Source organism: Danio rerio, chromosome 2 (assembly GCF_049306965.1).
Source record: "Danio rerio strain Tuebingen ecotype United States chromosome 2, GRCz12tu, whole genome shotgun sequence".
NCBI classification, from domain to species: domain Eukaryota; kingdom Metazoa; phylum Chordata; class Actinopteri; order Cypriniformes; family Danionidae; genus Danio; species Danio rerio.
Genome location: NC_133177.1, coordinates 24,516,190 through 24,577,137, shown reverse-complemented (window position 1 = coordinate 24,577,137; position 60,948 = coordinate 24,516,190). Strand labels below are relative to the sequence as shown.

Below are 60,948 nucleotides of genomic sequence, written 5' to 3'. Positions count from 1 at the left end.
CATACACACTCTTTCACACACATACAATACAGACAATTTAGCTGACCCAATTTACCTGTATACTGCATATCTTTAGACTTGTAGGGGAAACCGGAGCACCTGGAGGAAACCCACGAGAACATGGGGAGAACATGCAAACTCCAGACAGAAATGCCAACTAACCCAGCTCGAAGCAGATCCCTTCTTGCTGTGAGGCGATCGTGAACAGTAAACACCTCAGACTAAATTACTAAAATCAATCATTGACTTCTGCTGTCTCCATTAGTTTGAAAAATAATTTTCTTTACAACACATAAAAAAATGTACATATACCTTAGAAACGGTATAACAGAAAACTTAAAATCTCTGACTTTTCCAAACTGCAGTAAACCTTGAAACCAGTTATCATCCCATAGTACAGGTCAAAATTATGTTTCTTTTCTACATGAATCTGATACAATGAAAGGCAAAAAACATTTTGTCCACATTTTTATATTTTATTTTTACAAAGGTTATTTGAAGACACTCTACTTGCATTTAATATAGCCATAAGGAATTAACCGCCAACTTATCCAGCAAGGTTTTTACGCAGCGGATGTCTATCCAGTCGCAACCCATCTCTGGAAAACATCCAAACACACTCATTTACACTCATACACTACGGACAATTTAGCCTACCCAATTAACCTGTACTGCATGTCTTTGGACTGTGGGGGAAATAGCACCCTGAGGAAACCCACGAAAATACAGGGAGAACATGCAAACTCCCCACAGAAACGTCAACTGACCCAGCCGAGGATCAAATGAGTGACCTTCTTGCTGTGAGGCGACAGCATACTGCGCCACTGTATCGTCAGCCTACAAAAACACTTGTTTAAATGTATATGTGGGCACTAAAATGTGAGATTTTATTTTTATTTTTTTAAATCAGAGCAAATTTAACTGCATGAGCAAACATATTCTTTAGTGAATGCAAGATTGCTTTACATTTTCCAGACATAATTTATTTAGAAAGTTTTGACTGAACCAAGAGACATACTAAAAAAGTATGTCAAGACCATTCATTCATTTTTCTTCAGCTTAGTTCCTTTATTTATCAGGGGTCACCACAGCGGAATGAACCGCCAACTTATTCAGCATTTACACAGCGAATGCCCTTCCAGCTGCAACCCAGTACTGTGAAACACCCATACACACTCATTCACACACATGTGGCCAATTAAGTTTATTTATTTCACCTATACCACATGTATTTGGACTGAAACTGGAGCACGCGGAGGAAACCTATGCCAACACATGGAGAACATGCAAACTCACACAGAAAAGGCAACTGGACCAGCTCAAACCAGCGACTTTCTTGCTGTGAGGCAATAGTGCTAACCACTACGCCAGCGTGTCGCAGAACAAGATCAAAAGACTTATTTTTTTGTGAGAAAAGTACAAGTCCTAATCCCTAAAAGATTTCTGAAGTTTTTGCCGAAGAAACCAGTCAAGAAATCCACCATCCCATGGACAACAACAAAAGCAAGTCCTCCTCATGCATCCGGGCATCGCGCACCTGTACAATTTAGCGATGCTCCTTGAATATGTGCGCCTGCTTGACGGACAGTTCTGGTGCCTCCCCTCTGCAGTTCCCGTCCTGATTATAAATACACTCCGTCCACCCCCTCCCGCAACATCCACACCAGCTTCTGCTGCCTCTCAGTGCACCATCGGCACTGGCACACCGGGACGGATGTATTAGGGAGCAGCCCATACTCACCCCCCTTTTTCTTTCTTTTTTTTTCCAAATTTTGCGGGGGCTGACATCTGCCTTCAAACATCTGAGCGGCTGTGAAAGGCAGATACAAGGTTAGTACTGAGCAAGTGCACTTCCTTTTGATTTACTGTACTTACTGTAGGCTACGCGCTGTTGTAAACAGTCCCATGTATGGGTGGGTGATTAGAACTATGCAGCATCATTTACATTCCCCAGGGCTTTGATTTTGCGTGTTTATGAATTATTTGTACCGATACAAGTCTGATTGTAATGAAGCAAGGGGTTGTTAGTTAATTAAATGTACTTAAGAAATAAACTGACAGTCAAGAGGGCTCCTCGGGGAGTTGAGTGGCCGGTTTTGCAGACTCCCGAAGGATCTCCTGATGTGTGGGAGATCGCATTGCGCTGCAGCTGCCGCACTGTACACGAGCAACTGCTCGGGCTAAAATAGGAAGAGGTTGTACGGTGCAGCTGACTGTGCTGTTTCTGCGGAGCTGTGAAGTCAGACACTCCCATTTAAGTCACTGGCTTTTACGGTCTTGAGTTCTGAGAATTAGACTGGATGTGATCATTTTTGTTGTATAGCCTATATCCCTGTTGTGATTGCAAATGGATTGCTTAGCATCGTATTAGGGTTAGTGAAATGCGCAAAATAAAATGCGTCCTCATGTAAAATGTAGACTCGATGATCTTTAAAGCCTATAATTAGTGAGTGTCTTCACTGATGAAAAAAGACAGCTTTGGTGATTTTAAAACTTGACACACTGTTGATACAGTAACAAATACCATAGGTACTTTGTTGCTCTTTCAAGGCAAAAAAGGGCCTGCTGGAGTCCTGGAAAAGGTGTAAATAAATGATATATTAACAAAGTTTATGCTCATATATGAGATAAAATTGCCAATATCCCTTTGTTGTACCATTATAGGCTACACTGGTGTTGAATGTAAATATAGACCCACTGCTTCTTTATGAATTGGACTTTACAAACTAGTTCGGCTGGTAAGACATCTTGTTATATGAGTGTCAAGAACCATGCCATGTCTTTTGACAGTGTCACTTGCAAATTATGAATACTGTTTAAAAAATGTATTACCTTTTTTTACTCTATTAAATATATAAACATAATAGTTTTACTCCCAGAACATGCTTATTTTTAGGTTTATTAATATTAATATGCCCCCCTAAGAAGTCTTCTGTGACCGGACATGTTTGCCACCTGATATCATTGGATGCAAACTTCCCTCAGCCCATACACTGTAAAAAATTCTGGGTTTTTACACAATTATTTTTACACAATTTTACATTTTTAAAAAAAAATTTTTTACAAAGAATTTACAAGTTTTAAGTTTACAAGTTAAGAAATTTACAAATTTAAGTAGATTGAACATAAAACAATTAAGTTCTTCCATAAAAAAATGTGTTATTTTAGTTGGCTATATACACAGCAAGTGTTTTTTAGCCAATTATGAACTTTCGGTGAAAGTTTTATGTTTCATAAGGATCCTTTTACAGCATGGATGTTGTAATATAATTAAAATATAATCAGTTAAATAGACTTCATTCATTTGGTTGTGAAAGCACAAAAATAGACGAAAAACTGTTTAAACTCAGGCACCGTCATTAGCTGCTGTTCAGCGCAGAAACTCCATTGAAAATACTGGGGTAAAATTAATTTCCATGTGTGGAAATATAAAATTTAATGCAGTGCTTCATGTTTGGTCTGATATCCACTTTATATCGTATCTCAGCCGGGAAGTGAAGATTGCAGTTTTAAATACAAAAAATCTGATCTTTTTGTATGAGATGAAAATTAACATGAAGACCTGGGGCTGGCTGACTGAATTAAAAGTCAGTGTGCATAAACACCATTCATTTTGAACAAGCAGCAAAAGCAATTCTTTTGAGTCTATACCTTCGTAAGCTGTTGCTTCAGCATTTAATTATGTTTTTTATTTTCTTTTTAGAGCTAAAATTTCACACGTAGCATGAATAAACATTATTAAATTCCAAAAACTATTAATGTAGTGTTATTTGACCTGGTTGTAAAGTGTCTGAAAGAAGAGACGGATCAGTGGATAAACTGGGGAGTCAGTGACGTTTGACATGTAACTGCCAAAACAAATATAATTGGTTAATATAATATTTCACGACAAACAGATGAACAACAAAAAACTATTTACCAAGTGTTCATGACCATTATCATCATCATCATCATCAACTTCATCATCATCCTCATCCTCATTATCATCATCATCATCATCATCATCATCATCATCATCATCATCAACCACCACTTGTTGAAAACATGCTCAAGCTTCTTTTTTCTGCTAAACAAAGGAAGAATGTTGGCAACTGGTTTAAATTCACAGTATTTTCTACAACTAGTTAAAAAACTTTCTTCAAAATATAATTTGTGTTAGGAAAAAAAGTCATAAACACAACATCTAAGCATGACTCAATTCCTTTTTTGGGTAAACTTATCTAGAATCAGTAAGTTTTCATTGTATGTACCGTGTTTATTTCCTTCAGTGATCTTTGGATAATTTGATTATGAGTGTCAACAGATGTTAATGTTCAGACTTCTCTTAAGGTTAACCATGGGGATCAAGGCGGCCCTTCCCAGGATTGAACTGTACATCTACACTGCTGTCCTCGGTCTTGCACTCTTATGGGCAGCCAGCTGGATCATCGAGGCCTCCAGTGGTACACTTTATTTTTATCTCTTGCTTTTTCCTTACTATAATGTTCACGTCCATTACGGATGACCTAGAAAACAATGAATAAAGGTGTGCTTGAACTTGTTTGTTATGAATCAGAGCCTTCAGTTTTGTTTATTGAACTCCATGTTGGAATACTGGATCAAACCAGTCCTGCCACAGCCTTTTCTAAAGATTCCATTGATTATGTCTACTTTTCTGTGCATAAACAGAAACAGCAGTTTAGCCGATGGTCTAAATGTTACTGTCACACATTGATAACCCTAAACAACACTGGAGCCTAAATAAGACATGTTATGCAATTTTTATTATCTTACAAAGATTTGTCAGATTTTACAGGACCATTTTATAATCTCAAAATATATTTGAGAGTCTGGATTATCACATAGAAGCCTCTGAATACACAGGCTGGCAAAATTTACCTTATGTAATGCTATTAAATTCTGCTCTGGAGCTCACTCTGTTTGCTCGTGAATCAAGTGAATCTAATGTCAATTTTTTCCTATAATATAATATAATATAATATAATATAATATAATATAATATAATATAATATAATATAATATAATATAATATAATATAATATAATATAATATAGTATAATATAATATAATATAAGATAATATAATATAATATAAATATAAATATAAATATGATACAATACAATACAATATAATATAATATAATATAATATAATATAATATAATATAATATAATATAATATAATATAATATAATATAATATAATATAATATAATACAATAATTAGCTGTCTACAGAGTTTGCTTTCATCTACAGTTACTAATGTAGTTCTGTCATATTGAAATGTTCTTTTTTTTTTTACACTGCACCTGAATGCACTTTGCTGCTATTGTGTTTCTTTGTCCTTTTATTTCCAGAAAATGTAAACAGGAGGGCATTTAGGGAGAATGTCAAACCAGGATGGCACTACTTTGGCAGAAGAATGGCACGTATAACATAATTGCATATATTATGTGAATTACATGTGTTTAATCATGCTAAACCACTATTCTGTTGATGACAAGGCTTCCAGAGAATGCTTTAAAATGTGTTGTAAGCCAACATAGCCAACTATATGACTAACAAAACGCACATTTTTGTTCCAGATTTTTACAATTAAGACGTATGAATTGAAATGTTGAATTGAACTAAAAATAAACTGTTAAAATTTCTATTTTGATTATTTGGGTTATGTATTGAGTACCGTTAAAGACTAAAGAACATCTATTAAGTTGTATTAGTGTGTTTTTTCGTTATCGGTTAAAAGTTTGGAGTCAGTAGGATTTTTAAATGTTTTAAAATAAGCTTATTCTGCTCACCAAAGCTGTATTTATTTCATCAAAATACAGTACAAATTGTAAAACAGTGAAATGCTATTGCACTATAAAATAACTGTTTAAAAGTAGTTTATTATTTAATTGAATCATTTATTCCAGAGATTTTAAAGATGAATTTTCAGCTTCATTAGTCCAGTCTTCAGGGTCACCCTTCAGAAATCACTCTAATATTAATTAATACTGTTGTTGTTGTTGTTGTTGTTTTTATTATTATTATAAATGTTAATAGTAATAAAAACAATAATGACTGGAGTAATAATTTCATTTGAAACTACATACAAAATAAATAAACAATAAATTTATTAATTTTTAACAATGTATTTTTTATGCTTAATAAATGCCGCCTTGATGAACAGAATCATTTTCTAAAAAAAGAGGAAAAAAAACGACACCAAACTTTTGACCGGTAGTGTACATTTAGTCTTTTCTCCACACCCAAGACATGTTCTTGAAAATGAATTTCAGTAAACATGAATATACACATTTTGATAAACAATTTAGCATGAAAAATTCATAACTCATTCATCAGAAACTCAAAGTGTGCAAGTACATTTAATAGACTTTGTTTGAAAAAATGGTCAAGATCGCATTTGTATCTTCTTTTTGTGACTGATATCTTCCATCTCTCTAGGATGTGTCAGATTTTGAATGGGTTATGTGGTTTACCACTTTCCGCAACCATATCCTGTTTGCCCTCTCCGGTCACGTGATCTTTGCTAAGATCTGCTCAATGCTGTCTCCAAAGGTATTGTATGATTGTTCATCTGATGCAGGATGATCAGGTCATTCAGTATTTAAGAGTCATAATGTTTTGCTGTTGCAATTTGTTTGTGGCAGTTTTGTGAATGTTGTATGATTTGATGTACCAGCTTTAGGCCAATAGTCTTTAAATAAACACATTTTAATATTAGCAATGCATGTATACACTGTAAAAAAATCCTGGTTGCCTTATATTTTTAAGATGATATCAAATTAACCTTATGAGTCGATTGAACTTATACTGTATTATGTTAAACTGACTTAAAACAGCCTGCGTAACTTATAAAACTAAGTTAGAACACGATTACCTCCTTTTAATAAGTTACAATGAACTAAAAACATATACTGTCACTCATGACTATTGATCATGTAATTTTTTTACAATGTACTAATATGAATGTTGCATGAAATATTTCATACATTTGTGTTTTTGCATCCTGCTGTCAAAGAAGACTGGAATAGTTGTATTCAAGGTAACCCTGTGTGTTTTCTTTGATTAATAATACTAGTGCTGCTACAACTCTAGCTGATACTGCACAATAGTATCATTTCTATTGTTTACCTGTTTAAAACCCGGACAATATTGTTGCATGTGACGGCTGGATTAAATAAATGTGCTTTTCCACAACAACTTTTTTTCTTACCTCACAGAACAGATCTTTGATCTATATGATGTATGGAGCTCTAGCTGTCCTGATTACAATGGGATGGACATACATCTCTCTCATCCTGTCTCACTGCATCGTCCTCTACAGCGTTGCCCTCGTCAAGAAGAAGTGGCTCTGCTTTGTGGCTGGTCTTACCAGCCTGGCAACATTCAAAATGGAGCCCTTCAGTGGCTGGCAGGTAAGAAAGACAGTGAATATCAGTAATTAAAGAAAGCATGTGAGTCAAGTAAAAATTACAAATGTTTACAAAGAAAGCTTTAGCTTGGCTTTTAAGATTATTTTAATAGTTCTTTCTACTGCCATTTTTACATTTCTACAGACGTTTCTCTTGCCTTATTTCTATGTTTTTATATTCTGTCTTTTTATTCTTATCCTGTATTATGTACAGCACTTTGGCACAATAGCACATTTCAGATGACCTTTGTAAAAAAAGAATTTGTCAAAATATAGATGAAATAATGTTTCATTTCCATTCAGCATTACATATATTAAAATGAAAGCACATGAAATGCAAATCACATTTCAAATAACCTTTGTGAAGAACGATGTGTTAAAATATGGATGAAATATTGTTCCATAGTGCGTCATGGTGGCTCAGTGGTTAGCACTGTCGCCTCACAGCAAGAAGGTTGCTTGTTCGAGTCTCGGCTGGGTCAGTTGGCCTTTCTGTGTACAGTTTGCTGTGTACAGCTGGAAGGGCATCTGCTGCGTAAAATAATAACAGGAATAGTTGGAGGTCCATTTTGCTGTGGCGACCCCTGATAAATAAGGGAGTAAGCTGAAGAAAAAAGAATGAATATTGCTGCATTACAGATTACAGCATTACAGATATTTAAAAAAACAAGATTTTTCTGAAGAATATGATGAGTAATTGTCGTACAAAATGCTATATTTTGAACGATTAAAAATGTTTTGGTGACAGATCGATAATGTTTGAATGGAAGATTAAATAAATTTAACCCTGGACCACAAAACCAGTCATATAATCTAAAAAGCTGAATAAATAAGCTTTCCATTGATGTACGGTTTTGATATGATAGGACAATATTTGAAAACTATTTAAAATCTGTAATCTGAGGGTTAAAAAAAATTATTTAAAGCAGTCAAAACCATGTTACTATTCAAAAATTACATTTTTATTTTGCTTTATTTAATTTTACAGTAGAAAAATTAGAAAATATATTCACTGAACATGATCTTTACTTAATTTTTGAATGATTTTTGGCTTTAAAGAAAAATAATCGTGAGCCATGAGTTACTGGCTTTTGTGAGTCTCTTTTCTGAGTTTTTTAATTGTCATCAAATGATTATTTTTCTAAATATTTCATTGTATATAAATTATTGTTACACTGAATCACATTTTTAAAAGTGTCTTTTGTCAAAATCGTAGTACTTTACTAGGGATGTACCAATATTGTAAATACCGTCATACCGCAATAGCAATTTCTTTCAATATTACCGTGGTTGTGACTCAATAAAATCATAGGTCTTTTGGTGAAAAGTTTGCTCAGGCGAATGGAGTTAATGGGAGGTAGCGGAAATTACGATGTTCATCAGCACAGACGTGGCCATCATACTTTGGGGTCTGTTGTCGCTACAGATCCAGTAATGCAGAAATGGAGCGTGCTGCTAGTAGCGACAAAAAAAAAAGACCTAAAAATGGTCGAACCTAAAGCGGGTTTTAAATCAGATGTGTGGAAGCATTTCAGTTTCTCTCTGAAAAGAAACAAGAAAGAAGAAAAGGTGACAGAAAAAAAAGGGTATGCAGGCACTGCCAGACTGTGCTGAAATACAAGTCGGGGAATATAACTAACATGATGGGGATTCTTTTAGTCAAGGCGACAGCAGAACACAGCACACTGCTCAGATTGATGAAGACATTGACTTGTACCACCAAGAGACCTCTATCTCACTCATGGCTTGTCCTTTCGAGTGGTGTTTTTTTTTTTACATGGTTTAATATTTTTTGTTATTAAAATTGAATAATTTAAGTTCCTTTTTGAAAGTTTACAGATAGATAATTTGTATGTCATTGATCTGTTCAGTGTTGAGGTAACCTGAACATTCTAGCACTTTTTTTTGAGTCTCTTCAGTAGTTTTGTTTTTCCTTTAAATGATTCAATAAATACCGTACCGTGCCATTCACACCGAGGTATTACCGTATCGTGAAATTTTGATACCGTTTCATCCTTATACTTTACACTTGTGTACCTTTTATTAGAAGCTTGGAAAACTTTTCATTTTTGTGTTGTTATTACACTTTAAAAAACTGTTTTAATTCATTTATTCATTTTCTTTTCGGTTTAGTCCCTTTATTCATCAGGGGTCGCCACAGCAGAATGAACCGCCAACTTTTCCAGCACATGTTTAACGCAGCAGATGCCCGTCCAGCCGCAACCCAGCACTAGTAAACTCTTGCATTTACACCCACACATACACTATGGCCAGTTTAGCCTATCCAATTCACCTATAGTGCATGTCTTTGGACTGTGGGGGAAACCGGAGCACCCGGAGGAAACCACACGAACAAGAGGAGAACATGCAAACACTACACAGAAATGCCAACTGATCCAGCCTGGCCTCGAACCAGCGACCTTCTTGCTGTGAGGCAAAAGTGCTACCCAATGTGCCACCGTGTCACCCAACTGTCTTCATAATTTTTGTATTTTTTTAATTACTAATATGAAACCAGTCTAAAAATCCCTGTGTTCATCTGCTATGCGCATGGAAAGATTTTTCATTCTCTTCATTTGCTTGTGTTACAGGAAGGTTTTGTGACAGGCTCGTTTGATCTGCAAGACATCTTGTTCTATGGAGGCTGTGGTTTCTCAATCATGCGCTGTATGAGCTTTGCCTTAGAGAACTGTGAGAAGAAAGACGGTAACTACAGTTTCATGGATCTGATTAAGTACAACTTCTACCTCCCCTTCTTCTTCTTCGGACCTGTCATGACCTTCGATCGATTCCATGAGCAGGTGAGTTCTTTACAATGACAACAGGATACTTTCCCTTACAATAGCTTATACAAAACAGAATGCATAACCGTAATAGTGTTGATAGTGTGACTCTGGTTAAGTGTGCATTGTAATAATCTGATTTCTCAGGCTAACAACCCTAACTTGACCCGTAAAGAAAGAGAAATGTGGAACATCACCATTCACGCTTTGGTGCACCTTGGGGCTATTTTGGTGGTGGATGTCTTTTTCCATTTCTTGTACATTTTGACCATCCCTGGTGATCTGAAGCTTTTGAAGCAATTGTCTGACTGGTCTCTGGGTCAGTTTGACACAATTGTTTGACATTACAAGTGTTTTTCTCTTTATTTTATTCACTAATGTTATTAATCTGCTTTTCAGCTGGTTTGGCGTACTCTAATCTGGTGTATGACTGGGTGAAGGCAGCTGTCATGTTTGGTGTTATTAACACTGTGTCCAGACTGGACCATCTTGACCCTCCTCAGCCTCCTAAATGCATCACGATGCTCTATGTCTTTGCTGAAACGTAAGTATTGTTGTATAAGAGCCATAGTTTGCAGTTCATGTATGTCAGACCACATCATGATAACAGTTTCTTCTGATGTTATCTTTTTCAGACACTTTGACAGAGGAATTAATGACTGGCTTTGCAAGTGAGCAAATAATTTTCGCATTTGTGACCCTGGACCACAAAACCAGTCATAACTGTAATTAATGAAAATAGTTAGCTGTATACATCACCTGAAACCTTTACATTAATGTATGGCTTGTACACTGTAAAAAATCCATTATTTTACTTTTTTTATGGTCTTTATTTTACCTTTTTTTCTGGCACACCAGCAGCCAAAAAAAAAACATAATAATTTAAATTATAAAAAGTAAAATAACAGCTGTTAATTTACTGAAATTTACCGTAAAATAAAAGATGTTAAATTACAAGAAATTTCCTTAAATTTAAATTACTGGTAAATTTCTAAATTTAATGTCTGTTTTTTACAATAAATTTCTGTACTTTAATATTCGTTATTTTACGATAGATTTCTGAAAATTAATGTCCTTTATTTTGTGGTAAATTTTTGCAATTTAATGTCCATTATTTTGTGGTAAATTTAACAGCCATAATTTTAAAATAAATTTCTGGAATTAAATGTTCGTTATTTTACAATAAATTTCTGTAATTTAAAAGCTGTTATTTTACAGTTGTTTTTTTTTCCTGCAGCGGGGGTGCCGAAAAAAAAGTAAAATAACGGCCGTTAAATTACTGAAATAACAAACGTTAAATTATTGAAATTACCTTAAATTTAAATTACCAGTAAATTTATATAATTTAATGTCTGTTATTTTGCAGTAAATTTCTGTAATTTAACATTCTATATTTTACGATAAATTTCTGGATATTAATGCCTTTTATTTTGCGGTAAATGTTTGCAATTTAATGTCCGTTATTTTGTGGTAAATTGCTGTAATTTAACAGCCGTTTTTTTTTCCCGGCACCCTAGCTCCCAAATAACAAATTTTATTACAGTTTAAGGCAGGACAATATCTGGCTGAGATAAAACTATTTTAAAATCTAGGATCTGGGAGTTTAAAAAAAACTTTTTTATTTACTTAATGGCACCTTGGGTGTCATAGTGGCACAGTATGATCGCCTCACACCAAGAAGGTCGCTAGTTTGAGCCCCGGTTGTGTCAGTTGACATTTCTGTGTGGATTTTGCCTTACAATATACATGTAAAAAATTGTAATGATTCATAAACAACACATAAATCTTCGCAAGTATTAATAAATAATAGAAACATGTTTGTGCAACGCAGTGGCGCAGTAGGTAGTGCTGTCGCCTCACAGCAAGAAGGTCGCTGGTTCGAGCCTTGGCTAGATCAGTTGGCGTTTCTGTGTGGAGTTTGCATGTTCTCACTGTGTTCGCATGGGTTTCCTCCGGATGCTCCGGTTCTCCCCCCCAGTCCAAAGACATGCGGTACAGGTAAATTGGGGAGGCTAAAATTGTCCATAGTGTATGAATGTGAATGAGTGTGTGTGTGTGGATGTTTCCCAAAGATGGGTTGCGGCTGGAAGGGCATCCGCTGCGTAAAAACGTGCTGGATAAGTCGGCAGTTTATTCTGCTGTGGCGACCCCAGATTAATAAGGGGACTAAGCCGAAAAGAAAATGAATGACTGAATGAAAGAAACCCGTTTAAACACAAGCATACACAAAAGAGCAAATAATAAAAATATAAAAATCTAGTCATATGAACGCTTGGGTAAAAAAGACGGGTCTTACGAAAAGGATGGTAGCTATCACTGTTTATGTTAGTTCTCCAAATGAAGTTCTTTGCCTTGCTTATTTAAGATATCAAGTTTTGATATAGTCACTGTAGAAAATTTACAAAGTATCTTCATAGAGCATGATCTTTACGTAATATTTTATTCATCTATTGGCATAAATCAATAATTTTGTCTAGCTATTAGCAAAAATATACTTATGCAACATAAGACTTGTAGTCAAGGGTCACGCATCATCTCATGCATCTTTTTAATACACTTTGCTATAAAAATAGTCTGATCAATCTTTATAACATGCATCATCTGTTCTTTGTTAAAGATATGTCTATGACTATATTGGAGAAAACCACGATTCAATCATCAAGGAGCTTCTCGCAACTATCTGCACCTTTGCTGTCACAACCCTGTGGCTCGGACCCTGTGATATAGTTTATATCTGGTCTTTCTTTAACTGCTTTGGCCTAAACTTTGAACTGTGGGTTGCTAAATTATTTTCTCTGCCACCATTCTCCACCATTGAGGTAAGATTCAGTACATCCACAAAACAAATAGACAATCATTTGAGCCTCATCATTACACTACCAAATCTTTCTCTTTGAATGTTAAATCATGCCTGATAGCCTGCATTTCACTGATAGTAAAATAACAGCATTTGCCTACAATGAGAAGATAATATTATTTTTTTCTCCAGAATAATCTTATGTCTGAGGCGATGTCACGCCGCATCAGGGGCTTGTTTAATGCTGTTAACTTCTGGCAAATCATTCTGTACAATGTCCTGGCGCTGAACAGTCTGGATTTTGCTCAGCTAGTTGCTAAGAGACTGCTTCTTAAAGGTAAGGGTTTTGTTTTAGGTCATTATATAATGAAAACTGAAGGAAAAGTAGGTGGAATCATATATTGTGCATTTTTATATATGTGCAAATTACATACTTATATACAGTGGAGATCAAATTTACAGAACATTTTACTAACAATTAATTAAATTATGCAGTCTAAAAATAACCATGACACTTAAAAAAACAACGACATAATTTTATGGTCATTGTACAAAGAAAGATTTAGACAAAGATTTAAACAAATTTTGAATTTACAGCAGTATTTAAACTGGACATCAATGGTCTCTCACTACTCTGCTTTGACCTTATCTGCTCTCCTTTAGTCTCTTCCACAATTTACTGACTGTAGTTTCTTAGCCATAACATCGCCTTCAATGGTTTTCTGAAAATGTTCAATCAGGTTTAAATCAGGACACTGGAATGGCCTTTTCATTATTTTTATTGTTGGGTGACTGTAGGATGAACACAGAGAAAGGAGCTTCTAATAAACATCGGCATTCACAGCTTCATTAGACGCCCAACTCCTGCTGCAGAAAACATCACCCAAACTATGACATTTCACCTCCCGCTTCAAGGCTCACGCACAATGCTCATGCTGATGATCAGCATTTTTTAGTTTTTTTTGGCATTCATATTCAGTGTTGGGGGTAATGCCAGTGGCAGATTTAGTCATCTTGCTCAGTCTGGCATCTTGCTAGGGGCGCTAATTCACAACAATTCTTTCTTTCTCAATTTCTTAGGTTAATTAATTCACCTAAAAAATAGATTTCTGAATTAAAAATTGTGTAATTACATTGAATAACAATCAATGAGAGAATGCAGAAACAGACAGAAACTAAGATGGCAGAGCCTTACATGATGGAAGCATTCTCATTATTTTTGAACAGGTGGAAGAGGATTATAGTCTCAATGGACAGTGATATTACTGAACTAATAGGACAAAAATACAAAAGTAGCAAACACAGTGCTTTTAACTTTAATTCATTTGTATAAATGACATGTATAGCATCAGGAAGTTCTCTAAAATTATCAAAGGCAAATTAAGGTGTAAGTTAAACAGTGTGTCGCTCCTCTATTTAAAAAAAAAGGAAAATGGAAAATACCCTGCAAGTTCTGAAATAGATTAAGCCTCAGGCAGGTATGAAAAAGTAACAACAACAAAAAAAAAACGTAATGCATTACTTTCCATAAAAAGTTACTAAGTTATGCAAGTAGTAACTTTATTGGTGAGTAATTCAATAATGCATGACTTTCAAAAGTAACTTTCCCCAAGACTGTCTATATACTAGTGATCTTCACCAGCGATAAACAGAAATCATGTGCGAAATCACTCCCTGATGTTAGATGGTGCTTAACAATAACAGAAATACCAAGCTATGAAACAAAATGAAGTGAAATCAAATTCACCATCGAATCCTGTTTGATCTGTAATTCTTCTCCCTCCTGTCTACATTTACATGTACACACTTACATGCAGCTTTTAGATGTAGACACCAATGAAACAAGCAACTTAACATTAATCTTAATGCATCTTCTTCATCACACCAAATTATCGAGCCAGAGGTGCTTATTATTATTATTATTATTATTATTTTTAAATGTTTCATACCTGCAAAATCTGTCACTGGGGTGGTACCTTTTCAAAAGGTACACTTCTACATCACACAGGTAGACATTATACCTTTAGGGCAATGGTTTCCAGAGTGGAGGTCAGGGCACAATAAGGGGGAGGGGGTTGCTCAAAAATATAATTAATTTTATTAAACTATTAGAATTACCATATTTTATCCATAACTGACAGAAGAAGAAAAAAAGTCGTTAATTGTTACGATAAAACAACATGCAAATAAAAAGCCATCAGTCTTTTGATTTTTTTTGTAACCCCAAGGGCGATTACGTTATATTAAACACACAGCATATTGATTTGAATCTTTCTGACACCTTTATGGCTACTTCTTATAATGTAGGTTGTTCTCTAAATTTGATCTCCACTGTAAAGGAAAATCACCTATAATTTGCATTCATATGAATCGATGTAAAACAAAGTTCATTAACTGCAAACCCGCTTAAGGAATGGGGAAAAGCAAGGAGAGTACACTGAGAATAATAGCACCCTTGTGATTCCCTCAGGCTTCCCCTTGTCCACTCTATCGGTGCTGTTTGTGACTTACTGTGGTGTGCAGCTGATAAAGGAGAGAGAGCGAAAGCAGGCTCTGCTGGATGATCCGGAACCAGTGCCGCCCCCAGAGGCTGGCAAACCCAAGGCCGAGTAAAGGACAGAGAGGTCATTGAATCGGATCCAGCTCTTGAGGTCCCTCTTGTTAATTCTGCCCCTGAGCTTTCATGCCAGACCGATGCAGTGCCGTCACTATGGTCACTGCTTTGCACAAGTCTGTTTTAAAAACACAAGATGTTTTTTAACTGTGAATAGTTCTGAAGTGCACTTGCTGTAGCCAAACGCAAACCTGTACAACGATATAATCTTGCACAGACTAACCAACAAGTGCATTTTTTATTTATATTTTAAGTGGATATGACTATTTAAAGGATGGGCTTGACAAATATTTTATGAATACATAATATATTGAACAATAAAAAGAAAAATGTACAACATTTTCAGGGTGGTCTTTGGTTTCCATCTTTCTTCATATTTTTTATAAGGTTATAGCAATGTTTTTGCATTTTGATAATCATTTTTTTTTTCAGTTTCAATGAAGTTTTAAGTTTTCAATGTGATGTTAAGGTTGAGTTAATTATAAGTTTTGTCCTTTTATTTATTTTTATTTTTACACTGTAAAAGCCAACTTTATCAAATAAAATGAGTGAAGTTACCTCAAAATTTACTGAAAGTTAATTCTACTCATTTGAAAAGAGTTTTGAATGCTGTGTTGAAGATAATGAGGTAATGAAATACCTCATTACTTCAGCTTAAATGGAGTAAGTTCCCAGTACTCAGATTTGTTTTTTCAATTCAAATGGTTTGTAGCAATCGGTTTCCTCAAACGTATTAGGTTTTACAGTACTCAATTGGTTTGAGTTCTGTTCATTTATTGGGTTTCACTGCACTGTAAAACCCCAAAAGTTAAGGTAACACAAACCATTTGAGGAAATCGATTGCAACAAACCATTAAAGTTCAAAAATGTATCCTAATGAGTACTGTGAGGTTACTCTATTTGAGTAAACAAAGCAATTTAAGCACAGGAAAACTCAACAGTCAGCTTTATCAAATGAAATGAGTGTAGTTTTACAGTACTCAGTTGAGTTCACAGTTGAGTAGTCATTAGAATTAGTTTTTGAACTTAAATGGTTTGTTGCAATCGATTTCCTCAAATGGTTTTGGTTACCTTAACTCTTTGGGTTTTACAGTGTTTATATTACTTTTGCTAAAACTTATTTTAGTATGTAACATATTACACAAAATTAAATGGGAAATGTTGCTTTGGCATTAACTTTATAATGTTTTATTTTGTTATATACTAATTTATATTACTTTAAGTATGTTTTTTATTGTTTTACTTTTTATAATAACCCATACGTAACAACATAATTACAATGTCCATTAAAACTAGTTAGCATTTTATTTTACACAGGTTAATTTTACTTAACCATTTCTGACCACACAGTTTAGTCACATCTCCACATTCAACTTTCTGTTACTCACATCACACTCTCGCAGATGAGACAGTGTGAACACATTGCCCTATTAGGATTTGTCCTACATCCAGCTTTGAGTGCCACACTAGAGATTTGAGTTGATTAATGGGCTTAAAATATACGCTGATGAATACTGTGGGTCTGCCATGCTGTTATCAGCACACAATTACCTCCTAGTTTTCAGTCTCCTTAGAGATTTTTTTTCAGTATAAGAAGTAGTATAAATTTGACTTTCCTTGTCTTCATATGACTCTTTCCAGATTTGCAGGTACATCATTTTTCTTAAACTGGAATTAGATACAACGTGTAATTTATATGTAATTGTAAACTGAATTGCAAAATTCTAAATGTAAAATCATGCAAAATGTTTAAATGTTAAATATTATATATTTTTAAGATGCTAACCTCTAAAAAGTGAATGAGAAATGTACGAAATAACACAAAAACAAAGTTAAAATAATAAACCTAATGTTAATGTGTCCTACATATTTTTTTAAAGAAATTAATGAGAGTATAATAATGTCATGCCTCATTGTCTTATGAAGTTTCTCATCAGAGGAAGTAAAATCACTTGGAGCAAGTCACATGTTTTTTTCTATTACTGCTTCAAAGATTACTGTGCCTTTTTATAACCCATGTTACAGAGTTGAATGAGTTGGAATTAGAATGTAGGGACAGACACAGATTGTATTTTTTTTAAATTATGTGTAAATATTTAGTAGTGTAAATTGTTTTGAATAATAATAGAAGGTTTATCTGATGTAGCCACAGTTCTGGAATCACCCATAAATACTATTGAAAATATATAGGTTCTATTTTGGCATATTTTGGCATGGATGTTTTCCATTGCATAGATTTTTTAAAGAAGAAAATATTTTAGAGTATTAATTTTTTTCACACTACAGTTTGTCAAAAAGATCTGTTTACTAAAATGCAAAAGAAAAATCAAGAGAGTTTAAGTGCAATTTTTTGTGTTTTAACCATTCCTTTTCATACTTTCCAAATTAGGAAAACTTGCCAAAACTACATGTACAAAATGTTCTGTTGGCACTGTAAACAACTGATGTTGTGCTCACTGAGCAGGTTAAATCTTGCCGCAGCATATTCCCCTCTCTAATAAAATTAAAGCAGTTTTTTTTTTATTCAATGTTAGCATTACTAGTTTGTATGAGTTGATGCGAAGGGATGTGCCTCCACTAGAGGGCTCCACTAGGTGAACATTTTAAATCCCAAAACAACAGGCAGCTCTGCTTCTGTTTTATCTCATTGCGAACCAAATCTGATGTTTCTTTTGTGTCTCTTTATAGTTTTCTTATCAAGTTGTTGTCACAACCATCTTGAAAACTCTACTATCTTTCTCCATAAGATCTACAACTTAATAGTCCCAGTGAGCAACTTGTCAGCTGTTGGCGTGATCTGTTTGGCATGGGGGGAAGGAAGGGACAGCTTGAATTTCAGGCTCTAAGTGTGGCTCATTTGCGCATTTCTATATATAGATTGACAGACAGTAGCTGATAGCTTGAGACAGCTGAGGATAGAGGCCATACCAGTGTGGCACATCCTCCACTTCCCGTTCTCTTTTAGAGTCCTCGTGTTAATACAGTCAGTTCAGTTCTGTAGTGGGAGAGGACCAGGACACCCCTCCCTCCTGCTGGAATACCACCTCAATCCATAACAAGATGGCCTCCATGTCAGTGGACCCGGTGACGGAGCCACGGATGTACCAGCAAACGCTCCTACAAGATGGACTCTGTGATCTCCTGGATGCAAACAAGTTTGTGGACTGCATTTTGAAGATTAAGGACAAAGAGTTTCCTTGCCATCGGCTAGTGCTGGCCGCTACCAGCCCATACTTCAAAGCCATGTTCCTGTCAGACCTGGAGGAGAGCAAAAAGCGGGAGATTGTTCTAAAGGACATCGAACCTGGCGTCATGGGAATGATCCTGAGGTACATTTACACCTCGGATATCAACCTAACAGAGCAGAACGTCCAGGACATTTTCATGGCGGCCAACATGTATCAGATCCCATCGATCTTTAGCGTGTGTGTGTCGTATCTCCAGCAAAAGCTGGTTCTCAGTAATTGTCTGGCTATCTTCAGGCTGGGACTCTTGCTGGACTGTCCACGTTTGGCCATGGAGGCACGGGACTTCATTTGCGACCGGTATCTCCTGATCATCAGAGACCAAGACTTCCATCAGTTGGGTCCCAGTGAGTTGGCTGCGATCATCACATGTGACTCCCTGAATGTGGAGCGAGAAGAGTCTGTCTTTGAATCTCTCATGGACTGGGTGGAGTACGACACAGATGAGAGAACTAAAGAACTACCCGAACTTCTACACTGTGTACGTTTCCGTCTCATGCCGACAAGTTACTTTAAAGAGAAAGTCGAGGGGCACCGATTGATTAGGACCAATCAGGAGCTCAAGAAGGAACTCCAGTTGATTAAGGATGCACAGAAAGGACTGCTTCACAGGGTCAAAAGGTCATCACACAGGAAGGAAGGGAAGTCTGCTGAGTTTGAGTCTGACGATGACGATGAGGACGGTTTGCTGCCAGGGATCCTAAATGACAACCCACGTTTTGGGATGTTTCAGTCGGACCTTATATTGATGATTAACGATGCAGGAACTGTTGCGTATGATGTTGGTGCAAACGAGTGCTTTGTGGCATCTTCATCCACAGAGATCCCTAAGAACCACTGCAGTCTTGTGACGAAGGAAAATCAGATCTTTGTCGTTGGAGGTCTGAGATACAACGAGGAGAACAAAGATCAGCCCTTCAGTTCATACTTTCTTCAGGTAAGATCCCCATGTCTTGCTAATGTTGCTAAATATGTTACAAATGAATGATTCAGTGATCATGAATCTGTGGTTCCTAAAATACCCCTGTGAGAACAACCCTGAGGGTCCAGTTGGCTCCAGGACAGCTGTTAAAGCTTTGAGTCATGTTTTTAATATGCCAGCGTGACAAACTTTCCTCATGCATGACGAACGTTCCCAATGGATTGTGTTGAAGGAATCAAAAAAAAAAAATAACATGAGGAAGGATTGATGTGTTTGAGTTTTCTTTATCCCACAGTTTGATCCCATGAGCTCTGAATGGCTAGGGATGCCGTCACTCCCAAACCCTCGCTGTCTGTTCGGCCTGGTGGAGGCTGAGAACTCCATCTATGTGGTGGGAGGAAAAGAGCTGAAGGAGGGAGAGCGTGCACTGGATTCTGTTATGATCTACGACAGACAGTGAGTGCACACAGATGATTTTGCAAATGACTGTTAGTAACAGTTTTGGGTAACACTTTATTTTGATGGTCCATTTGAGTATTAGTAGACTGTCTGCTTAATATCTGCTGATACTGCTCCTTCAACAGACATTTAACTGACTAAAAAAACTTAGCAAGTACATGTAAACTTACAATAACCCTAACCCTAACTCCAACAGTCTACTTATAATCTAATGAGAATTAGCTGGCATGTACACTCTCAGAAATAAAGGTACGCAAGCTGTCACTGGGGTGGTACCTTTTCAAAAGGTACAAATTTGTACCTACAAGGTCCATATTAATACCTCAAGGGTACATATTCGTACACCTAAAAACTAAAAATATGTTCCAATTAAAAAATGTAGCTACTGATATATACTTTTGAGGTATCAATATGGACCCGTTAAGTACAAATGCGTGCCTTTTGAAAAGGTACCACCCCAGTGATAGCTTGCGTACCTATATTTCTTAGAGTGTAGATGCAATGTAATTAGTGTTGGGCAGTAGCGTCACTATAAGTAGTGACGCTACTAGCTTAACTACATTTTTCAGTAGCGTGGCAGTAGCGTTGCTACTTTCTAAATCAAATAGCTTTTCTGTAGCTAAGCTATTTTTTTAGTCAAGTAGCGCAATAGCATCAACACAAGCTATATCTTTACATCGCGGCTTAATAAGTGACAGCAACAACATTCACGCAGCTGTGAGGCCGGTGTCTAGCCGATGAAAATAAATCCATATGATGACGAGAATGACGATTTCTTCTTCTTCCTGTTTTTCGGTGGTCGACAACTAACTTTTTGGTGTGTTACTGCCACCTCTCGCTCTGGTCAGTGACATTGCCAACCAATTAGGCTAACGCGAGAAATTTGCTTGAGTGAAAGGTGACTAAGGGAGAGGAGGTCTATATAGTTTACTGCAGTAAAGCCTACAGTATACTATGGTAACTACTATTAGTTCATAATCGTTACTATACTACATTATGTAGTGTAATTCATCAATAAAGAGTTGTAAATATATATACAATATTATTCCTAAATATTTCACTTTACTATGCTATAGTATTTTAAATGTGTAACACCTGATTTTATTGGATTTTTGTTTTTGCTCGTAAATACTAGTTTGTTTCTGTTCGGTACAGCAAATTATTCACAGTAAATAACTGAACTGAGCTATATGTCTTATATGTTTCATAAACAGTTTTTTTAATCTCTAAGATATGATTGACTTGGATTTAAGTTGCTTCCATTTAAAGATAAAAATTGCAAAAATGGCTTAGATGTAGCTAAGTTACTTTTGCCATGTAGATTTTAGCTTAGCTTGCTACTCTTCCCAGAGGGTAGCTTTTAGTGTAGTCAAGCTACATTTTAAGTAGAGTAGCTAATAGCTTAGCTCACTACATTTTTCAAGTAGCTTGACCAACACTGAATATAACTTAAAGTGTAACATCAAAATAAAGTGTGACTCAGTCTTGGGCCAAATGTAAAACTGAAAAATGCATCAAATTAACCCACAATCTCACAGATAAATGCCTTCCTCAAAATAATCACTTAATGAATTTATGAAATATGTAATATTGTTACTTAAGCTTTTTTTACAGTGCGTTTCATAGTATTTCAGGTGTCAGGTTCATGCATTCAAAAAGCAAATGTCAATTTCTATTTTTTTGAAGCTAGCTATTCTAGTTAGCTAGCTAGATTTTAGTTGTTGAATAAGGCCTATATATTTCACTCAAAACATTAATCAGGTCAAGGATTAGACGTATAGATTAATATATCAGATTTATAGATTAATATATTAACAGAATGACTCAATGAGATCATTTAGAGATATTTGTTGTATTTTTAAAAACATCTCACATTAGCCTGTTTCTGATTGGATAAAGTGTGTAAAAAATCACATAAGCAACACGATTAAGGGAAACTTAAAAAAAAATGCTGTATCTCAGCCGGCAGGATTTGACATGATCATAGTGTTTTAGATGCCTTATTTCCTGCTTTTCTCAGTATGTTGCTTGCATAAGCAGTATTTATCGACCAGAAGTTACCGATTCACTGCTGTCACTACTGAATCAATATTTGACCTAGTAAATCATTGCTTAAATACTATCATTACATTGCCCTTACTCATAAATTAAAACCCTGGTCAATAGGATGCAGCTTGACATGACTCAATTACCAGTGGTGCTAAGTAACAGATTACAAATACTCAAATGACTGTAATTGAGTCGTTTTTCTCAGGAATTGTAATTTACTAAGTAGCTTAAAAAATGTGTACTTATACTTTCCCTTGAGTACATTGGTACTTTTACTCCACTACTTTTCATGCCACCTGCAGTCACTTCTTTATTTTTTCTTCTCTATGTTGATTGGCTGAGTAGAAAAATCAGTCCTGCAATTCCTGTCCAATTAAATTGCACATAGAAAGTAAACTGCATCATACTGAACAACCTCAATACATGGGTGCTTTATAAATGCAGCAAACTGTTTGAAAGCAATAAAAAGTGCTCAAAGAGATGGCAAAATTTCTTTAAACACAAGGACCCAGAGACTGTTTAGACAGTCTGAAAATTGGCAGATAGTCTAACTAAATGTACTACAGAATGTTACGTTTACCCACACCAGCACAAATCGCATATAAAAGCATTAGTCTTTCACAGGTACTTTTACTTGAATATGATTTTTCAGTACTCTTTCCACCACTGTCAGTTACTGATCATTTAATTTTCATGCAGGTCATTCAAATGGGGAGAGTCGGACCCTCTTCCTTATGCAGTTTATGGCCATGGAATCGTTTCCCACAAAGGATTGGTCTACGTGATTGGTGGGAAAACTGAGAGCAAGTGAGTGAAGAAACTGATTTTTTTTCACAATGCCAAAATGGCATGTTGTTTTACTTGCTTTTCATAATAAAACACGAGGTAGCATTTTATTTTGATGGTCCATTTGAGGATTATGGCTCATTTCCACTGACTGGTACAGTACGGTACGGTGTGGGTCGGTACAGGTCAACTTTATCAGGCTTGCTTTTGCACTACCAAGGATACCCTTTTGGTGGGCGTGGTGTATGACAGAAAGTTTCAGTCAATGTCATTTTCACTCGAGAAAACGTCTACAGTAAAGCTGTACAGGTTGCTTACATATCATATGAGAAGCACTTCTCACAAAACAGATGCTTTATACACATAAACACTTCTGTTATTACTAACTTTTCAATCAACATGATTTGATTATAACTGCAGATCATCGATAGTGCGAAATAGCCTACTGTAACGCCTGCAGTTATATAAACTAAATAAATAAATGCAGGCGAGGCAGTGGCGCAGTAGTGCTGTTGCCTCACAGCAAGAAGGTCGCTGGGTCGCTGGTTCGAACCTCAGCTCAGTTGGCGTTTCTGTGTGGAGTTTGCATGTTCTCCCTGCCTTCGCGTGGGTTTCCTCCGAGTGCTCCTGTTTCCCCCACAGTCCAAAGACATGCGGTACAGGTGAATTGGGTAGGCTAAATTGTCCGTAGTGTATGAGTTTGTGTGTGAATGTGTGTGTGGATGTTTCCCAGAGATGGGTTGAGGCTGGAAGGGCATCCGCTGCGTAAAAACTTGCTGGATAAGTTGGTGGTTCATTCCGCTGTGGCGACCCCAGATTAATAAAGGGACTAAGCCGACAAGAAAATGAATGAATAAATAAATGCAACATATATGAACACATACAGACCCTTACAATCTCTGATATGTTACCAACTACAGAAAAACTACACACAGCATACATTTAGTCCTTATTTAAGTTCATAAACAACACAAAATATAGCCCACAGTCTCTCATCTGTGTCTTTAATCTTCAGCAGCACATGTAGCTTCTGTTAGAGAGTAATTCCGTCATTCCGAGTTCATAATGGTCCAAAAAGTGATGATAACAGTTAAACATGGCAGTTTGTTCACGTTTGCTGAAAAAATAATGTGCTCCTTTTTTCCGGCTTCTCCTTAGTGTTTTCGTGCTTCACTCTCGCGTTTGTCAGTGTCTGACAGGATCGGGTTTCAAAAGCACGTCAATAATCAAGCGCACGTTATTATCATCAGCTCAAGAAGTTTATTATTTCAGATATAGATGCGCGCGAGACTGCCTTGTAAAAAAACTACGGGGCACAAGGTAAATCTGCTCTTCTTTTTGGGACTGTTGCTGTTCATCAAGACGACAACAAAGTTTTTTTGAGCCCGGGTCGACCATGGCTCGTTATTATATGTATGTATAGTTCCGCTGTAATCTCTCGGCTGTGTATTTTAAACATGGCGGCTCTTTTGTTTTCATTTTGGCTTGTTGCGTAAGCGAATGACGTTTCTCTGTAAACCAATAGCATTTACCTGCGAGTCTAGCTCCACCTTTTGGTACCCTTTCTCGTGTTTGGTCCCTTTTGAAAGGGTGCCGAAAAAATGGTACAGTACGGTTTGATTTAGTACGCCTTTTGACAGTGGAAACGGCAATAAAAGCATACCAAAAGGAACCGTAGCGTACTGTACCTCTTAGTGGAAACGGGCCATTAGTAGACTGTCTGCTTAATATCTGTTGTTACTGTTCCTTCAACATACATTTAATTGACTATAAGAAACTTTGCAAGTACATGTGAGCTTACACTAACCCCAACCTAACAGTCTACTTATAATCTAATGAATATTAGTTGGCATGCAGATGCAATGTAACTTCAATTCAACAAACGGACCATCAAAATAAAGTGACCAAATATGATGATCCAGGAAATGTCTGAGGAGAGTGTGTGTCTACGACCCCTCGAAGTTTGAATGGAAGGATCTGGCACCTATGAAAACAGCCCGCTCTCTGTTCGGCACTGCTGTTCACAAAAACAAAATCTACGTGGTGACTGGAGTCACTGACAACGGCCTGACTAGCACAGTGGAGGTCTATGACATCGCTAGCAACTCGTAAGTCACACTTCTAATCATATTATACATATACAGTTGAAGTCAGAATTATTAGCGCCCCTGAATTATTAGCCCCCCTGTTTATTTTTTCCCTCAATTTCAGTTTAACGGAGAGAAGATTTTTTTCAACACATTTCTAAACATAATAGCAATAATAATTTATTTCTAATAACTGATTTATTTAATCTTTGTCATGATGACAGTAAATCATATTTTACTAGATATTTTTCAAGACACTTCTATACAGATTAAAGTGACATTTAAAGGCTTAACTAGGATAATTTGGTTACTAGGCAGGTTAGGGTGTTTAGGCAAATTATTGTATAATGATGGTTTGTTCTGTATACCATCCCAAAAAAAAAACTGCTAAAGGGGCTAATAATTTTGACCTTAAAATTGTTCATAAAAAAAATTAAAACTGCTTTTATTCTAGATGAAATAGAACAAATAAAACTTTCTCCAGAAGAAAAAAATATTATCAGACATACTGTGAAAATTTCCTTGCTCTGTTTAACATAATTTGGAATATATTTAAAAATAATAAATATTCAAAGGGGGCTAATAATTCTGACTTCAACTGTATATCACACATGACAGTTTAACTCACTTTGTTTACTTGTGTCCCCTACTCAGCTGGTCAGAGTTTGTGGACTTCCCTCAGGAGAGAAGCTCTCTTAACCTGGTTGAACTTGGTGGCTTTTTATACGCTATCGGTGGGTTTGCTATGATGCCTAATGAGACTACAGAAAAGCTGGAGCCCACTGAAATGAACGACATATGGAAGTGAGTGTTTAGATCAAACTACAACAGCTTCAGTGAAACTTGAAAGTAAAGTTGAGATCCGAACTTGTGATTTGCTTGTCAGGTTTGATGAGGAGGAGAACTGCTGGAACGGGATCCTGAGGGAGATCCGCTATGCTGCAGGGGCCACAGTGCTTGGAGTGCGACTGAATACCTTGAGACTTACAAAGATCTGATCTACAGCTGTTATCTGTAGACAAAGAACCAGAAAAAGACAATGCCCATGACTCCAAAAACACAGGCGCTCAAACACGTGCACTAGATAGATTTTTCTCTGTCTACTAATCACTGTGATTTTCTCTCTCTACTTAAACTAGAGTTGCTCATATCCCTTACACATTAATGACAATGTTGGCGCATATATTGATTGCTTTCATGTGATAGCCATGACATTAAGGGGGAAGGCCTTCCTGTTGGGCAAAACAATAATATTTCCTAATAGTGATTACTTGAGTGATTTTTTTTTTTTTAAGCCAACATGCCGGATAGCTGTTTTGCAATATTATACACACTGCAAAAAAAAGAGCTGGGTTCCAAACAATTCCTTCATGTTTTTACAACACAAATTAATTGATTAACGTACTTGTTTTTACAAATTTAAGTGGACTGAACATAAAACTGTTTTGTTGACCTAAAGAAAATCTCAATGGTTGTGTTGTTTAAGCTCGCTTTAAATATGTATTTTATACAAGTAGCAAAATTTAAAATCATTTCAACGACAGCAATAATGAAACTTTCCTGATCTAAAGTACCTGTAACTATCAGTATTTTTGTATGCTTTTTTGTGCAGTTAAAGTATAAATAAAATGTCAAGTCTATGTGTAACCCGGGGAGTGACACTGACTACAGAGGTGAGAATCCACATGCAGGTTTATTAGAATGGTCAGGCAAGCAGTGGTCAATATAGGGGCAAACAGATGTATGAGGGCAATCCAGAGTCGAAGTCAAATGAACAGACAGGCATAAATTGTCATAAGGCAGGCAGTAAACAGGATGAAACAAATAAATGAGGCAAAGGATCAAAACACACCAAAGGCAGACAAAGGAAATGCGTTACAGTGTCACTGTATAACAAGACTCAGCAACAGTGTTTGCGTTTGAGCAGTATTTATAGTCTATGAAGCAGTCCTAGAGCAGCTTCAGCTGTGCGAGTGTAATTAGTGGACACTTGGAGCAGGTGTGTGTGTGTGTGTGTGTGTGTTGTGTGTTGTGTGTGTGTGTGTGTGTGTGTTTGTGTGTGTGTGTGTGTGTGTGTGTGGCATGACTGAATATGTAGCCCATTTACAAGCAGATTTGTAGTCCTATGTATGTGAATGTTTACCAGCAAACTCTAGTGCGGGGGTATCAAACTCAATTCCTGGAGGGCCGAAGCCCTGCACAGTTTAGTTCCAACCCTGCTACAACACACTTACCTGTAGGTTTCAAACAAGCCTGAAGGACTCAATTAGTTTGATCAGGTGTGTTTAATTATGGTTGGAACTAAACTGTGCAGAGCTGCGGCCCTTTTGGAACTGAGTTTGACACCTGTGCTCTAGCGGTTGTAGCACGCTGATGATCATGACATGTATAAATAGCAAAAGTGAATACATTTTCCCTACCAGCAAATATTAAAGGTGCAATAGTTTTCATCGGAAACTACAGTATTTTTGTTATACTGGCTGAAAGTCTCTTCACATCCCGATAGCATTAAATTAAGTGGTCCTAATGTATTTTGGGTACTTTCACACCTGATGATCGATTGTTTTGTTCTGAAACAGGGATTAAAATTGTTACAATGTTTATTTTTGTTCTTGGTGCTGTTTGCTCTCACACGGCAGAGTTTCTAAATGGACCAAATTAGTTCAAACAAGTCACATGCGCATCGGTCAGATTGGTTTCAGGGTTTATTTTTCAGAGTCCCGCGGATTCTGCTCAGCTGTCACATGGTTATTTTAATTTATGATGATAAGCAAGAAGACATTATAAGCGAAAAGGTGCACTTTAATTTTGACACCCACAGACAACATCATTAAATATAAATCTATATTAATATAGGTATACTAAAAAAAAGTGTTGCATGCAGAACTATTGCAAACAACTTATATGTGTTGAATTGAAACAAACAAATGAAGTTTAATAATGTTCAACTTAATTTGTTTGTTTAAATTCAACACAAATAAATTGTTTACAACCACTTAACATAAAAAAAATTATTAAATCCAAGGAATCATCTCTGAATATTTTTTTTCAGCTTAAGACTTTCTCATACAGAGTTTAATTTCAGTTGTCAAGTTTAGTAAAAATCTATCTATTGAATCAATCAATCTAATAAAAAAGTTGTCTAGAGTTCTGCATTATAGGCTAAAATATAGAGAGAAATAACAGATGAAGCAACACTGCATTCAGATGATAAAGCAGATCAATGTTGATCTTTCTTTCGAGGTGTCAGTGCAGGAATGAACGCAACAATAGGCCTAACACAACATGTTATAAGATTAAAATATGGAAGTTTTCAGATGGTAATTTATGTCAATTTTTCTAACGGATAAACAGCTCTCGATGATTTTTCAGCATGCTTTCACTTTTGTATTCGACATGAAACGCACATTTGCCAGTAGGAATGACGACATCCGACCCTACTCATCATTCTCTCTTCATATAGCCATATGCCTATTACGCAGCCAAGATACACCCTGATTCATTAGTTCGTTGAATCATTTTGCTTTCTCACTACAATCAAGAGTTTGTTTCAATCGAGGCGAGATCACATCATTCATGCGATCTCCAAACGACTGATTTGGCCGAAGCCGAGTGTGATTACAGGATTAACAAAATGCCAAATAAACTGCGCTAACTGAGCAAACGAGACAGGTTCTGAAACAAAAGTCCAAAAAAGGGTAAAAGCACCGTTATATGTGATTTAATATACTGTGGAAAGTGTCAGGCCAACAAAATTATGTCCAATTAAACATTTGGTTCGAACATTATGATAGGCTGTCCCACCTGCCTGTAAAAATATGTAATTGCATACCTCTGAGCAGCCTTTTTGCAGACTAAACACAACATAATTTTTCAGACAGAAAATGGTTCTAAAATCAATCTGCTGGAGCTAGTGCTATTGCTGTGCTGTTAATCTAATGTAAACACACTAATCCTATGAAAAAAAAAAACAATAATTTAAAGGCTATGGCTTTTCATTTGCATGTTGTTGTTGTCTACTATTTTTATCCTCACCACTGGTGTAGTACACTACTTCATGTGTTCAGGAAATTTGGATGCCGATTTGCAGAGTGGGAAGCAGACTTTCAGTGCTATCAGGCTAACATTAGCATTTTCCAAGATCTATTAATCTTTTAATCTAAGAAAAATAAACAAACACCAAATATAAAAGCAGACACTCACAGTTATGTTGCCATCAAACAGTGACCAAATTGCTGAAGGATTCTTGACCAGATTGATGTAAACATTGCTGAAAATTTTCAATGACTAAAATACAGTGGCAGGTGCGGTATATGGATCACAGGTGGCCTAAAGTTTGTGTTCATATCTTTTTTTTTTTTTTTATGTTGACGTGATTCAAATATTCATAGCTCGAAACAGAAGGAAATCTTACCAGCTTGTGCTGCGTTTCTTTGGGGAGCCTAGTGTAACCTGCCATTACAGCCCATTGTTTTGCCTGCCAGGTCTTCTCACAGGTCACATGACTGAAAACTATCAATGGTTTTTGCTGTCTTCAGTAGTTTGTTTTTTGCTTTTCTACTGTTTTTTATTTCTTTTCTGGCTGTAAAATATCAACCCTTTTCAATAGTGTAGCAAATTTAGACAAACATTTTAATGACTATACCCAAGTTATGCATAAAACACAATGGAAGGTTGTGAGGGACAAAAGTCTGCATGAACTTGCGTCATCTGTCATGTCACACACACACAAAAAGAATATTGCTGCCTGTTCAAACTGCTCATTTAAAATAAGTCGAAACAACACAGTTTTTAGGGACAACTTAATTTTGTTATATTCAATCCACTTGAATTGGTAAAAATTATTATGTTGACTTAAAGGAATTGTGTGGAACCCAGATTTTTTTTTACTGTTTGACCATGTCAAGGCAAGGCATGTCACGTTTCTTTCTGTGCATATAAGAATTTTGACTGCTGAGCGGTAATTTAAGAAGTGTTATATGAGAAGATGTACACAAGAAGATGTAATGTCTGGTGTTTGAATATACATACATGCTAGTGTGGCCTTCTATTATGATAAATGAACATAAAATCTGATGGTTATTATTTGTAGCCCAATATACTATTGAGTCACATATTGAAATATGTTAGTCTTATATTACAACACCATCTTCATACCGTTTAAAGACATTTGGGCCTAATTGCTTTCCATACCAAATTGCCCTGGATAGTCTGCCCAAAAAAACAAAAACAAAAAAACTAATGTTTATAAGCCGCCACTTGTTTCAAACCTGTTTTGAGTTTCTTCATTCAAAAAATATACTTTGAATAATGTTGCAAAACTGGTATAAACATCCATAGCATGTCTATGCCTACTATGAATGTTAGTGGACACCAGTTTTCATCATTCTTCAAAAATATATTTTGTGTTCAACACATTTCCGTTTTATTTTTGCGTAGATTCTCCTTTTAAAATTGATGATGAAATATGCATTGCTGACTAATTGCAAACACAGTAGAGAGAATGTAAAAACTGATGTATACTTAGGCCTAAATAAATATCACAGACTTTGCTGGTTAAATGTTGTTAGTTTGTTGTTTTATAACCATGTCGTTCTAAATTTCGGGGCTTGAGTGTTCAGAATATCTTTTATGATGCAAATGGTGTAAAAAAAAAAACACTGCTGTTCCAAGAAAACTCAGCTGGTGGAGACAAACACAAGACCATCCATTTTTTTATACAAAGGCTTTGTTAAATGTTGAATAGGTTCAAGTTTGTATACATATTCATGAACATTTATCATTTTAACATGTTATTTTAGAGACAACTTCAATTTAACATTTTACAATTATGACCAATGTTTTTGCGATTAAGTTCTTGCATAAAAAAAGATAGAAATGAACGTCAATGACTGAACAATAACCTAATTTACTGTAGAAAATAACCAAACTAACATGAGAACATTAACAAAAATCATAAATGTCCGTTAAAGAAAGTGGCAGTGTACACATTGTCTTATACTCTTTATAGCCATGTGAAAATAAATAACGAGTGAAAGTGTAATTATGCGTCTCAAATTTATTGTTTTGATAATAAGACTTGACTTAGAGACGGTCTAGAAATGCAAATGGTCAATTAAAAATTATACAAAATAAATGTTTAATTCAGAACATAAAGCTATAGAAGAATGTGAGAACTGGATTTAGCTAGATTGTTTTGGAGAATAGCTGATATTTTTATTAATAATATAATACAACCTCAATAAATTCAACTGTTTAAGGGCTTATATGGTTTTTATGACAACAATAACAACAATAACAGATTAAACAGTCATAAATCTGAGCATCGTCAAATACATAAACCCTTGATATTTATTCAAAAGTTTTTTAAACAAAACTTTTTTAAATTGTCAACACATTCAGATTAGTCATTCGTAATTTAGATTCTTTAAAGGGGAATAAATGTACTTCTATAATTAAGGTGCTTCTGAAAACAAACCACAAGTACACATACCTGTGTGCAGATGCCTATTTAGCGTCTACTCAATACTATGGCATCATGGAAAGCTTAATGACTTTCACCACTGTGACCGTTCCCCAAGATGGTGGACGTCAACATGTCTAGTGTGCTTGAATGTGTGGCATCTACACACACCATCTACACAACAAAAATGTATGAACTAAAAAAAATGTTCATGAAACCCTTTACACCAGTGGTCACCAAACTTGTTCCTGGAGGGCCGGTGTCCTGCAGATTTTAGCTCCAACCCTAATTAAACACACCTGAACAAGCTAATCAAGATCTTGCAAGGTATACTTGAAACATCCAGGCAGGTGTGTTGAGGCAAGTTGGAGCTAAACTCTGCAGGGACACTGGCCCTCCAGGACCGAGATTGGTGACCCCTGCTTTACACCAACGAGCTAATCTGACAGAACATTTCCTTCATCAAGACCTGTGTGTATACATACAACAGGATATCACCCTCTAAAGTCAAACAATACTTGGGCCTATAAACAAACGAAGACATGAAATAAAGCATCTACAAACAATAAATTACAAACTGAAAGCTTTATGAACCGAATACATGCCAAGCCGTTTTAACAATTATTCTATACTATACTTAATAGCAATCCATTTAGTACAGATATAGTGCTTGTTGTTTAGTTAGTACATTTTAAGTCTACTTATTAATAGATACAAGTACTTATTATTTAGTTACTAGTACCTTTTTAAAAGATACTAGTGCTGGGATAATAAATTAATGTTTTATGATTGATGGATTTGAATTTGATTTTTAAACTAACGCAATTCTCTCTGTAATATTGATTTTCTGAGCTTTAACAGCAGATAGCGCTCTAGGCTACTTTTTACAGCGCTTATGCTTTCTGTCATGTACTGTAAGTAATTAGATAATGTGAATATAGCTCACTATGAACATAGTTAACATTTGTATAATGTTTTATTATATTTGTAATAATTCGTAGGCCTAGTGTAAGCCAGAAACTTGCGATTAAGTCATTGTCACTCAAAGAAGAGAGCTGTACAGGCCCAGCGGGAGCGGAACAAAAAAACAAACAATCCTGCACAGACCTCTCAAGGCTGTAGGGTTTGTATGGGACAGCTTCTGGGTGCAGAACCCTGACTGCACTCTGCCAGTTATCAACCTGTGTTTAATAGGTGTAATGTTAAAAAGACTTGCCATGATGAATATGCTTTAGTCTTATTTATAATTCTACAAATATACTGCATATTGAAGAGTAAATGTCAAACATTTAGTACTCTACATTTGGGTAATACCTTTAGCATTTTCCCTAATACTTGTTTGTCTAACTAGGGTTTATGAAAGCACAGAGGACTCCATCAAAATGGGAATGACAGGGATTTCAGAATAAGACTCATGAAACAGACAACACTAACATGAAATGTCAAACTCACAATGAAATTATATAAAAATACAAAGCAGTCATTACAGGATCCTGGAGTCTGTCCTTCCAGTGGAGAAGAGCGGCATAACAGAACGCAGATGAGAATTTGACGGTGCTCCTTCGACCGAGTGAAGCACAGATGATGGAAAAGAGACCATGCCGTGCAGATGTGGGCTGACGTCCCCCAGTGTCTCCATCCCCCCCGGCAGGTCCTGGTTTGTGTGATTGACAATGGTGGAGGAGTCCAGCAGCAAAGGGTTTCTGACCTGCAAACACTTCTCACGGTGAGTTTTCAGCATGTTGGAGAAGCGAAAACGCTGACCGCAGGCTTCACAGGGGTAAGGCTTCTCTCCAGTGTGTGTACGCCGGTGCCGCTTCATATTTGGTCGACTTGTAAAACTCTTTCCGCAGATCTCACATATATACGGTTTCTCTCCTGAAAAGAGCCAGCAGACTTCTCAGAATGAATAGAGATTTTTCACAAATTTTTATTTTTATTAATAAAGGGGCAGTTCACTCAAAAAAATGAAAATTTACTATTTACTCAGCCTCAGGTGGTTCCAAACATTTATGTGCTTCTTTCTTCTGTTGAACACAGAAGATCTTTTGAGGAAAGCTGAAAATCTGTTCATAGTAGCGACAAAAATTACTATGGTTGTCAATGGTTCTTCAAAATATCTTCTTCTGAGTTCAACACAAGTCAAACGGGTTTGGAACAAGTTAAAGGAGAGTAAATAAAATCAGAATTGATTTGTTTGGGGTGAACTACCTGTTTAAGGATTATTACCCTTTTGATAGTCTTCAATTGCACTTTGTTACCAGCATGACAAAACGTGAAAATGTCACTAAAAGCCAGTGCTGACAAAAGTTATTTTTAAAGTAATTCATTACAGTTTTGTATTACCATTAAAAGAGTAACTAAATGTGTTACCTTAAGTATTTCTTTTAGGAAAAGTAATGCATCCTGTTACTTTTGAGTTGTTTTGTGTCATATTCTGCCATAACACTTGTGCAGCCTTTTCACCCTTGTGTATTACTCCGCCCACACAGAGTGACAACAAATCAATAGAATCACTACAGTTTGCTAAACATTGCAGCTGTTGGACAACATAATGTACTTTTGAGGCTTTTTATGTGATAATGTAGTTGTTTAGATTGCAACTATGCAGTTTATTTATAAAAATAGTTGTTATGGTCTCAGAAAACCATAAACACAGTTAATAGTATTGAAAGGATGGCAATGTATGTTTTTCATAATAGATATGTTTCTATGGAGTTAAGGCGACATCTAGTGGTTGATGTCAGTAGCTGAAGTTATTGCCTTAAGTTTTGGTTTCATTTTAGCATTTTAGCTTTTTCGGCAAAGACATGTGGCATGGCAGTTATTTAGCAGCTTATTGCGACAAGGAAAACCTGCTAACAGTATAGTTTAAAGAGGGCAATACCCTAGTATTATTATTATTATTATTATTATTATATTAAGTATTATTTTTTTTGAGAGATAACATAAATACAATGGGTTTTCTGTCAAAGAATGTTATTAGTTTGTATAATTGATTGTTAATGTCAACAGAATTCATTGAGTTGATGTTGCCATTTATTTGTGTTTCACAGTTTTTACAAGTTAGAAGCAATAAAGGATGAGAAAAGGATGTATCAGCATGTCATCTGTGATTTTTTTATGACTTTTTCATGTTAACTGACTGGATAACTAAGCAGCCAGACTTAGTGAGGCCAGTACAATAGTACTTTTTAATTCAATATTTATAATTTCGGAGATTCAGAGCATCAGCAGCCATCAACCCGTCATACTGAGCAGAGCAAAGAAATTGACGGTTGATGCCAGCTGATCAAATCATTATAAAACAGGTAAGTGGCGCTGTATAAAAATATAACATCATAAAATATTTATAATAATCGGCCTATATATATATATATATATATATATATATATATATATATATATATATATATATATATATACATATCGGCTATCGGCCTCCAAGTCTAAAGAGTTATCGGTTATTGATATCGGCCAAAAAATCCATATCGGTGCATCCCTAATATATAGTATTATTTTTTATTATTATTGACAAATGTAAAGTCCTTTAACATCGAAAGTAAAATATGAGTTAATAAACTCAGAAAAGTAAAATTACATCTTGTACAGTTGAGACGCAGCTTAAACAGACCTTTCAGTAGTGCTGTTTTTCTGAATTGCATAAATAATTAAAGGCTTGGAAAAAAAAAGGTCAACACTCTTCAGCAATAATTTTCAAGTGATGGTGAATCTGTTTTTTACAGCTACAGTGTGTATCAGGATTACACAATGTACACAGTTTCTGCACATTCTCCTGACTTTTCTTAACACATTCATTTATTCATTCATTATCTGTTCGACTTAGTCCCTTTATTAATCTGGGGTCGCCAAAGCGAAATGAACCTCCAACTTCTCCAGTAAGATTTTACGCAGCGGATGCCCTTCCAACTGCAACCCATCTCTGGGAAACATCTATCCACACACACTCATACACTACGGACAATTTAGCCAACCCAATTCACCTATACCACGTCTTTGGACTGTTGGGGAAACCGGAGCACCCAGAGGAAACCCCTGCGAACGCAGGGAGAACACGCAAACTCCACACAGAAATGGCAACTGACCCAGCCGAGGCTCAAACCAACGACCCACCGACCTTCTTGCTGTGAGAGGACAGCACTACCTACTGCGCCACTGCGTCACCTTTTTCAACACAATTAATTAAAAAACAATGTAACTACCATTAGTTTTTTTATCTAACTTGGATTTTTTTAGGTGGAAATCATAAAGTAATGCCTTATTTTAGTAGTTATGTAAAAGAGTAATGATTACTATTAACTCCTGTTACTTTTAATACATTACCCTCAACACTGCTAAAAACAAAAGGGTGGGTCCCCACCCAATAGGAAATCATGAAAGCATGTTTTTTTTCTTTGCAAATGTACATAGAATATTGTGTATATTTAGCAAAATATGGAGAACATGAAAGGGCCAACAATTAATGATGAATGTCTATGACTTGTTAAAGGCTTATTATGCCATAGGCCACATTGACACAGCAGATTTTGATGATCAATTTAAATTTTGTGACAATATTCAGACTTTTTTTTTTAATGAGCGGCATACACCTTCGTTTAAAAAAGTAATTTATTAATTTTTTTAAAAAGTAAAATTGTTATAGTTTATGACAGAATAGTTCACATTTGACCATCCTTTTTAACCAAAGCTTTTTTGAGTAATATCCATATTGGGTGATGTGATTTATGCACAGTTTGACCAAAACAGTTTGCCTTCATGATGTATGCATTAAATGTAAATCGTTTACACGATGGACGTGTGCACTCTCTCCCTCTCTCTTCAATATACTCAAATTTTTTTAATGTAAAATTACTCAACTGTCTTAAAACTGTGCACATTACTGATGTCCATGATTAATTAACCATCAACAAGGTGTACCTATTTAAAGATTATAAACAATGAACAATCATCGGAATCCATTGTAAAAAGGATTTGAAAAAGTGTGATAATTGCTTAAGAGCATTTCACCTGTGTGCGTCTTCATGTGTTCATCGAAATACTGTTTCATATTGAAGTCCTTCCCACACCACTGACACATGAACTGCTTGTGTCCGATATGGATGCTCATGTGAGAGCGCAGCTGGTATTTATACTGAAAACGCTCACTGCACACCTGAAGGACAACAAGTGAACAGGTTTCAAACATTTCCAGCACTTAATAACTGATGCTAATAAAACATTACAACACTATTAAACAGATTGTTTTGCTTTGGGCTAACATACTAAATTTACAAACATGAAGTTAATTGGGCTCTGGTTCCAGAACAATTTTTCCCAATATCTGTTCACCCTTGGATTTAAAAATAATAATAATAATAATAATTAAAGCATTTTTATCTATAGTAGAAACAATAATTTTTAAGTCTATGTTAAATCAAAATTTACAATGTTTATTTTGTTAGTGCATATTGTAATTCTTAACACAATTACAATAAATAATTAATTCGTGCAACTTAATCCACTGAAAAATGTTTGTGTTGATCATTTTCAATCAACGTCTGACCGTTTGCTTTAAAGTTTGGAGTGGCGAGCCTTCTCTGGTGATGTCAGCCACAATGTTCTTAACCATGCCCCTCTTACCATTTGCTTTAAGGGAATGTTGCTCAAAAAGAAAGCCCCGCCTCTCACTCAATATTCTTATTCATTTGGAAGTACATCAACATATCGAAATAAAAGTTGCAGCAACTTCTGCTTTACACAAATTTTAAAGGTTTAGCAGTTATTGTTAAAAATCAATAACCTTTAATTTCCATCCGGTTAGAACAAAGTTCATTAACATAACCTTTCCAAATATGGTCAATAATGACCTTCTGATTTATTATATTGGGTAATAAATAAGCACAAAAACATTTCTGAATATTTTTTTTACTTATCTAAGAAACATACCTACTGTGTAGACATCAGAGAACAATTTAACATATTGAATCACTGCAGTATATGACACCTTTAAATCCAACAATAGAAACAGGCACAGTTTTTCCTACTATATGGCTTAATTTGAGCATCAATTTTTATACCTCACACTGGAAAGGTTTTTCTCCTGAATGCTGGAGCGAGTGGACCTTCAGAGACATGCTCCTTTTAAAGGACTTGCCGCAGGTCTCGCAGGTGAATGGCATCTCTTTTGTGTGGGCTGAAGATAAGCAAATGCAAGAGACATCAGACTGCCAAACATCCCAGCAAGCATTTTTTGCTTTTAAAAGATATCTAATAGACATCTAAACAAAGTCGTCTTGGCTAAAACAAATCTAATTTTGGGTTTGTCAGTGAAAATCTATTAGATGTCTAAGAATAGGCCAAAACTAGACTAGTCATCAAATAAACATAAAAGATTGATTGCACATATAAAGTCTATCTATTTGTCCACTAGTCTAGTTTTGAGCTATTCTTAGATGTCTGTTAGATTTTCATTGATAGTCCAAGTTTAACCTTGTTTTAGCCAAGCTGTCTACATTAAGATGTCTATTAGACATCTATTAAAAACAAAATGGTTTGCTGGGCCATTACCTTTTAGAGTATAAGAAAGACTGTGAGTAAAGATCTAAGAGTGAAAATAACAATAACCCAACTCACCGACCATGTGCTTGCGTACATGAGCCATCGTGTAGAATTTCTTCTCACAGATCTCACAAGTGTACTTCTTCTCGGCGTAGCCATGAACGATTTTATTATGCTCATGAAGCGACCACAGCTTTCTAAAGGCTTTTCCACAAGTCAGACACTGCGAAACCAGACAAACATATACTTTCAGATACAATCATGTGAATTGTTTCGTATTTACTTCAGTGTTTGTATTGGTTTTACTTGTTTGTGTATAGATGTTCATGCTATAAACAAATAAGCTTTTACAAATCTACAAATTGTACCATGTTTTTGATTTGATGGACAAAGTGCTCATTTCATTAACCAAAAATATTTGTGTCATAAAATGTAAACAATTTTACAGATGAAAATAAGCCAAAAACTAAATGAAAGAAAAAAAAAAAAGTAATAAGTATACAAGATTGTAATATTAGCTGCGATGACTTTTAAAAAACATTTGCTGTATGCGTAATAATAATGTTTTGTCCTTAAATAGAGGTGCAGGAGCACATTAACAAATGCAAGAGTATTCAACTTTGGAAATAATAGAGAAATATTGAATGTATGCATTATTATAAACCTTTTAGATTTTAAAACTACAATAAAACCCAATATTATTCATTCTTTTTTATAGGCACTTTACAGAACACTCAAGGACTTTTCACAACAAATCAACTGAAATTAAACAACGATAATCATAGATACAGCCTAAAAGACCTAATGCTAGCTATCACATTAAAGCCTGCATTAAACAATGGGTTTTAAGCAGAGATATTAAACAATGTTGTTACTGTTTTGCAAATCCTCTGGTCATGAGGTCATAAATAACGAGCTGCATGACTAAAGTCTCGAGACCTCATAAAATCTGTGCAAATTCTAGAGAGAAAAAGATTACGGAAAATGATGAATATAGTGCAAGTATAAGAAAAAAAAGCTAAGGATAAATAAGCTTTTCATTGATGCAGTGTTTGTTAGCATTGGGCCATTTTTTTCTGAGATACAACTATTTGAAAATCTGCAATCTGAGGGTTAAAAAAACTAAATCAGAAACATTTTACCTATAGTTCTTAGCCATGCATTTTACTAATCAAAAAAATATTTACAAAATGTCTTCATGGAACATTATCTTTATTTATTATTCCTACGAATTCTGGCATAAAATACAAATCGATCGTTTTGACTAATACAACGTACTTCTGACTTTTCCTACAAATATACCTCTGCAACTTACACTGTAAAAGAATAAGTTTCACACAATTCCGTCAGGTTGTCCTAACACAAATTAATCAAGTTAACATATTTAAGTCGATTAAACATAAAACAAGCAGCAAAATATTATTATGTTATGTGGTACAAGGTCACACATTTCCTATATCTTAAGATAGGAGTCAATACAAAGATCAAATAATAAGAAGGAGAAAAATAATTGAGTGTCTTGTGTGTAAGAAAAAGCATTGTTGTATTGATGTTTAGTAATATGGGAGTAATGTTTTCATTTATGGATGTTTTGCAAATAATTTGTGCAGCTAAATTTGGCATTAACTGAAGTTTACAGAGGAGCTTTGAAGGCAGACAATAACAAAATAGCTATAATAAAAACATAAAGGAGGATTTTAATGTATCTTTGAAAGAATATTTCTATAAACATGGATTGGAAACAGAAAACTGGATGAAGAAAACTAGTAATTTCCAGTTAGTTTGTGCCTGTAAACTAATTCTGGTATTTGTTTATGTGGTTTATCTATTTATATGCAATTTGTGTAGAGGAAAAAAACTCAACATAAAACACAAAACACAAAAAATATGTAACAGGTGTAGGAGCAGAATGCCAAGTGAACAGACCAAACAGAACTTGTCACACACAAGATACTTTATTTTTATTTGTTTTTTTCATTGCTTTATTAACTTGCATGTCCAAAACTATTGTTTTTGATTTAAATCAAAAACTGATGCAACTTTTTAAAATTAAGACTGAATACGTCGATGAAGTGATATGCACAGACTATTTAAGACAATATTTGCTAATTAGACTGCAATGCTAAGCTAAACTACCAGCTAGTTACCATTACAATATATATGTATGTATATTTGTATGTATGTATGTATGTATGTATGTATGTATGTATATATATATATATATATATATAAACTACCAGCTAGTTACCATTACAATATAAATATGTATGTATATTTGTATGTATGTATGTATGTATGTATGTATGTATGTATGTATGTATGTATGTATGTATGTATGTATGTATGTATGTATGTATGTATATATATATATATATATATATATATATATATATATATATATATATATATATATATATATATATATATATATATATATATATATATGTGTGTGTGTGTGTATATATATATATATATATATATATATATATATATATATATATATATATATATATATGTGTGTGTGTGTATATATATATATATATATATATATATATATATATATATATATATATATATATATATATATATATATATATATGCTTGTGTGTTTCAAAAGTGTCGAGTTTGGTACTAAAATTTTAAAAACCATTAAGATTTGAGTGCTGTTAAGTGCAAATCTAAACTAAACTAACCGCTGATTAACCATTGTGTTGACTCACCTGAATGCTCTTCTCGCAGTCAGTCTGCTGATGCAGCAGTAACTCGCTGTCCAGGAGGAAGCGTTTGCCACACTTCTCACAGACACACATGCGGTTGTGTGTGACGTTCATGTGTTTCTCCAGGTACCAGCGGTTATTGAACGTCTTCGGGCACCTCAGACAGCTGAAGCTCTCAAAACCGTCCTGATCCAGACGTTCCTCGCTAGGATCACGATCCGTCTCTTGCCTTGCTCTCGCACAGCTCCTCTTGGAGACCAGTGGAGCAGAGGCCCGGCTCTTCATTTCCGACAAAAAAACAGACTCGCCTTCATCCTCGCTAGTGCCTTCAAGTCTCACATCATCATCGTCATCCTCATCTTCACTTTGCTCACCGTCCTCCTCCTCTTCCTCCTCCTCCAAAGTCACATTGTTTCTCGATTCTTCAAAAGTCCCATCACTGCTCTTTTCTTTTCCAGAAAGCTGCTGTCCCGATGGAGACTGAGCTGCTGAGCTTCCATCCAAACCTTTCGACACATTCAGAGTCTGGTTATTCAGATTTAATTCCACAATAATCTGCTCTCCATTGAATGAATCAGGATCTTCAGGGTTCCTCGGTTCCTTTCCTTCCACTTTACAAATACCTCCTTGCACCGACTGCAAATCTGCAACCTGAACAGAATACGGGTTTCCTTCACTCTTCCCTCCGCAGATCCTGGCACACGTTGTGTCCTTCTCCTGCTTGATGTCCTTCACCGAATCGCTCCAGTTGCCCTCAGGTTTGTTTTGCTGATCTTTGACACTGATCTCCACCGAGCCTCGGGAGATGAGTTCGCTGCAGGATGTAGCAATGTTGCTCATCTGGAGCACAGTGGCAGCTCTCAGGACATCCTGAGCATTGCAGCCGGAGACCAGCAGCCTGGAGGTGTAGATGAAGTTGAGGATCTGCTGTAGGCCTTGAGGTTTGAGGGCGTCCAGCGAGAGCTCCACACGCCTCAGGTCTTTACTGGAGGCAAAGAGCGAGTGGAAGAAAGGGCTGAAGGCTGCCAGGATGCCCTTGTGAGCCTGGAAGGACTTGTGGTGGTGCAGGAGGACGATGTCCACGTCGCACAGATCTGGCTGGAAGAGGCGCTGCTCGTTCAGCCTGTCCATCAGGAAGGTGCAGTGAAGGGCCACGTCCTCAACGATGGAGAACTCCACGGACGGGTGATCGGCAGTCTTCTCCACAATCAGCTGTCAAAGTGAAACAGATTAAAGTGAGATGCACATCGCTTTTAGATTTGAATTCTAACCCAAGCATTGACGAGACATTTTTAAAGATAACTTGTCAATTAAGAGACAACACTTGCCTCTCATTGACAAGTTTTATGGCAATCCGTGTTTTAGGTATAATATGATTAAGGAAGCCCGAGCGGATGTCTTGAATGAGTTACATGACTTCTAGATGTCTTGGGACAAAAGAATAAGACAATCAGAGAAAGTCTAGATCAGATGCTGTATAAAGATAATTATTTGAACAGCTTTCCTTTGACTTACTCCCTTCATTATCAGGGATTACCTCAGCTACATGATCCACCCCATTGACCTGAATGTATGCGTGTTAAAATTTATATTAATATATAATATGTCTTAAAAAGTATTTATTGTTTTCTTTTGTTTTTTGACAAAAATGTTCAAACCTATCTGCATTCAAATGGTTCTAAAACATGAGCACATAAAGATATTTATTTTTTTAAAGTAGAGGCTTGGTAATTTAAAAGTAGAAGCTTTATGAAATATAATATTTATATATTCCTAGCAGAAAGAACTCTTAGGGTTGTCAAATTTGGGTCAAAATCATCAAAAATGCTGATAGCAGCTGGTAACTTACAAAAATCCTGATGAGACATTGTAATCAAATTAGAACTAATAACTCTGCGTTTACAAGTTGCTATACAGCAAAGTAAATATTGTAATTGTATCGTAATGGGGTGTACGCCCACAGACTGCCCCAGGAATTCCGATTAATTGTCATTCCCATACAAAACCACAGCGTTTAAGATCTGATTGCTTTATAAACAGTGATCTTCACTGCCTGGCTAAGATACGATTTAAAGTAAAATCCGACCAAACAAGAAGCACTGCATTAAATGATATTTTCCCGCGCCATGTCTTTAAAATATGCAAATTAATTTTACCACAGTATTTTCATTGGAGTTTCTGTGCTAGCCTGCAGCTAATGACAGGGCCTGCATTTAAACAGTGTTTCATCTCTTTTTACGTTTTAACAACTAAATAGATGCTTAAGCCTATTTAACTGAATGCATTATAATTACATTACAACATCGATGCTGTAAAAAGGAACCTTATGGAATTAAAAGTAGTCACATAAAGCTTTCACCGGAAGTTCATCATTAGCTGAAAAACACCAGCTGTGCATATAGCCCATTGCATAAACTTTGATAACGTCTAAGTATGGGGACCATTTCTGACTATTAACTAGTTTAGCATTTAGCATATTAGCTTGCCTGTTCTATGGACATTTTGGCTGTTTATTGGTACAAAGTATGACGTTTATTAGTGTAAATAACATATCAACATGATCACATTCAACATCCCCCTACCTAATACCCGAACGAAACTACTAAATAACTTTATTAATTGTGAGAACACATTTAAAAAAAAGACCACATCGGTTAAAATGTTTATGAAAGTATTATAGCTGTTATTAAATTTTCAATATATAAATCATTGCAAAGAAAATTACATCACATCTGTTATGTAATATATATCCATGTTTAGCAGTGAAGATATTGTCCATATATTATTAATATAGCACATCTGTTATGGGTAAACATTTTTTTATATATTTACATTTGAATTATTTTGACAATTAAACGGTTTTTATTTGCTTTCAAGGTTTATTGTATTATTTATTATTTTGAACTATATTTTAATTTTAATTTTAAGATCTAGTTAGCAGCATCTTACAAACACAACACTGCTAATTTAAGTCTAGAATTCCCTATGTGATGGATCAGGTGGTTCATTTAGTAAAGCTGTATTAATATCTGAACAGAAGTATTGATAACATCAAGATTCTGACCAAAAGTAGACAAAAGTTGTTGAAGCTCTGCACTGTTGTGCATGATGTCAGCACATCAGTATTTCAGACATCATCATCTTTCAGGCGAGCCTGAAGTCCTTCAGACTCTGCAGGCCAACAACAAACAGAAACAACAGTCAGTCAGTCATTTCTTCCTACCATGATGATCCAGCGGTCTCTGCCTCGAAGGAGAAGCGGCTGCTCTGCTCAGCATTTCACCGCTCTGTTTGCAGGAAAACCGCTGTCATTTATATATCCACTCTTCTTCTCAAGACAGCTGTGCTTTTTCGCCATGTCCGCATGAGAAGAGCGGTGATGATGATGACGATGATGAAGATGATGATTGGAGGTCGAAAATCATATGGGTCGTTTTGTCTGGAGCTTTAAAGCGACAGGGACGTGATTAAAAGGACGGAGCTTTCCACAGTCTGCAGCTTTCGGAGAGATATTATGTTTACAAATGGTCGTATACCCGCTCGGCAAAAGAGCATTTTGGGGGGGTCTTCAAGTGTCTATTTGAGCACCTGGCGGCCGCTGCGCAGTCAGAGGCGCGGAGCTCCTGAAGGCACAGGCGGAGCGGCGGGGTCAGCGAGTCCACCGCCGAGTGAACCGGTTCACCGCCTGCAGAGCAACGGCGCGGCCACCAGCTGGCGCTATAACACAGCGAGTTTTTAATAAAAGATTTTATTTTTTCGACAGCATCATGCTTCGTTTGAAATCTGTCATTGATTTTCTCCATTAAACATGAATGCACACATAAAAGATTAATACTTTTCATATTCTGAAATTGCACCTTACTCTGATCAATATTACTGACTGACTTAAAAGGTCGTGCAAAAATACTGTGAGGAATAACAGTTTTATCAATCTGTTCTATAGTAGTTTTATAGAACAGATTGATAGCTAGCTAAGCAGCTCAAACATAGCTTCATTTTTTTACTAATGTAGCTTTTCCAGTAGCTAACTACATTTTCTAGTAAGTAGCTTGTCAACAGCTACATTTCATTTAGAGATCCAACAGTGGTCTGAAGCAGTACAGCATCGTCTTACAACACCAAACTCCACAACAGTATATTACAGCCATCCATTGATGAATCACACATCTCATGGTTTACTATTTATTTTGTCATTCATTCATTTTCTTTTCGGCTTAGTCCCTTTATTAATCTGGGGTCGCCACAACAGTATGAACCGCCAACTTATTCAGCATAAGTTTTACACAACGCATGCCCTTTCAGCTGCACCCAAGTAGTGGAAAACACCCATACACACTTATTCACACACATACATTATGACCAATTTAGACCTATACCACATGACCTCGGATTGTCGGAGAAACCGGAGCACCTGGAGGAAACCCACAAACATGCAAACTAGTGACCTTTTTGCTGTGAGGCGACAGTGCTAACCACTGAGCCACTGGGTTGCTCCTTATTATTTCATTTAGTTGTTTATTTTTGGCTTAGTCCCTTTATTAATCAAGGGTCACCACAGCAGAATGAATCGCCAATTTATTCAGCATATTTATGCAGTGGATGCAATGGATTATTTGTTAATAATATATTCAAATAATAATTAACTGCAGTTGAAAATGAACCCATAAATAATTCTTTCATTTTTATAAGAAAGTTCTTTAATAAGAACTTTCATGTGAAGGCGTCAATTAAATTTCTTGCCAAAACAAAGTTGTCACTTTTTATTTCTGAATTGTTACTTTTGTTATTCCCATGCTTCATTTGTTGCAGTTTTGTACTTTGACTCTTGACAGTCTGATAAATTTGAAAACTATGTAATAAAACACTAAGCTTTGATATTATAATTTTAAGTTGTTATGGTGGCATGATCGCCTCACAGCAAGAAAGTTGCTGGTTCGAGCCTCAGCTGGGTCAGTTGGCATTTCAGTGTGAAGTTTGCATGTTCTCCCTGCGTTCGCGTGGGTTTCCTCCAGGTGCTCTGGTTTCCCCCAAGTCCAAAGACATGCGTTACAGGTAAATTGGGTAAGTTTTACAGGTACAGGTAAATTGGGTTAATAAAGGGACTAAGCCGAAAAGAAAATGAATGAATGAATGTACAGGTATGTTACATGTGCAGCTGTTATTGGCATGCAAAATATGTTGTTAAATAAAAAAGTGTATATGTATATAAAAGTAGTGATGTTTGTTTCACAATTACAATCCTAATGTGTTCAAAAGATGGACTGCTGGAGGAAAGAATCGATTTCTGTGTCAGGCTGTTCTGGTGCACAGTGCTCTGTAACATCAACTTAAGAGTTCAAGAGTGTGCTGGGTGTGAGGGGTCCAGAGTGATTTTGCTCTGGATAAGTACAGTTCTTGAAAAGTGTGGAGAGTTGTACCTGTGGAGGTTGCACTCAGCAGTTCGAACTATCCAACGTAGTCTTTGGCAGTTTTCGGCCGGCGTGTCCATAGAGGTGACCTAGGCGCCACCCCCATTCCCTCCCTGCCTCCCTCCCTCGGAATCTTCACTTTGTGAATCGGTCACTTTCGTTTTCAGTTTCGGGTTGAGGGCGGCATGATCATTCTTTGCCTAGATCGCCAGTTCAGCCTGCTCCAGATTTGGTAACTGAGCCAAACCAGAGAGTTATCAACGTGCAGAGGATGAATTCAGTGATGGAGGTATAGAACAGTTTCAGCAGCTCCTTTGAAAGGTTGAACTTCCTTAGCTGACAAAGGAAGTACAGCCTCTGTTTTGCCAATAGAGTCAATGTGAGTGTCCCACTTAAGGTCCTGAGAGATGGTGGTGCACAGGAACCTGAAAGAGTGTTGCTCAGTGGGGGGAGAGCAGGGGGGTTTCTCCTGAACTCCACTATCATCTCCACTGTTTTGAGTGTGTTGAGTTCCAAGTTGTTGTGACTGCACCAGACAGCCAGCTCCTTAACCTCCTGTCTGTAAGCAGGCTTGTCAACAACCTGAATAAAGCAGTCGTCTGCAAACTTCAGGAGCTTGACGGAGGGGTCTTTTGAAGAGTAGTCTGAGTAGCAGAGTAGATTCCCCAACACTGAGAACACTGGTCAGTTATTTATTTCTTTAGCTGTAACAAACTATTTAAATCAGAGCTATTAAATATCCGATTTTTGTTTGCACAAAAAGTCTGACAGCAGCCATTACTCCACACAGAGATCTGATCTCACCATATCATCGCAGAACAAACTGGAGAAGAACTAATGAATGTGGCAACTTCTCCAAGACATTTAAAAAAACTCTGGAAAGCCACTGTATTTTGGTTTCTTTTTTTTTATTGTCATAAATATTCCTTTATAAATTAATTTCTATGAACTAAGTCAAGTTTATTTATAAACTAATTTCGAGAGGTTTACATGCTTGATTGCCCACATCTGGACCCGTATTAGCCTATAAAGGATTTACCAATCAGATGAATCCTAACTAACTCACTATAAATAACCAGAGTTTCTTATTTCAGTATCTTCGTCTTGAAAAAATCAAGCTCTTAGCTAGCTGTATAACTCTCCTTAGCCATCCCTATATCTGTCATTAGTCAGAAATAAGTCGGGGGAGTTCATCAAGATCTACCTGAGCTCAAACTCCCCTCTCACCCTGCTAATAGGAGGGAGCCCAGTGTTTGAGGATCTTACTGTATAAGCTCAGGGCTCTCTCCTGTGACAGAATGCCAAGCTTAATACCAATCCTCAGCTAACTGTAAGTCTTGAAAGTCTTGACTTTACTCTGCTTTTGTCTTAGGTGCAACTTGTGAATAGTTTTGCCGGTAAAGGTAGTGTATCTTTAATTTTGCTTGTGATAAATTAGTGTTGATAATTGTAACTTGGTTGATGTAGGCTTCTGACTTAAATAGGATGATACATTTATATTTTTAGATGCTTTTGCCCAGAAAATCAGTCTCATGGTGATCAGTGACATTTAGTTTGTGATGTGAAAGATTCACAATCAGCTCATCTTAACCTAAAAATGTAGTTCAATTCAAACAGATGAATAAACATTCATAACTGCTCCAAAGCCTAATATTTCATTATCTCATTATGTCCAAAAATTTCTTATCAGCAACTTACAGCAAAAACAGAATGTATTCAGCATGCAGACATGTTCGAGACATTAAAGCACAAACATCAGCATGGGGCTGGAAGGTGATTTCAGTGACTTTGAACAATACTACTGTTGCCAGAAACTGGCATTTTCACAGTCATCTCTAGAGCATTTACAATGGTCATAACATTTCCAGCCTTTCCCGAACTCAAGGTCAAAAGGAGATTTTGGCATGAATAAAACTATCTACAGTTTTAGTTGTGTAAAATCGAGTACAGGAAGCCCATGTTTACAATAGAGATGGTGGACCAAAAAGACTAACCTTGGTTTTTGTTATTGAGTTTCAACAGTTGTTATGTAACCAAACTTTGATGTCAGTAATAGATGTGTTGAGAATGTCAATGACTAAAGCAAAGGGAGAGGAAGCAGTAACACAACTGTAGACCATCTGTATAACAACAACTGAGACCATTACAGGTTTTCTCAGTTGCTTTGAATCTTTACATCATTGCCGGTGACCTACTCACACCTGCAGCTTCTCCACAATGGACGTCCAGCGTTCTCCAGCCTCCAGCGCCTAGACTGCAGCTTTGAACAAAAAGTTTGGCCAGGGGAGAAATGGCCGTGTCCAACTGATCTGGTTTCATGCCTGGTTTCTCTCAAGGGTTTTTCCTTCACTTTAGTCAATTGGTGAAGTTTGTTTCTCACCACTGTATGTGTGGAGCTGCGCATTGATGGATTTGCTCTTTAGTGTTTGGACTTTCAGCAGTGATAATTAAATCACACTGAACTAAACTAAACTGAACTTCAACTATGAAAACTGGATTGACAAATTTTCAGTTTATTAGAACTTCTATGTTAAGCTGCTTTGACAATTTACATTATTAAAGCACTATAGAAATAAACATGAATTGAATTGCGTCGCTTGTGCACATCAAAAAAGTTGTTTCGAATTTCCTTGAACAAGTTGCAAATGCTTTGGTGCATCCATGCAAATAATTATGTACAATTCTCTGATGTTTCCTACATTATCAATTGCTTATTTCACGTTGATATAAAGGTCTCTGTTGAATAGTCTCAACCCTCATCATTTAATTCACATCAAAAGTCTTTACATACAAAACTATTTATTTACATCTATACACAATATCAAGAAGACTATAAGATTGTCCTATGCTCAAGATTCAATTAGGTTTTTTTGTGCTATGCAGTGCTGTCTTTTCCTTTCTGTGTCAGAATGACATGGTCTATCAACAAATTACAGTACAAACAGTAAAATCATACATGTGAATCATGTCCAGTCTCTGCCAATCAAACTGCCACATACACAAAGGTGTAACCTATAACTTACAATATTTACCATCAAAACTGCAGCCATAGCGTATCACAAAATCCCTCCAGTGTACACCGTTATACTGACAACATGACTAAACAATGTGACTGTCTTATCTGTGCACAATGACACAACTGTCAATTAGTCTCATTCTGAAAATGTAGCCTTATATACATTTCTGTAGATTGCAAATTATTTAGCCACAGTTACATATGGCTGCATTTCGTGTTTAAAACGAACGATACAGGTGTTATGACGCCGTTCCTTTTTGCACTTATACCAGCTGAGCGCTTGCTTCCATGTGAACAGCTTTTCAGTTGTTACCAGTTTGTCCAGTGGCTCGTTACATACATTGGAGGATTCAAGACACAGAGCGGATTTGACCATTATGACAGGGTTTGAGTCTGGTGAAGAACGGTTCCACTATGCAGGTAAGACAAAAACAAAAGCCTAAAAATAAAACAAACACGTAAATAACAGGGTGAGAGTGTGGTAAAATCTGAAAATGTGGTAAGAATCAGGCTGCTGTGAGGGCTTTTCTTTTTCTGGATTGCTTTTTAAAACTGTCAGTTGGGTTTAGGGAAGGGGGTGGGCGGATCAATCGCTTCTTTTTAAAACACTAAGGGTTGGGTTTAGGTTAGGGGGTGGGAGAAGACAATTAGTCAGTCAGTTAGTCAGTCGACAGTGGCGTTTGGTGGAATTACACAAGAACAGCAGGCGCGAATGCCACGAGATAAATTTGTTATCTCAAAAGGCATGCACAGCGGCCTCTGGTGGATTCGTGAGAACAAGAAACATTAAAAAGTAGCTCCTGGGATGTATTTGCTGCTTTCCAGAAATGTATAGGGGTACATAATCAGAATGAGACTGGGTTGTCACTTTCTCTTGTAATTCTTATAACAATGACACATTCATTGACAATGATATTTATTTTTTAGAGATGAATTAAGGATTTTAAGGACTGGCTTTTGCAGGTAATCCATTTTTTTTTTGCTATTTGTACGTGTTGATTTAAGAAAGGCACTTTTTGCAGAACTTTAATTCTGATAATTCTGAGAAAGTACCAAAGGGACTGGGAAAAACTGTAAAATAGATCATTTCACCAAAGATATTTAAAAGGTCAAGGTCCAAACACAGAACCCTGTGGAATACCCTCGAGAAAATAAATTGGGAGGTTGACAAATTATAAACACATGTAATAGCAAACTACACTTGTGATTTCTATTGACGCTGAGAAAAAATATATATGTTAACACTTACTGTATCATGTTTGTTGTGAGCAGGCTTTACAATGAGCTCTTTTAACATTAAACAGAATTGTCCAACCAAAGATCTCAATAACCTGGTAGGCTATAAGAGGAATGGTGTAAATAGTCATGTTGACATTTATGAGCAGGCTAATGTAATTCACTATTATCCATAAATCACGGGTCCATAAAAACTCAAGTCAGAAAGGGAGACTAATAATAACCATCTCAAACAAAGATGTTTATTGTTGTAAGGATGAGTTATATGGTAATTTAATTATGCAACGTAGTCTTTGAGCATTCCTTTTGTGAACGACTTTTTTGACTTAAGAAGGAGTTGCATATTTTATATCATTAATAATTATCTCTTCCTAATTAACATGGCGTGATCGTGGGCTTAGTTTCCAGCCGTACCCATGGGAGTGCATTCAATTCAGCGAAATCCTCGGGAGTCGCTGCCTCCTGTCGGCTCATCTGCGCACATCTGAAAATAGCATGCTGTTTATGCATCGGAGATTTCAGAAATTTTAAATCAAGTCCGGCTAATCTGCCTGCTGGGACATCATGGTATTCAGACACTGGAAAGTGAGCAGAGATATTGCCAAAGGGACGAATGGAGGGAGCTATGATTTAAGAAGGGATTTGGTAGATAAATAAATAACAGACGCGTTTCAGCCTGCAAACAGAAATGAAATCTTTCACCTTTCAGTCATCTGCTTTCCCTCACTCTAGTCATCTTAGAGAAATGTAGACATCTATGTCGCTGTTTTCGAAACCTCGAAAATCCAGTTGAAGTCAGAATTATTAGCCCCCCTTGAATTTATTATTATTTTAAATATTTAAATATTTCCCAAATTATGTTTAACAGAGCAAGGATTTTTTTCACAGTATGTCTGATAATATTTTTTTCTTCTGGAGAAATTTTTATTTGTTTTATTTTGGCTAGAATAAAAGCAGTTTTTTAATTTTTTAAAATCGTTTTTAAGGTCAGCATTATTAGCCCCTTTTTATTTTTTTTGATAGTCTACAGAACAAAACATCGTTATACAATAACTTGCCTAATTACCCTAACTAACCTAATTAAGCCTTTAAATGTCACTTTAAGCTGTATAGAAGTGTCTTGAAAAATATCTAGCCAAATATTATTTACTGTCATCATGGCAAAGATAAAATAAATCACATAATGAGTTATTAAAACTGTTATGTTTAGAAATGTGTTGAAAAAAACTATCTGTATATAAACGGGGGTTAATAATTCTGACTGTATAAAAAAAGAAAGCAGTTGGTGTTGTGGTTGAGTCAATGCCAGAAGTAATACAATATGGATTTTTTTTTAAAGACGTGGGTGAATACACACATTAAAAAATGTTCACTTGCACACACATCCGCCTTTTTAATAATATTTTTTTTTCTGAACAAAAATAATGACTATATATTATTACAATGACTTATTGAACACACCATAGGCACAACAATTATTATACCAAAACATTTTGTCAGCATATTTAGAGCAATAATTATTTGATGACATAGTAGACTTACTATTATATAACATCAATTTGTTACACCTTTGACCAGTACAACAATAATTAATTTGTAGAAAAGAAAATATATATGCACAAAGCCTGTCATAAACATTGATTAACTGGTTGATATTATTTAATTAAATTGTGATAATCTGAGACAATGGCAATTATTGTGCAGTTTAAATTTGAATCATCCAAATATAATATTGTATTAGAAATAACTAATTACATTAATTATATTATATTATACTTTATATATAAATTTATATCATAGAAATATTTCACAGCATTAAAGCAAATCATATGGGCATATTATAGTGTATGTTACTAAACTATTGTACACGCTAACACAAAGTGATAAAACAGAAATACAGTAAATGTTGCATGACAAATAAATTATAGGATAAATAATAATTTTTAATTAATTGTGGATACAACTTAGGATCATGCCTAATAAAAGTGCTTGATGATGGTGAAGATTTGTTAAAAATTTCAAAGAAAAAAGTACTTTGAAAACCAAAAGACAAAGATCTACTGTAATAAAAATGTATCTATATATTTTGAAAACATCCACAAAACACTGTCAAAAAACAGCAATTCTGAGGTACAAGAAGCATGCCTTTTCATGCTAGAAAATATTAATGTTTTTTTGACACCTAAAAATGTTTCTGACTAAAAATACTCTCTAGAAAGAAGCATATCTTACACAAATATCTTTATGCAACAGGAGTACAGTTACACAAGCCATGTACATTTTCGCACAGCGCTATACAATAAATCACGATTATAAAATACATAGAAAGACTTCTGTCGCACAAGTAAACATGCTTTTATGACTTTCGCTGCATGAGAGACGTTTGTGTTTGTCCACATGAACACGGACACAAATGAGCAGGATGCAAAAACTATATTTCAGCAGAATGTCAGACTGTCTAAATCACATCGCTTTTCTTTCTCCCTTATGATTGAGGAAGCAGATAAAAATAAAACCTGACCACCAGAGACCTAAAAGGTCACCAATCAGCTTTAAAGGTTGTTACAGGTCTGACAAATCTTGAGCAGCATAATGAGAGCACAAAAATACAACAGACAGATACCAACTGAAAGAGTACAGCCAGTCACTGTGCACAAAAAATGGTCTGATGTGGGTTTAAGGCAAAAACACAGTTTTTTATGCACCTGTCTCTCACATTTGAGGTTATGACATAAGAGTTTAACATTCACAATGTATGTTTATCACAATGTTTATCACAATTAATCAAACCACTTCAGTAGATTCAAAGCAAAAAATTTGAGTCAGTTTTCTCCAAATGAGTATTTTCTCCGGACTGAGCCATAAGTCTTGCAGCTCTTATACAGCACACTTTACATTTTTATTTTTTATATCTATATTCTGAATGGATTAGTTCATACCAACACAGATTAACCAACACAATCTCAGAATTCGTAACTTTTTGATATAGTGGCTAATTTGTATGAATTTGTACAATCTAATTTGTACAATTTAGTACAATTTGCTCATCCATCAGTGATGGTTGGGTTTAGGGGTGGGGTTGGGTGTCATGTCTCCTTTTTTAAAATTGGCCATTTTCGTACCAGTGAACTGAATTTGTACTCGTGAAATTTGTACAAATTAGCCACTAAATGAAGGATGATATTAGGTATAATATAAAGGCTGTAAACATTTTTCTGTTGTAAAGTTGGCCATTTTAACATTGGGCTCAATAGAATTGTGTTTTATTATAGAGCCATGACTAGCGGAATTGCAGTTTCAGTTACATCCATATTAGCTTCTAGAGGGAGAGGTTGCCGCTTGGTTGTAACAGTAGCATTTCAGAATTGCAAAAATGTAGACAGTGTCCACTACTGAATTTATCACCTGAAATGAAAGTATTTCACTTTTTGCTGAAAAGCAGGCTGAAGCATTTTTCCCCAATGATCCTGCCTGGGTTGATTCCAACACTTTTGCCTGATTACATAAAAAAAACTTATTCAACAAAAAACTGTGAATTTTTATTTTTATTTTTTCTGGCTGTATTTTTTTAATTATAAAGCAATTAGACTCCCCTAATCGCATCGAAATGTTGACTCTATATATATATACTGCAGGGCAAAATTTAATCACAATTAATTGCAACCAAAATAAAAGTTTATTTTGACAATTTTAGTGTGTGTATTGTGTATATTAATTATGTGTATATAAATACAATATATTTGAGAATCAATATACATGTAAAAATAGCAAAGTACACTTGTGATTCCTATTAATGCTGAGAATAATATATTTGAGAAAATGTTTATTTATATTGAAATATAAAATATAAGTGTATATGATACAAATAATATATGTGTAAACATATATGTAACAAAATATTTGTATAGTTTTGTTTCTATGTAGGTGTGTTTAGCACATATATAATAAATATATATAATACACAAACATATAATATCAAAACAAACGTTTATTTTGAATGTGTATCTTAGCCCAGCACAAAAAAAATAAATAAATTCATTTTAGAAAACATTTGTATTTTTGATTATTGAAAAAAATTGTGGTTCTTCATGTTGTCAATGAACTGGGTAAGTATGATGATAACTATTAGTTAATCTTCAGAACCCCATTCGCCTGCATTGTCTCGTCTTAAACTCTTGAGCAGAAACCTGTGCTCTTCAGTCTGAAGAAATAATCAAACCAGTCTGCTTCATTTGCATACTTCCTCCTGATGAATGTGGATGAAATGAAGATGCATCACGTGTTAAACTATCACCATGAGCCTGGATCTGTGTGCTTTTCCTCACGATCTGCGCAGTTCCTCCAGGAGCAACGCCTCTGGATGGTGAAAGTGCTGCGGGTGACTGTGTGTCGAACACACACTCTTCAGTTTCTGTGTATAGTCACAGACAGCACCGCTTCGATCAGACAGCTGAGAAGTCATCCTGGCATGCAGAGGCACGGCGGGTGCTGGGGCTGCATTTGGTCATCATGGTGATTTGGGAGCTAAAGTTGAGGCCGTTGCTCGCCGTCGAGGGCTGATGGTATTTGGTGTCTGCTCCCAGAAACCTCTGCATGTGCCATCGCCTCCATTTACGCTTAATCTCAGACTGAACCTGGAGAGAGAGATGAGGAGGACAGGGAAAATGTACTTTACTGTTTAGATAAAGCTGAAATGATCATGACAAACAGGTTCAGTCTTGTGTTTCTAAGCTTTTCAGCGGTTCATTACCTCTCCATTTAGAAAACAGTACAGGACAGCGACACAAAATCCCTGAAGAGAAATGAAGATTTACAGTCAGATCAATATTTTGAAGGATTATGTAAAACAATGAAAAAGATTTTTAACATGGATATTGTTATTATAAATTCTCATATAAAAATAATATATAAAAACTCATTTATATATAATTTAAATTGATAATAAAATGGTATATTTAATCAATGAAAAGGCAATGATTATTTTTACGATACATTTCAATGATTAATGATATATTAATAAAAGATAACCATTGAAATTAACATTTTAATGATTATATTGTAATATAATCTAAGTGCACTTTTAGTTAGTGTGCATTAAAGGTTCATGTAACCCTCAAGTACTTTTTTTGTGATTTTAACAGATTTGTGTGTGTTGAGCATCACTTAGTGAAGTTTAATTTTAAACTAATTTCGAGAGGAGCACATGCTCATGCTCAGCTGGCCACATTAGCTAATCATGATCCCGCGATCAAAGGATCTCAAGTCACTATATTTATCCTTATTTCCTTTCTACCGCTATCTTTGTCTGGAAGAAACCCCCCTCTTCCACCTTTATCCAGAATGGGTGGCACAGTGGCCTAGTGACTAGCACTGTTGCCTCACAATACAAGAATACCAATAACGTCGGGTCCTCGCTGGGCCATCTGGTATTTCTGTGCGGAGTTTGCATGTTCTCCCTGTGTCCGCGTGGGTTTCCCCCGGGTTTCCTGGTTTCCTCCCACCATCCAAATATGCTCTATATATAATAGATAAAATAAGCCTAAATCTTTTTTTCCAATGTCTTACTCTCAGGAAGTTCACCTTGGCCTCAGCAGCAGGGAAGTTTGAAATCGACCTGAGCTCAATTTCCCCTCACCCCGTGAAAGGGAGAAGCCCTGGGCCCGAGGATCCCTTGAGCTCAGGGCTCTCTCTTGGGACAGCATGCCAAACAAGCTATGTATAAATCATGATCTAAGTGTGAACTCTTGAAAGACAGTGTTAGCACTTGTCAGCTTTAATTGTGGGGAAAACTGGATAATTTTGAGCTTTTGTAAAGCTAATTTCATTTTCCGGGTTTAAAATGATTTTTGGGGTGTGATCAAAATCAGCGACGTAGTACAAAACTGCAAGTAGAGTGATGACACTGTTGTAAAAAAAAAATAAATTAATGAAAAGAAGAGAGAGAACCCAGTCCAGGAGACTTGAAACAAGCAGAATTCCTTTATTGAGACGTGTTGGTTAATCTGCAGTCATACACGCCTTTAAGATGTCCGTGTCTGCAAGAGCCTACTAGAGGTCCGCAGTCTGCAAGTTCTTTCACAAGTCTCTAATAGTCTCACATAGTCTGAATTAGTCTGAATTAAGACAAAGATGTCCTGTCTATATTGTGTTCTGAGGAGGAGGGGATATAGCTAAACAAAGTATGCAAATCAAGAGTTGTGGTCGGCAGGTTAAACTGCTTCTCAGGTCTAATCTCATCATGTTCTGGAGACAGAAACCGCCTGACCATTTGATCGAAAAGAGAAAACAATAGACACCCATGCTGTGAAACTGACAATTTGCATTACATTGGCTTAGCCTGTAATCAGATAGACAAAAGGTTAATGTCCTTCCTAGCTGGGATGTTAATGAAATTATATAATTAAAAACCAGAGAATATAACTTTTTAGTTATACGTAGATTATTGTTAATTTGAAATTAGATGATATAAATTTATATTTCCACAGTTCCCCCTTTGAGAGTTATTTAAAAACTCTCACAAAAATATATAAATTTGTAAGCCTTCCTAAATCCATTCAATGGCTTCTGTTTGATAACAGAAGCCCCATCTTCTAGTCATGTAACTTGAAAAGTTACAGGCACATTTAACTTATTCTGTGTCATTTCAATATCTACATAGATGTAAGTGTAGATTTCTAAAACTGTTCACACGTTTATGACAATCAGTTGTAATGTCATAAATCCTACATGATGACACAAAAAATCATGTAGTTAAACTGCAGATCTTCTGAAAGTCCATGGCTTGTGAATAGTGTTCAGTCTTTTGTGAGGTGTGTTTCTTGTGGTTCTTCTCCAGCACAGAGTTGATCTGATGACTTCCTGTCATTCCTGGATCTCCGTAGTGATGCTCTGGTTTAGAGTGTTTCTTGAGAAGATGCAGTGTGTATGGGTTAACCTGCACACAAGAAAACACGGAAACAGCAGACCAGCAGTATTCATGCATAGACTTGTATGATCATACAGTTCATGTGTCTAGTTATTCAGGTGATCGTATAGTGGTTGTGTTAAGTTGGTGATTGTATAGTGTTGTGTATTTTCTGTCTCCTAATCTTAAAGTTATGACACCTATAAAACAGTGAGGTGAGGATAAATGGGGAAAAAGGGAGTCTTCACCACAGGGTGCGGCCCCTGAAGCCTGTTGCTTTCAGTTCTGCCCTGGGCTCCTCACTGGTTTGTGTGTCCTGTTCTGTCCCTGAGTGTGGTGGGCAAACTTTAAAATGTGAGACACCAACTATCATTCAATAAATATCAGTCCTATCAGACATCATAACATTGAATGGGTAGTGATTGGAAAATGTGTTAAAACACATTCAAGGCTGTAAGTGGACTTAAGCAGAGTTCCCTAATACAAAGGAAGAAGTTTCCTTTGTGTCTTTTTACAAAGAGTCTTTCATCTTAATTGTAAATGAACTGGGACATTAAGCACTCACAGCCAAAAAATGGTTAGCATCTTTGTGGACAGCTCGATGGATTTAGTGATGAGGTGAGGGGTATGTTGAGGGCATTTAGCAAACTGTTCAGAAGTTGATTTACCCTGTTCATCTCTTTAAAGTTCTTTTTATTCTTTCTACACTCCCTCATCCAATGTCCTTTTTTTCCACAGTAATGACAACAGATTTTTTTCCTAAGACATTTGTGATTTGATGTCTTTTCTGTGTTGACCTTAGTGGCGGCTGCTTCAAATCTGACTCTGTCTTTGATGTAAGAGTCTCTTTCCCACAAAGCTAAACTGTTCATATTATTTCTGAGAGTGGTGGAAGACCAGGTGATGTTAAGAAATGGCAAAGCTTGTCTGTATTCAGTTGCAAGGCCATCTGACCAGATGCGGACTAGGGGTCCCTTATCATCTAGCACACTGTCCGAATTATCAGCTAATCCACTGTAAGTTATGGCGGATTGACAAAATCTCTCAGTGAATTCATTCACAGATTCATCTTTCCTTTGCACACAACAAGTCACTTTTGACCAGTCGATCTTTGGGCCAACAATGTTCTTTAGAGCTTTCAAAACACCCTCTCTCAAATCATCCTTACTGGCATGTTGTAATTTAGAGGTCACAGTATGCTCAAAACTGTTCAATTCAGATTCAGTGAGAATTTGAGACATTAGCTGGGTGACTTCTGTTAATGACATGTCATAAAGACGCATCTTGCTGATTAGTGCTCTGCTAAACTCTGAAAAATTTGTGCGTGCTGATGGTAAGCTTTGAGACAATCTGTCTATTTCTCTAGGTCCTAGTGTTCTGGTTTGAATTTGAACAACAGAAGTGTTGTTGTGTGAACTCTCAGTTCTCTTAGATCTTCTGGCACCACAAACCTCCACTGAACCTATAGGTAAATCGCTATCTGACTGGATGGAAATGTCTGTTTCAGAGACAATTTGTAAGTCAGGATGTTTATTATCAGGCTGACTAACCTCCTCAATGTCAGTTTTTGATTTCTTTAGGTTCAGTTGTTTTGTTAATGAGGTTATCTTAGCATGAAGCTCTTGGATCTGTTTCTCTAATTCAGATTTAGCCTGAGCTTGTTGTTTAGCTCGAGATAAACTGAATTCTCTGTAGCAGCAGATAATGCCTTTCACATTGTTTTTGCGAATGCATGCATCAAGCACTTTCTTGCATTCATCTAATGTCCAAACATCATCTGGGTCAATGCTAAATTTCTTTGTCAAATTTAGTCTGACTGACTCTGTAATTGAGTCCATGTGCTGTTGTAGCAGCGATTTGAAATCCTGATCTGACAATAAAGGAGTTTTTAAACTACCTTTTTCAGTTGTAGTGATCAGTCTTGTATTCTGTCTGAACATTTTGTGAGCTTGTTATCACAAAGTAAAAATACTAAAACTTTTCAGATGAAAGTGTAGTAATTTCTTCTCTGGCGAAACAGAGGGTAACAATATTAGCACATGTTGCTAAAACTTCCTGCCTGAACAAGAGATAACATAAATTAGCTTGTATAGCTAAAGTTAAACTTCTCTGTTTGAACAGAGGTTAAACAAAATAAAAGAAAAGAAAATAGCGCATAAGGCTTAACTTCTCTGAAGAGAGGATAACTTTTTAGAAGAAAATAGCACGTAAGGCTTTACTTCTCTGTCTGAACAGAGGATAGCTTTTTGTTAAACAAACCCTGCAGCTGTTTGTTAACTTTTCTCTGATGGAGCAGAGAATAACCATGTGTATAGACTGGTCTGTATGGTTCTTTTGATAGAGTGAAAACTCACCAAATCGAAGTTGAGCTGAAAAGATTCAGTCTGGAGTGATCTGATCTTTGTATTCAGGTAGCTTCAATGTTCATCAGGGTTGCAGTCAGCAAATAGTTGAGAATTTGTGACGTCCGCTGAGTGACTTCAAATTGCCGTTGAGCTGAAGATTCCGTCTGAAGAAGTTTCCTTGATCTTGAAGGTTCAAGTTGAATTCCAGGTGGATTTCAGTCTTTTGTAGCAAATTGTTGAGAATTTGATGATTTCAGTCTATCCGGCTCACGGCACCAAGTTGTTGTAAAAAAAAAATAAATGAATGAAAAGAAGAGAGAGAACCCAGTCCAGGAGACTTGAAACAAGCAGAATTCCTTTATTGAGACGTGTTGGTTAATCTGCAGTCATACACGCCTTTAAGATGTCCGTGTCTGCAAGAGCCTACTAGAGGTCCGCAGTCTGCAAGTTCTTTCACAAGTCTCTAATAGTCTCACATAGTCTGAATTAGTCTGAATTAAGACAAAGATGTCCTGTCTATATTGTGTTCTGAGGAGGAGGGGATATAGCTAAACAAAGTATGCAAATCAAGAGTTGTGGTCGGCAGGTTAAACTGCTTCTCAGGTCTAATCTCATCATGTTCTGGAGACAGAAACCGCCTGACCATTTGATCGAAAAGAGAAAACAATAGACACCCATGCTGTGAAACTGACAATTTGCATTACATTGGCTTAGCCTGTAATCAGATAGACAAAAGGTTAATGTCCTTCCTAGCTGGGATGTTAATGAAATTATATAATTAAAAACCAGAGAATATAACTTTTTAGTTATACGTAGATTATTGTTAATTTGAAATTAGATGATATAAATTTATATTTCCACAACACGTCGGTTTTCTCATCGGTTTCTCGCCCACGGACTGCACACGCAATATTTGTGTTTGTTTCTATGATTCACTAGGTTTGTTGCATATTTTATCCCCGCGATCCTGTCAGGGCCGATACAGCAAAGCTGTTTGTTTGCAGCAAGCATTATTGTCGGGAGAGCAGTAAAAGAATTGCAGATGTTGTCCTTTATCAGTTGAGTTCGTTCACATTTAGACACATCGCCGTGCAGCCGTGCTTGCCTAAATCCCCCAGATTACCAGCAGGGCTAATGGTTGAAAT

General features: G+C 36.0%; 4 protein-coding genes across 9 annotated transcripts in view; 2 read left to right on the top strand and 2 right to left on the bottom strand.

Moving 5' to 3' along the window:
• The first annotated feature begins 1,653 nt into the window (after window positions 1-1,653).
• hhatla (hedgehog acyltransferase like, a) lies at window positions 1,654-15,947 on the top strand. 2 transcript variants are annotated; one of them, XM_073913973.1, is made up of 13 exons: window positions 1,654-1,830; window positions 4,330-4,442; window positions 5,355-5,422; window positions 6,445-6,558; window positions 7,025-7,045; window positions 7,224-7,418; window positions 10,006-10,215; window positions 10,345-10,516; window positions 10,597-10,741; window positions 10,833-10,868; window positions 12,815-13,016; window positions 13,187-13,331; window positions 15,465-15,947. In XM_073913973.1, the coding sequence occupies exons 2-13, from the start codon at window positions 4,337-4,339 to the stop codon at window positions 15,605-15,607; spliced, it is 1,557 nt and encodes a 518-aa protein (XP_073770074.1). In that variant the 5' UTR covers window positions 1,654-1,830; window positions 4,330-4,336; the 3' UTR covers window positions 15,608-15,947. The 2 variants fall into 2 exon arrangements, with proteins under 2 accessions (XP_073770074.1, NP_957181.1); NM_200887.1 differs by lacking the exon at window positions 7,025-7,045 and having other exon boundaries at window positions 1,696-1,830.
• A 2,681-nt stretch (window positions 15,948-18,628) lies between these two features.
• klhl40a (kelch-like family member 40a) lies at window positions 18,629-26,233 on the top strand. The gene is given in 6 exon segments (NM_001128682.1): window positions 18,629-19,790; window positions 20,071-20,231; window positions 22,983-23,090; window positions 24,992-25,177; window positions 25,811-25,960; window positions 26,043-26,233. Coding segments are annotated over 6 exon segments (1,839 nt in total). The 5' UTR covers window positions 18,629-18,668; the 3' UTR covers window positions 26,155-26,233.
• Window positions 26,234-31,491: 5,258 nt separating this feature from the next.
• Window positions 31,492-44,281, bottom strand: zbtb47a (zinc finger and BTB domain containing 47a). Of its 3 annotated transcripts, none has more exons than XM_073924960.1 (7): window positions 44,118-44,281; window positions 40,898-42,106; window positions 38,253-38,400; window positions 37,697-37,812; window positions 36,648-36,792; window positions 33,599-33,685; window positions 31,492-33,497 (listed from the first exon to the last, which is right to left on the bottom strand). In XM_073924960.1, exons 1-6 carry the CDS (start codon window positions 44,118-44,120, stop codon window positions 33,630-33,632), a joined length of 1,677 nt encoding a protein of 558 aa, XP_073781061.1. In that variant the 5' UTR covers window positions 44,121-44,281; the 3' UTR covers window positions 31,492-33,497; window positions 33,599-33,629. The 3 variants fall into 3 exon arrangements, with proteins under 3 accessions (XP_073781061.1, XP_068069963.1, XP_683959.6); XM_068213862.2 differs by having other exon boundaries at window positions 33,606-33,685; XM_678867.11 differs by lacking the exon at window positions 33,599-33,685.
• A 10,243-nt stretch (window positions 44,282-54,524) lies between these two features.
• The window catches only part of vipr1a (vasoactive intestinal peptide receptor 1a), a 69,642-nt gene continuing 63,218 nt past the window's right edge, over window positions 54,525-60,948 (bottom strand). For 2 of the 3 annotated variants that reach the window (XM_002660797.6, XM_073924977.1), the window contains 2 exons: window positions 55,305-55,346; window positions 54,525-55,188 (listed from right to left, as the gene is read on the bottom strand). In XM_002660797.6, the coding sequence (XP_002660843.2) occupies window positions 54,997-55,188; window positions 55,305-55,346 (234 nt within the window). In that variant the 3' untranslated portion in view covers window positions 54,525-54,996. Of the gene's footprint in view, window positions 55,189-55,304; window positions 55,347-56,511 lie in introns of those variants that run through there. The other variant, XM_073924972.1, reaches the window with a different exon arrangement.

Bases quoted from the DNA above. Each gene is read 5' to 3' on its own strand.
- hhatla (XM_073913973.1), top strand. From the start codon at position 4,337: ATGGGGATCAAGGCGGCCCTTCCCAGGATTGAACTGTACATCTACACT. The intron at 7,419-10,005 runs GTAAGAAAGACA...CTTGTGTTACAG, and splicing joins AGCCCTTCAGTGGCTGGCAG to GAAGGTTTTGTGACAGGCTC. The intron at 10,517-10,596 runs GTCAGTTTGACA...TCTGCTTTTCAG, and splicing joins ATTGTCTGACTGGTCTCTGG to CTGGTTTGGCGTACTCTAAT.
- zbtb47a (XM_678867.11), bottom strand. The intron at 37,813-38,252 runs GTGAGTTGGGTT...GCTTATCTTCAG, and splicing joins TGTACGCAAGCACATGGTCG to CCCACACAAAAGAGATGCCA. The intron at 33,498-36,647 runs GTGAAATGCTCT...GGCTCTTTTCAG, and splicing joins ACACATGAAGACGCACACAG to GAGAGAAACCGTATATATGT.